At 38.5% G+C, this 72,089-nt stretch overlaps 1 protein-coding gene across 4 annotated transcripts; it reads right to left on the bottom strand.

The window, feature by feature from the left end:
- Nucleotides 1–15,619: 15,619 nt before the first annotated feature.
- Nucleotides 15,620–70,528, bottom strand: LOC128868366 (locomotion-related protein Hikaru genki). Of its 4 annotated transcripts, none has more exons than XM_054110373.1 (10): nucleotides 70,254–70,528; nucleotides 64,919–65,201; nucleotides 39,485–40,699; nucleotides 36,729–36,953; nucleotides 30,961–31,058; nucleotides 30,143–30,217; nucleotides 27,213–27,549; nucleotides 26,600–27,082; nucleotides 23,488–23,670; nucleotides 15,620–22,721 (listed from the first exon to the last, which is right to left on the bottom strand). In XM_054110373.1, the coding sequence occupies exons 2-10, from the start codon at nucleotides 65,064–65,066 to the stop codon at nucleotides 22,510–22,512; spliced, it is 2,976 nt and encodes a 991-aa protein (XP_053966348.1). In that variant the 5' UTR covers nucleotides 65,067–65,201; nucleotides 70,254–70,528; the 3' UTR covers nucleotides 15,620–22,509. The 4 variants fall into 4 exon arrangements, with proteins under 4 accessions (XP_053966348.1, XP_053966350.1, XP_053966351.1 ...); XM_054110375.1 differs by having other exon boundaries at nucleotides 70,296–70,528; XM_054110376.1 differs by lacking the exon at nucleotides 30,143–30,217.
- Between the last annotated feature and the right edge of the window lie 1,561 nt (nucleotides 70,529–72,089).

Raw genomic sequence — 72,089 nt, 5'->3', positions numbered from 1 at the left:
ATAATTTGGCAACCCACTGTATCTAAATTTGTATATGTTTTATTTTAAAACAAAAATTAATCGCTTCTCTTGAATGCCCCTTTATATTGCAGATGTTCTATAATATTTTAGGATATCAAAGGCTATTTAGCACGAACTACCCACCATCATTCATTCAAATAACACTTGGCTACAGCGATAGTTTTAATTTATAGCGGTAATTTGCAAATGCGCATAAAATAATAAATACATAAAATGCCATAAGCCCTGGCAGTTGACACTCTTTCTTCCTATTTCGGCATAAACAGTTTTATTATATCTAATAATTAATAATGATAATAAATAAAATCTCGATATTACTAATTTTATGCTCACTCATCATTTGTTTCGAAGATTCCAAGTACTTTCATTCACATACCCACATAATTCAAGTGCTTAGCAAATGGCTTACATACCCAGCTACAGTACCAATTAAAATATCCAACTCACATATTTATGCACATCTGCTCGAAACTACCGTAAAGATGTACATCCATAGCGTTTCAACCAATGTTGTTGTAGCATTCTATAACGGAAAACAAAAAGCAAACTTTTTCATCCGGCAACGGAATGTAAGACCGACCAGCTTGAGCGGGTGGTCATTTCATTTGTGTACGAACACGCATACATACATTTGTGCAATTCCATTACGCGCATTCTCGTGGCGAGGTTGGCAGGCTAAAGGACATAGTTTTTGAAATATTTTGCCAGCCAAACTTTTCCCGATTAAAGTTCGATTAATTTTTGTACAATATTACGGAAAGTTGTGGCATTATTGCAACTACTTAGAGGTGAAAATGTCGGTGACGTCGGAAACGGAGTGTGCGGCCAAGTTTGTAGAGCGTTCAACGAGGCAGCCGCAAACAATTCACTTTACTTCTTAATTTGTTGCTTGGAATTACACTTGGGTTGTGTCAAAAATCACAAAGCCCACTTACCAACACGACATGACCAGAAAGTTTGAAACAACCTTAAGGCGTTTGCTTTTGCTGCTTCAATGCCTTACGCCATAGGCTGTTCTAAGTTTCGGTGAAATGAAAGTAGAGGAATAATATAAAATGAATTGCTTTGCCTATGCTGGTTGTGTTAGCTTGAGTTTGTGATTGCAGGGGAATGAAAGAATTTGCGAATGGTTTATAATTAATTCCATACACTTAATCAAATATTCATTATATGAGGAGCCAGGGTGGGCAAGGAGGGAATATTTGATCCCACAGTCGGAAAATTCAGCCTGCACAACGAAATATCCGGTAATGGACAGATGCTGATGGACTTCGCCGGCACCCGAAACATGGTAGTGTGCAGCACCAGATTCCAGCTTAAAAAAAAAGAACCAGCAATGTGGCTGTCTCCTGATCGAAAAACGATCATGTTGTGATAGATGGAAGACACGCTTCTAGTATTTTAGATGCCCGTACAATCCGAGCACCCACCTTCGACTCGGATCACTACCTTGTTGTAGCCAAACTGCGCACACGCCTTTATGCAGCATACTAACTAAGCAAGAATGTTCGAAATTCAAAAGCTACAATAGCAACAGACTTCCACAAGATTCGCACTCGACGCTCACTCCTGCTCTCAGAGAGTATTGCCCAACAAACCAGCATGCACGAGCAATGGAGCAACATTTGTCGTTCCTTACGTACCGCCGCCGAAAAAAATCGGACTTCGGCGAGCCCGAAAAAATAATTGGCACGACGAGGAATGGCATGCTACCGCGCAAAGAAAGGATAGAGCGCATAGAGCTAGGCTGGCATCGGGCACATAGCGAGCCATGTGGGATCGCTACCGCGAGCTAAAAAAGTAATCTCTCTTACATTATCGCATTATCAAAAGGAAGAAACGGGATGCCAAAATATGTGGGTGTAAGGAGTTTGAGATGCTGGCCAATAGGACAATTCTACCAGAAAGTTCGGTGGCTTAGGAAGGTTTCAAAATGGGGCGTTTTCATGTAAGAACAAATACGGCGATCTGGATATCCAAATATTGATATCATTGACTTTAACAACCGCGCTGTTAGTTCTGCCTTTTCCAAAAAGGATAAATGGATAAAGAAGCAAAGCGCATAGGTCTGGTGGTGAACGAGGACAAAACGAAGTACCTCGTGTCATCAAACAAACAGTCGGTGCACTCGCGTATCGGAACCCACGTAAGTGTTGACAGATATGATTTCGCTGTTGTAAGAGACTTCGTTTATTTAGGACAGAACTAACACCGATCGCCAGCCCCCGAACGGGTTGGTGCGTGACTATCATTGGGAATCAAGAGAGAAAGTAGGTTTGAATCTCGGCGAAATACTAAAATTAAGAAAAAGTTTTTTCGAATAGCGGTCGCCCCTCGGCAGGCAATGGCAAACCTCCTGAATGTATTTGTGCCATGAAAAAGCTCCTCATAAAAAATATCTGCCGTTCGGCTTGAAACTGGAAACCCTCATCATTCCCATCCTAACGTATGGTGCAAAAGTTTGGACGATGACAGTAACTGATGAGCCGTCCTTTGGAGTCTTTGAGAGAAAGATTCTGAGCGTTGGCACAGGCAAGTATCGTAGGTAACGGAGTAATGACCTGTATGAGCTTTACGACGTCATTGACATAGCGTAGCGAATAAAGATCCAGCGGCATCGGGGGCAGGGTCATGTCATCCGAATGGGTAAAAACGCTCCGGCTCTGAAAGTAAGCGGTACCAGTTGGTGCTACCAGAGGAAGAAGAAGGCCACCTCTACGTTGGAAAGATCAGGTGGGGAAGGAGTTGCCTTCACTTAGTGTGTCCAACTGGCGCCGGTTAGCACGAGAAAGAAATGACGAGTGCGCTTTGTTAAGCTCGGCCAAAGTCGCGTAAAGGGTTATCCCGGCGTGGAACCTCCCGAAGCTAGGCAACAACGAACTACTTCCCAAAGATTATGCGAGGTATCTCGGAGTAATACTGGACAGTAAATTGCTGTGGAAGCGCAATGTTGAGGAAAGGGTGAAAAAGGCCAGTAATGCGCTGTAGGCATGTAAAAAAATGCTGGGCGTTACTTGGGGTCTATCGTCCTCACTGATGCATTGGTGTTACATGGCAGGGGTGAGACCGATATTGCTGTATGGGGCCTTAGTATGGTGGACTGCGACAAGAAAACTGACATTTCCATTGGAAAGGATTCAGCGACTCGCTTTGCATACCACCTATTGACCTTATGGCGGAAAATCTGGCAGCGAACTCTGCGGGGAGGTTAGTAGCTGCTGCAGTATTCATAGAACCTTTGGACATACATAGCTCTATAGGAAAGAGGAGTTCATGTTGCACAAACAACATGACTCCGTACTTTATTTGGCAGATAAGATTTCGTACTACAATTGAAGAGGAGGGATGGCATAAAGGCACGAAGCCTGTCCATAGGACTTTTCACATCTACAGGTATGGCTCCAAAGCTTTGGACGAAATGGGTGCGAGAATTTACTTCTCAAAACTAGGGAGTAGGCAGCCTATCAAGCTGCCAGACCAGAGCAGTATTTTCCAAGCGGAAGTTTTTGCTGTGGGGAAAGCCGTGGAGCTGGCCAACACAGAAAGAACTCAATTATTAATATATACGTGGACAGTCAAACAGCAACAACAGCAATAAGCTCATATTGTTTCAAGTCCAAAAATGTTCAACGGAGCAGGGAGGCCATAGAAAGGCTAGCCGCAAACAGAAGGCTCCATATCTATTGGGTACCTGGTCACAAATGCATTATGGGGAAACGAAATAGTAGATGAGATAGCAAAAAGTGCTGTTAGACTACCATTTGAACAGGAAAACGACATACTAAAACCGCTAAATGCAGTATACAAGGAAATTACAGTAATTACAGTACTACATGAAAAAGCGAGTGGAAGCTAGGTGGACTAGTCTCACCACATGCAAAACAGCAAAAGTTATGTGGAGAACAAAGTGCAAAAAACTGACTCAATTCGTACTTACGCTCTCACGAAAGGACTGCAGAAATATCATAGGTATGCTAAGAGGTCAAAATCAATTGGCTGCACATGCGTACAAGATAGGGATTGCTAACACGGACAAATGCAGGAAATGCAGAGAGGATGTTGAGGGAACTTTAGAACACCTTCTGTGCGTTTGTCCGGCATTATTAAAAACGCATCGCTAGGGACCAAAAGGTCTGTGCGTGGCTTATTGCCAACCAGGCTAACCTAACCTATCGCGCCAGTCAAGAAGAAGAAGAGGAAGCAATTTGTTACAAGAAAAAACCAACTAATAATATCACAAAAATCGATATGTCTTGGTCATTTTTTAAACTTTACTTTAGTATCGTCAAAAAGTGAATATTTTGCATAATTTGTTTTTCATTTATATCTTGAATTCTTTCTAAAAAATTCTAAAATCGATGTTTTATATTACATACCCTATGATCAGAAAGTACCGGGAATGTTCAAATAAAACAAAATAAAGTTAAATTTCAGGCGAATTTATTTTATCTCCTTCAAAATATGACCCGTCTGTGGTCAGGTGCCAACGCTTAACCCAGATCTAGATGCACCCCTGGTAGGCCGACGAAGGGATGGCCTTCAGCTCCCTCGTCTTGGGAAACAAAAAGAAGTCACACGGGCCATATTAGGTGAATACCGTGCTTGCACGATGGTATTCACTTGGTGTTTGGTCAAATAATCTAGCCTAATTTGGGCTCGGAGTGATGGCGCGTTATCATCATGCAAAATCCACGAATTGTTTGCCCACATTTCCGGCCGTTTGCGACATCTCACAAACTGTTTAAAACGGATAAATAATATTCTTTATTGACTGTCTACCCTACCAACATAAGAAAAAAAATATGGACCGGTTCCCTCGTGCGCGGTTCGTTTAAATTTAAAATTCTCGGTACTTTTTGATCATAGGGTATTTCTCATTTTATAAATCGGAATTTTCATATTTTTGAAGAAAAATCCTATTTTTTTCGTGAAAATGTAAAATAAAAGATATTTTTCTTCAGTCAAGAACCGAATATCTCGTAAACGACATGGCAGAAAAAAAATTAAGTATTTTTTCGGACTCAGCGACCGAAAGTAGTTAGTCTAGTTTTGGCCCAAATTTTTTTGATTATTTGTAAATCAATGTAATTAATAAATGCACTGAATGGACCACTTACATTAGATTAAAAATTTGTCGGCACGAATCTTGTTCCAATTTTTTTAATAGTACTTTAGATGTATGTTACCTTTGTATCCAAAAAACATTTAGTTATTCTTATAGCTCGGTAGCACGCATGTCTTGCATAACTCCAGCCGTATAGTAGTTGCGCCAATTCTGATAAATAGTTTGAATATCCTTTGAAGCTTACCGACCGCCCGCCTCTATTATGCGCCACCTTGGCAAGGACTTGCACGTGACACGCATATTTAATTGCAGCTCAAATAAGTCCACCGCATTGTGACTAGCGACTTGTACAGACGTTGCCGAGACTTTCCCTCCGTCCGTTGTGGTGCACTGCGTAGTTTTGCTTCAAAGCATTGGCACAATAGTGGGACAGGGTCATTGGCAATGTAAACTAGGTTGAGTGGCTCGAAATTAAAACGCTTAACTTCATAGACGTGCTAAGGTAAGTTAGTTCGTATGTTGCTAAGGGCTTAAATGCTGTTTTTTAATTTTGTATTTTCCTTTGAATTACGTCTTTGCCAATGAAAAATTTCCGTCATAACTAAAGAAAGAAAGAAAGAATTTGAAAGTCAAATACTAATGGGGCGTGACCTTCTCTCGCTTGCGTGCGTGCCAGAAATTATGTTCCACCACACCTTTCGTTTGGTCTTCGATATTTTACCCTTTCCCCACCGAAGAATGTGAGTTCTATATGCAGAGCTTTTGCGTTTATTAATTCTCAGCGCTACATACAAACAAAAATAATAAATTGAACGATATTTTCACTAATACAGAGAATTCCAAATGAAACTTTCTTTTGAAAAGCAAAATGAAATGGGCGAAAGTCAATAATTTTCAGTATACTTAAGCCATATTTAAGAAAAAAAAATATTTTTCTTGCTTACTAAATATGAGGTTTTCCTTTAGCTGTTTGGCCTGTCGTCGTAATAGTGCATCCTGCCATGCTAGAAAAGCGCTTCAGAGTAGATTAGTATAACTTCATTGAGTCTTATAAAAACATTAGTCCTTTTCCTTAGCCACATTATAAGTTACATTCTGCTCAGACTCTCAAAAATGGGGTGTTCTTTTTAGTTTCAATACGAATTCCATACTTACATATGTATATATGGTACAAACTTTATTTACTTTATTTTCAATTTTTGTCTTTATTTATCTATGCGATGATTATTGACTCATTAGTTTAAAGAGTCATGGCTTGAAAATATTCCTTAAGATTCTTCACAACCGTTTATTTACAAAATGCGAACAACCAATGGGTCGTACCCAATTTGGATTCAATTAAGTTATGGGAATGCGTGAAGCTTTGTTCAGCCTTCAAGTCCTAGTGCAAAACTGTAAGGACATCCAGAAAGGACAAATGAAAAGGCTTATGGACGTTAATGTAGATGAAGAAATAAGGTGCTTTCCCAACTTGTATTGGGGCCAAACTGCGAACGTGAGACTACGAAATGATGTGACGAGTTATGTTTCAATGAAAAGAGGAATTCGCCAAGGATGTGTTTTATCACCAATGCTCTTCAATTTATACTCGGAATATACAGGGCCCGCCATCTATCGTTACGCATTTGAACTAGGTATTATTTGAATAATGGTAACACTTAGCTGTCATCTGATTTGACAGAAAATTAGTTTTATTCTTCCGCTGAACGAAAATGGTTGTGTATACGCTCAAAGAACGCTGGGAAATATTGCGACATTACTTTGAAAATCATGGTAATGTTGCAGAATGTGTACGAATGTGTACTTGAAGAAGATGAAGACTTTTACCGAAAAATCATCTTTTCGGATGAAGCTCATTTCCATCTCGGCGGGTATGTTAACAAGCAAAATTGCCGCATTTGGGGCTCAGAAAACCCGCACGCACTCGAAGAAAAGCCGATGCATTCACAACAAGTCACTGTTTGGTGCGGATTTTGGTCGAGAGGCATCATTGGTCCATTTTTCTTCGAAAATGAGCGAGGAGTGACCGTAACCGTCAATGGAGAGCGTTACCGGGCCATGTTGAACGAGTTTTTGTTCCGAGAAATTGAAGAGGAGGATATTGGTGGCATTTGGTTTCAACAAGATGGCGCTACTTGCCACACAGCGAATGCTACGATCAATCTTTTGCGCACTGTCTTCGAAGATCGCATTATCAGCTGAAATTCTGATATCGTTTGGCCGCCTCGGAGCTGCGATTTGACGCCGTTGGATTATTATCTTTGGGATGTCGTCAAAGACCAGTGTTATGCCAACAAACCAGCAACAATTGATGCACTGAAGACCAACATACGCGATGTCATAGCTGAAATACAGCCGAAATGTGTTGAAAAATTGGACCGATCGTATGGGATGGTGCATGGCCATATGAATGAAGTTGTGTTCCATCATTAACCGGAAGGATTGTACTTCAAAATAAAAAAAGAAAAGGTTGGAAAAATATTGAGTAGTTTCTTTTTTATAGCATTTTCAATTCCGTAAAGTTATATGGCGGACCCTTTATATTTGAAGAAGCATTGGCATTAGTCAACTTAGGTGTAAAAGTCAACGGCGAAAAAATAATTAACATACGATTTGCCGATGACACCACAATATTGGCTGACAAAATTAATGACCTGCAATATCTTCTCCGAAAATCTATGGTCCGCTTTGACTGGCAGATGGCATTTAACAGATTATGCACATTGCCGAACTGGAAGACATAGTTAAGAAAGAAACTATAATAAGATTTATTAAGTCTCAACGACTTAGATGGCTGGGACATGTGGCTAGAATGCCAAGGGAGCGATCAACGAGAAAGGCACTAGATCTTCTCCCAATTGGAGAAAGAAAAAGGGGACGCTCGAGGAAAAGGTGGATAGAAGATGTGGAAGCTGATCTTAGGAAAATGCGCGTGCAATGTTGGAGGGAAGTGGCTGTAAATCGAGATCGATGGCAAGAAGCTTGAAGGAAGCAATGGTTCACCAAGGACTGTGACGCTAAGAAGAAAAAGAAGAAGATGAATATCTCCTTAAAGTAGTAAGCGGAAAAAGTCTGAAATATGGCCTAAGTATTAACACCCAAAGAACAAAATTCATAGTTGTTTTAAAAAACTCTCAACAAATCACCAATTCAAACATTTATGTATATGAGAATCCGATCCAAAGAGTATCCCGATTTAAGTACCTAGGATGCTGGCTTAGCGAAACTTGGACAAATGACAGAGAAATTTGCTGTCGGATTGGATCAGTGAGGGAAGCTGTCTTTAATTACAGGAAAGTTCTTTCCAATAAAAGCTTGAACATGAAATTACGTCTTCGGTATCTTAAATGTTCTCTGTTTTGCTGTACGGTGTGGAGGCATGGACACTAAAGTCGTATAAATAAATTAGAGACGTTTGAGTTGTCGTGCTATAGGCGGATGATGAAAATATAATGGACAGACAAAGTCAGTAACAAAGAAGTCTTAACAAAACTTAGAAAGGATAGAGAGCTGTTATTAACAATAAAGCACCGCAAAACCGCATATTTTGGTCATATTAAGCGTGGTCCTAAATATGAGTTGTTGCAACTGATTATGTAAGGCTAAATCGAAGGCAAGCGAGGCATTGGAAGGAAGCAAATTTCTTAGCTACGTAACATAAGAAAGTGGATAGGATTAAAGACTATTGGGCAGTCGGTTGTAGCAGCCCGAAGCAGAGACAATTACCACAATATTATGATATATCTAATATTTTATAGTTTTGTTAAAAGTAAAAAAGAAGAAAGAATTATTTATCACATTTGTTTTAAAATTAATGAACTGTTTATTAATGTGATCGATTACGTTCTCTATTAAGAATTTGCAAATAAAAAAGAAGATTTATTTATTTACTTATTTTTATTTTTAATATTTTTTCAATTTTTTTTTCTTATATAAATATTCAAGGTAATGAAGTAGCAAGTATATGGAGAGGCAATAGGTGTGCACATAGGTAGAAAATTCACCTCACACCTCTTCTTGTCTTCGCCTTGAAATTGAAATGCGATACCGCGAAGGTGCCTTCATTGATTTCACTATCGAATAGCTTAGGGAGAGTCGAGAAACCGAGCATAGCGCGAGTTTTATCTGAGTTTCCAGGTCGTTTACAACTTAATTAAAAACTATTTTTTTCCGAAAAAGTTTGAGAAGGTAAATTAAATTTTTCCCGAATTTTTTTTCTAAAAATATATTTTTTCCAGAAAATTAAAAAAATTCAAAGTTAATCCACCATTACTTAAGCTCCTATCCGATTTTTAATTCATACACATATACATTTTTTGGGGTTATGTATTTATAGATTTCTTCTTTTTCTTTTTGGTTGGCGCGATAACCGCTTCGCGATTTTGATCGAACAAAAGCGAACAAAGCGCGCCAGTCATTTCTTTCTCGTGCTAACCGGTGCCAGTTGGACATACCAAATGAAGCCAAGCCCTTCTCCACCTGATCATTGCAACGTAGACGAGGCTGATAGCGCATCGGATACTTTCAGAGTCGGAGCGTTTGCATCCATTCGTACGACACGACCCAGCCAACGTAGCCGCTCGATCTTTATTCGCTGCGCTATGTCAATGTCTTCATAAATGTCTTCTTCAACGCCTGCGATAATTGCCGTTACCAACGTGCAAAGGACCGGGGAGAACCATGGCTGGGATAAAAATGTCTGTTTGGCTGAATTTGGAGGCTGAATTGGAGGCTATAATTTTTCGAATGGTAGATGGTTGTTTATGAGAAGTTCTTTCATTGCAGTGGATTGTCTACACTTTGATGAAGAGTGACAACAACATCGCCAAGTAGGCGCTGAGATGGAGCCTCTTCCAACAGACAGGACGAAATATAAGCAAATCACGAACCACTTGGCACCGCTCAAAGGAGGCTGAAACGAGGTTTTAGAATAAGACTTGGAATGAACTTAGAGCCTTTGCATAGAAACGTCTTTGATGGCGAAGAGGTGTGGTCGACGCCCTATGCTCCAACTAGGAGTTAGAGAATCCTTCGATAGCAGATACTCGAAGATCAAAATAAAACACTTGTACCCTTCGTATCTGTCAAAAGCAAACAAAATATGTCCTATAGTTGAAACTCAGCAAAACAAAACAAAAAACAATCGAGGTTTGAATGTATGTTGCATGCGAAATGTGAAAGGTCGCCTTAATTTTTGAACACACTTCGTTTTTCAACAAAATGTTGGCATAATTGCATTTGGTGAAAGTGTTGCCCCCAAACCTGGTGCGCAATTACCTCAACAGTGAGATATTATTAGATTCGTATAAATCCATAAATGTGAAAATTGTCCGTAAATGTCAAAATTTCAAAGTGAATTTCATGTGCGCGAAGTAACAGCAACAACACCAACTTTAACACTATCCATTACCAAAAAAAAAAAATGAAAGCAAACAGGCGGCAAATTGCCGGTGGCTTCGGAAACCTCAGCAAATTGAAAATTCCAAACAGGCATAATAAATACAAATTACGTTGTTAAGGTGTTGTAAATGACGGCCGTATCACTTTATCACACTAACTTATATACATTACCTGCATACGTATACAAACACACAACGCAATTTATTTGAGCATACGCACAGGCCATGGCGTATGAGCAACAAAAAAGCCAAACTAGATTTTAGAGGTTTTACTCGTACAGACTAAAATACGACAATAGGTAAGGGATAGAAATTGAGGTGTTAACTGAAACATATATATACACACACATACCTTTATATTCATGCATGTATGTTGCAGAGCTCCAACGCACCACATGGCATATACACACACAAACACTCACCCTTTTAAGGCTACCACATTTGCACCATATTTATGTTCGTGCTTCTGGGTGAGCGTGTAAAAGTGTGAAATTTCTCCTACCCCTTCGTTCGTAACTTCTTATTAAATCTGAAATCCTGTCACATGCATGTGTCTGCGTGTTTTGTTAATTGTTTATGTGCGGCTCGCGTGCTTTCAAAATGTTGGGATTGAAATTGGGACGCATATAAAGTACGACAGCGAAACCATTAGCCCCTACATTTGCACCAAACAACAACCAAAACAACTAAATTAATACCAAATGTTACGCTGGCAAATAAACAGAAATGACTGAAAATCCTTTGTTGGCAGCTATGAAATACTAAAGCAAATAAATCCCGCCTTTTAGGAGGCACAGATGCTTCATATGCTTACAGAATACATTAGAATTGCTTCGAAATATTATAAAGAGAATTACTTAGAGTGAGAATCTTGTAATTTGCCAAGTAATAGAAAAGGATTATACACTTATTTCTAGAGGGATTTTCAGTTAATGAGTTGCATTGAAATAGGCTTTAAACTATTTTAGACTTATGTACAGGGTGCTCCAAATATGATACATGTGTCGTTTCGAATGAAAACTTGCTCTTCCACTGGCAACACATTGCCGCTGTAAATCAGACTATAAGTAGATGTCATATCTCTGCGAATCGAAGAAAGTAGCTATGGGCTTGAACAAACAAAAATAAAGGGAAATGCAAGCGAATGATTTGGAAACGGCCCAACACCACGCCACGGCGTCATCGGAAGAAACCCGCAAAAAAGGCATTTGGAGGTGGTAGTTATTTTATTTATTTTTATTTTTAAAAGCTTTCATGATAATAAAATTATTAGTAAACTCAAGCAAATACAGTGCTAGCAGCAGAGGCTTTTGGCAGGCTGGTGATGTGTGTTGGATCAGATGCGACGGAGTAGGTCGGTGACCTTTAGAAATGTGTACATTTTTTTATGTTATCTTCAGTGGCTTCTTTTAAAAGTTGAAGAGGATCTCTGTTGCTAAAGTTGTAATTCCTTTGAGAAACAAGGTCTGGGCAGGATATTAGTAGGTTTTTTTTTTATGGACGTGGCACAAAACATTGAAAGCCGAAAAGTGTGAGACTTGCCTTTTGGTTCACCCACTAAAAACCCACCCCAGCTCCGTTTCCCTCCCGCGGGACAACCATTAAGTAGTACTTCACGGGAGGGGGAGCGGCCTATTGCCTCTTCATGAAGATTAGCGCTGTTGTTCAGCGCGACGCAGTTTGGAGATTACTACTTTTGCCATATTACATACAACGGACCAAAGTTCTTCGGACTCTATCATAATATCGGCTAGGTTATCAGCCGTAATTGGTTTCCCCACCCTAGTGCTTAGTTCCGCAAATCGCGGGCAGACAAATAAAACATATTCTGCGTTTTCTGCAGTTGGTGCACAATGAGAATAGTACGGGTCGTCTTCGTCCTTAAACCTATATAAGTAGGATTTAATGGACCCATGTCCTGTCAGTATTTGGGTCAGATAGTAATCTAACTGTCCTTGTTCACGGTTAACCTATTTGGAAATTGTGGGAATCAAACGGTACGTCCAGCATCCGTTGAGGGACAAGCTCCATTTCTCCTGCCATGAACGCAGGCTACGCTCTCTTGCTATCTTGCGTATTGTTACCCGTTCTGAAGTAGCTTTTTTTGTAGCATACTCTGTGGCCATTAGGTTGATTGGGGGTAGTCCTGCTATAACCATAATGGCGTCTTCCGATACCGTACGAAACGCGCAGCACACTCTGAGGGCACTTAATCGGTACACTGATTTCATGCACTTCAGCCTCCTACAGTTTTGCCTAGGACCTCTGATGTTCATCATTATTCGCGTTAGCGCAGTTACTGCTTCTGCTGCCCTGCTGCTCACGTACGCCAAGTGCTCTTTGAAATTAAGCCTACGGTCGATTATTACTCCCAGGTACTTAATGTGTGTCTTCGATCGTATGCCATGACCGCTAACCATTATGTTCGCCGACTCCACAATCTTCCTGCTGTTAATTAATACTACTTCAGTTTTATAGTCCGTAGGAGCTAGACCAGTGTTGCACACCTATTCCTTTACCATGCCAACAGCTTGGGTGCATGCTTCTTCGGCTTGATGGAGTGATTTAGCCACGACCACAACAGATATGTCGTCAGCAAATCCTACAATTTGTGACCCTAGAGGTAGATTGAAACTCCATCGTACATAACGTTCCATAACAAAGGACCGAGGTCTGAACCTTGTGGAACTCCGCCAGTTATTCTGTACTCTTTTACACTAGCATCGGTTTTATAACGCAAAGTTCTGTCAAAAAGGTAACTGGCGACAATCCTACGAATGTACATTGGAATGTGGAAACTATCCAGCGCTATTAGAATTTTGCTCCAATTCGCCGTATTGAAGGCATTCTTAACGTCCAGCGTCGCAATTAGGCAGTACTCCTTGCTACCGTATAGCCATCGAGTACCTTCAATCGCCTTCTGCAATGGTTTTGACTGCAGATACAGCATCTGTGGTTGAACGGGCTTTCCGGAATCCCAATTGTCGGGGTGATAGACCGCCTAGATCCTCTAAGGATACCAGTAGGTGATGCACACTGACTTTGGCTTGGCAGAAGGGGCAGTTGTAGCATATACTACCCTATAATAAGTGTGCGCTAGTTATTATGGTGTGCCCAATAATAGGGTCGTGTGTATGGGGTAATGTGGTTGGTGGGTACCGATGATGGATGGGCAGGTGTTGTACGTTTGGAATTAATGTCCGAATTATGGTGTTTATAATACGACCATTCACGAAGTAACTTTGTTTGCCTCTCTTCATGAATAAGTTGGTATATGTCGCTGGATAAGATGACTTCGGGTGTGATTGTTGGTGTAACTGAAATATCCTTGGCAGTTGTATATGTCAGTGTGTTACCCTGGATGCCGGAGTGCCCAGGTATCCACATGATTTTGATACTGTTCCGATGGGAAATTAGTATGTTTTTAATACAGTCGACGATTTTACTTGTCTTGTTGTGGTTTTGAATGGCTTGGGAACAGGATAAACTGTCGGAGAAAATTATGTGCTTACTCTTGCTTTTGGCGCAGTGTTGAATGGTTTGGAATAAAGCGGTTGCTTCAGCGGTGAAAATCGCGTAGAATGAAAATATACCGCCATACGTGATAACTTCCATGATTACTTCGGAGTTATTGTTATAATTCGCACTTTCACAGATTAATATGCGGCACTACGTTTTCATTACTTTGTTTAATTTAAAAGTTACAAATCTTCAAATTACAATATTAACAAGCCATTCCCTGAATATGAAAAGCAAACAAGTAAATAAAGTGGCGTGTTTCGGAAGGCGCCATCCTTTGTATTCTGTGCACAGTGATAAATGAGCATTCGCTTCGTCTTTGCCTTAGAGTAAATCTTGTTCAGCATTGTCGTGATTATGGGGAAGTCTCCGTAAAGATTGCCAGAAGATGGGAGAACTTTTGGTATGGGAAAACCCTGTTTTTTAATTGGTGCGTATATCTTTTGTTGGATATTTGGCCGAGCATCTGCTCCAATTTTTTGTGTGCGTCTTGATGTTGTTCCACAAATAGGGGGATTTAGGCCACCTTCGAACGGCAGATGGCAAATTTCTTCTTATGAGTAACTTTTTCATGCCTTGAAGAAAATCTTCACTGCAAGCCTGCCACTGGTCTCTATACCACGCTCTTGAAGGATGGTGAGGGTCGCTTTCATCCTTAAAGTTGGAAGAGATGACTTCTTTCATGTTGAAAAGTCTCGAACGACTACTGGAATTGCGCATACGTCAGAAGTCGCTGAAGGCTTACCCTCTGCCCCTATTTCAGCATGCCTATCAAAGTGGAAAATCTTGTGAGTCGACAATACAAAACCTTGTTGTTAGGGTAGATCTGGCCATCTACAGGGTTGCACATAATCGACGGACCAGACGGATTTCGATGACTCTTTGGGCCCATTCCAATCGACGAGGCTTGTTCGCAGGCAACAATCTTTGCGTCAATTGAATACGGGAATAAATGCAAATCAATGCGGATAATTCGTTGTAAAGTGGTCCGAGCAATGCGCAACTGCTGAGAACGGCGATTTTGGGATGTCCTTGGCGACGCCTTGGTCGGTTTTGATTTGGCCTCTTTGGATTAGAAAGAGCATCACCAGTCAAAAAGCTTTCGTACAAACGTTTAATGATGTTCTTAGAAGGCGAACTTTTTAATTTAATTAATTTTTATACGCACGTTAAGTTTTCACAATTGACTTCTTTTGTTGAATGTAAATTTCAACAATTTGGGAGCGCTCGCGTGGCTTGTACTGTTCCAACGCGGTATGTTATTAAGCGATCTGACATCTTTGTCAAAAAATACAAATACTAGGTGGCACACAAGCAACGAAACCATTGATCTTTCACGGGAATAACACCTTTTATTGGAAAACCCTATAATAACCACAGCAAAGAAGTCAATACCTCTCCCTGAGGGGTTCCCATGTTGACAGAGCGTTTTACCGTGCTGCTGTCTACCTCAGCGATGATTATTCTAGTTTTTAACATGTTCTCTATCCATTTGTTGAGTCCTATGTCTGTGCCTAAAATAGGAACGTTATCAGTACTTACTCTCTTACTTTCCTTTTCACCACCGCCATTGGTTGTGCATTGCGTTGAAATGAAACACGCGAACGATTCTCCTTTCACTTTCCTCAGATATGCACTTTATTTTCAATATGTATGCGTTTCTTTATAATTCATTTTGTCTTTCACTTACAATACAATTATTAAATCTTTTTAAATATTTGCCTTTAAATGATCACAAACTTTTACAATATTTCGCCACATTCGCTTACATTTCGCTAATTTTCACTTACGTCTACATTTGTCTTAAATTTACGTTACACACTTTTTGCTGCTCCATTTAACTGGTATTTATATATTTATTTATATATATATTTGTATTTTTATATATATATATTTATATTTTCATATGTATTTAGTACTTTTTGATATTTGAGAAAAAGTAAAACATACTAATTCGTGCCGATACAAATCTAAATATTTTAATATTGGTAATAATATTGGAAGTATGCAGCCTACTTACGAACACTGGAAAGCAACGCTAGGAAGTTGTGTTTTCTTTACATACATCCGTAATGATAATAATACTTTTAATTGCATGCTTGAGTTGTATTTGTTAAGAGCAAGTAATTAATTGGTAGTAAATGGAGTTTTTGCAATTCGCAATGCAATAAATATTTATGTAGTAGAGTATTTAAGTGTGGGCAAAATATTATATATGCGAGTATGCATTCGGTAAATGCGGTCACATTTTAATTGATTTCAAGTGCGATTTTCTTCTTCTTCGTTTTACAAACGGAAGTTATATTTACAAGTGGCTTTTAAAAGGATTTAACTTTTTTTTATTTTAATGTTTATTAAATTACGCTAAAATAGTAAAGCAAATAATGTTTGAAGTATTTAGAAATTAATATTTGAAGTGTTGGAAATTGCTGAAATTGTTGAAAGATTTGCCAAGATTGTTGCAACAATTTTGAATGTGTAACAGAACGCTTCCATTGCGGCTTACTTTTGGGTTTGCTGCCGCTAGCCATGCTTAAGGGGTTATATACAGTTAGAATTTTCAAAACATCGATTTTTTTTATATTTTTTTTGTTTCTTAATGCACATATATTTAAGAAAACACATAGAAAATTTAATATCGTTCCGGTGAATATTTTCGAAGTTACACGCAAATTTGTAAAGGAGTTTTACTCAAAATGGTGTTTTCAAAGTCGGTGACCAGTATTACTCGAAAACGGCTAAACCGATTAGTCTCAAATTTTAACACGAGCTTTTGAAATATATTTTTTAGTAATCAAACGAAGATTTTTTCTCACCGATAAATATTTTCTTTTTTTTTATTTTAGTGAAAAATCAATTTTTTGTTTTGAGAAACCGCCATTTTCAAAAAAAATTAATTATTAGATTCAACATTACTGTAACGAAATCTCTTTGGTTTTTTAGTTTCAGAGTTGGTTTTTTAGTTACTGGCCACCGAAAAACGTCTTGTTTGAGAGGAGCTTCCGGAGATCAGCTGTAGCTCCTTTCCAAATAAATATTTTTACTAGTATTAAGTCTTAAAATACAGTTAAAAGATAACATAAGAAGTGCACACATTTGTAGATCAATAAATTTAAAAGTTTTGTCAGAAAAATTCTGCAAAATTCGTTTTTTTCGGCCTTCTAACTGTATATAACCGCTTAAGCCCAAACATCAGCCAAAACACTGGTCAAATCCGATATAAATAACATAACCCAAACCCATTTCGAATCTATTTTTCACAGCGTTTTTGTGTTGGGGTTGCATGCATTTTAATATTGAATGGTGTCAATAGACTTCATTGATGTGATTTTTTATATTTTTCAATTGCATTCTTATCGAAATATGACAACAATGCTTTGCAGCTTTTCAATATAGAGCCAATTTGATTGGCTGTCGGCGTCTAAAGCTGCAATTAGTGGTGCCGTAGCCATAAGAGGTTAGGGGTAGGTAGGTAAAATGGCAAGAGTGCTACAGGCACACTTCAAGTAGCACTTACGTGCCGTTTTGATACCATAATTTGGGGTAGTCAAAATTGGATTTGTTTTTGCATATTCTTAAAGTATAATATCTCAAAAATATTGTGTGAAAATTTGAAGTGAATTCGACAAATACTTTTCGAGTTATTCAGCAATTAACAAAGAGCGCTCGGGCGCTCCGGAGCGTTCGAGAGCAAGCAGCTAGCAACAGCTGCAAGCAACCGACTTCTCGCTAACGATAACACTCGAGAAGATAGAAAGCTACGTAGGCAACAGTAAATCGATATTTTGGAAGCTGCTGTGACAGCTGAAGAACTTTTATATGGCCCAGGACTAGAAGACGCAGTGTGAGTAATTAAAGAATTGGTATAACTACATAAATCGATAGCAAAACTTTAAATGCGTTTTTCTCAAAACCATGTTTATACTGCTTTTAAAAATAATTCGTGCCTGATTCAAGGACATTTTTTTCAAAAATTTAGATTTTTTTTAACAATTAATATAGTTGTCGGTTTTTTCTCGAAAATCTGAAAAATGTATCCTGAGGCCGCCATATTGTTAATTTTGAAAAAAAAGCTTCGATCAGGCACAAGATTATCTATTAATAAAACTAAGTTCTCTTGTCCGATTGATTTTGGATGAACCTCCAGGGACTTGTGATGATCACCGCAAAGGACTTCTGGAGAAACGGGCTCCAAACAAACAGCGATAACTTTTACAATTATTAATTTTTTTTTTTGAAATGTTGCTAAAGTCAAGTCGAAATATGATGTAATAATGCTATCTTTTTATTTTTGTAAAATAAAGCAATTGACTAGCAAAAAAAAAAAAAATTATTAAAAATCATAATTTTTTCGTGTCTCTGACTACCCCTAACCAAATAACGCCACAGCCGTCATCGTAATCATAGCCGCAACATTACAGCATTTGTCGATTACTCATTCCGCAACCATAAACAGCTGATATTAAAGTAGAATTAATAACAATTTTTGTCATAAAACATGAACAATTTGCCACTAAGTCAATTAATTTTTCGTCGTGCATTTCTCATATTCACATTTTTTAACGCAAATATCACAACAAACTGGCACTGAGTAGAAAGGGAGTTCCCGCCAAGATAATCCGCCTCATTAAAGGCCTCTACGAAAACTCCGAACAGGCACTGCTTCACAAAGGCGATATCAGCGATCCATTCACTACCAACGCAGGCGTAAGGCAAGGTTGTCCCCTGTCGCCCCCTTCTCTTCCCCATCGTCCTTGATGACGTCATGAGTCAACTGACCCTGCAAAAACAGGCATCCTATGGAGTTTCACCAGACATCTTGAGGATCTGGACTTCGCCGACGACATCTGCCTCCTCTCTCACAAACTCACTGATTTGCCAGCGAAGGCGGACAGACTAGTAACGCTGGCACGCACTATCGGACTGGAGGTCAACATCGCCAAGAGCAAGGCCATGAGAGTTAACCACAATAACGCAAGGCAGATATTGGTTGACAGATGCCCGATGGAATTCGTTGAAAGTTTCTGCTACCTTGGCTGCATCATCACGGCAGATGGTGGAGTAGGTGAAGATGTCAACTGCAGGCTAAACAAAGCCATGTCAACTGTAAGCTAAACAAGCTAAAGGGCGGCATTCGGGCGAATGCATACAGTATGGGGGAGGCGCACAAAACTACGAATATTCGGCGCATGCGTGAAGTCCGTATTGTTGTACGCAAGCGAAACAGATATAGTCTCCAACACCATCAGACAAAGGCTACAATCCTTCATCAACAAATGCCACGGCATCATTTGCAGAATATTCTGGCTAAACACCATCAGTAACGACGCACTATGGAGATTAACGAATGAGGAAACCATCCTTAGGTAAATCCAATGCAGAAAGTGGCAATGCATAAGTCACACGTTGAGAATAGCATCACGAGAATGGCACTGGACTGGATGCCGCAAGGGAGCAGAGGTGCGGCTCGGCCCAAAATAACTTGGAGAAGGTCGATGTTGCGCGAGCTAGCAGATGCCGAAATCATATGGGACGGTGCAAAAACAACAGCCGAGAACCATGTACGATGGAACGGTCTTGTCGAGACCCTATGCTTCCGAGAGGAGTGAACACGGAAAGAAAAATAAGTTGCTGTTGCATTATTGATGAAACTACCTATTTTATATTACAACTCGATGAAATCCAAGAAACGTTCACCAAATTGAAAAATAGGAGAGCTCCAGGAATTGACAGCATTAACAATGAGCTAATCACATTTGGAGGAGCTCCATCTGCGAAGAAACACGTAAGCTGTTCTGCATAATACTCGACACATCGACAATACCAGATGTATCGAGAAACATTATAGCTATCCCAGTATTCTAAAAAGAAGGTAAAAAAGTGCCAAATAACTATAGAGGAAAAAAAGTCACAACAATTTCTTGAACGCCCTCTGCCTTAATGTACATGCATTATGGAAGTCCATCGTAGAAAATGCCTAATTTCGTAGCCCAATTCTTAAATTTCCTATCACTGGAAATTTAGAGTAAAATCTAAAGCAAGACCTTGGAAAGAAATAATTAGTAATTTAAAATTATTATGAAATTTTCTGACACAATCACATATGCGTGTATTTTTTTAGTATGCGTTTCGTATGCGATTATAAGAAAGCTGGCAGCGCAGCACAAATATTACACTACCTGCTATAAGTATATTTATTATACACGCGCGCCCATGTAGCTGCGAGTATTATAATTCTATTCTCAAACTATTATTTTTGCAAATATTTGTTCTTATCTGTTTTTATGCGATTCAATAAGTTGTAAATATATCAATTAATCGGTTTTGTTATTTATATTTTTGCATTTATTTTCTTTTTTTATTTTCACTTACATTTTTTTCTTTGCAATTTCAACAACGCTTATTCTAGTAAATATTGGATTCTTTTTATAATGGAGCATTAAATCGTTTTTCTGCTAGATTTAACATTATTTCCCTCGCCCTCATCGTAATTTGCTGCCCTGTGCGTTCCAGTGCAATTTAATATACATACATACAGACATGAAAGATTTGATTTAATTTGATTCAGTTAACACGCGCACTGAAATTTAATTGCTTTTAATTGGTCATTCGACACAAATACTTGACTTACAGAAGCTAGTCGTGTTCAATTCTTACATATAAGTATAACTTTATACAATTCGATAATTTTCTTTTTCTTTGTAAGGATTTTTTTTCAACAATTTTTCCTCCCCTGCAGGAAAGAAATGAGGTTCAGAATTGGTAGTTTACGAATTTTTAGCCAGCTGATAGCAAGCCATTGCAAAAAATAAAAATTTTCAACTGATTTTTAAAACTAGACTCTTAGACGTTTGGACAGCTACTAGGAAAAATACGCTTCGAGATTTTTAATATGCCGCAAAAATGCGCATTTAACCGAAATTTTGAAATTTAACAAAATAATTGACGAAAGCCGTAACGAAATTTCGTGCCAGTGAAGGTTCGAAAACAGTTTTTATCGAATTCCATAAAATATCAGTCGAATTTAATGATTAAACCTTGCACATTCGAAGAATTTGTAGCAAAATTTAAAGGTTTTGTGAAAAGTCAGATATGAATTCACAAATTCGAGAAAAATTCGATCGATTTAGTAACGAAAGTTCGAAATTTGTGCTAAAAGTGATTGATAATTTAAAAACTTAGGCATTTATGAGAAATTCGAAAAGACTCAACCGAATCTGTAAAGGAAGTTCGTTACTTTAATAGAAAAAAATATCTGAATTTATGCTAAAAGTTATCGATAATTAAAAAAAATCAGACACTTATTAGAATTTCGAAAGAACTCAACCAAATCTGTAACGAAAATTCGTTATTTTAATATAAAAAAATATGCCGAATTTATGCTAAAAGTGATCGATAATTTAAAAAATCAGGCATTTATGAGAAATTCGAAAAGACTCAACGGGATCTGTAACGAAAGTTCGTTACTTCAATACAAAAGAAATTTGAATGTATGCTAAAAGTGTTCTTTACAAAAAAAGAGTGCTAAAAGTTCTTTTAAAAATCAGATATTTATGAGAAGTTTGAAAGGACTTTACCGAAAATGTAACGAAAGTTCGTTACTTAATATACAAAAAATCAGAATTTGAGCTAAAAATTATATATTGTGAAGAAAGCCGACAGTTCATAAAAACTAAAAAAAAATTTTACCGAATTAACCACCGAAGCCTGAAATTGACCGAACTTTTACCGAATTTTACAAATCTAACCGAAAAAGTATACAAATTTAAAAAAAAATCAATCCAATTTGTAATGAAAGCTCGTTTCTTTGATAAAAGAAATGCACCAACGTGTGCCAAAAGTCTTACATATTTTTCGAAATTTGATATTTTCATAAAAAAAAAAACAAAAAAGCATCAATTAAAAAAAAACAACCGAATTTTTAACGTTAGTTCGGCTTAATTCCTGCGCTGCCAGAGCTAGAAATCCTCATTAGTTAAGAATTTTAATTTTAATCTAATTTTTGTATGAATAAATCCTTGTTTTTTTTAATAGACTTTAATTAATTTTATTTCCTGCAGGAGAAATATATATTTTTAGGCTTTTAATGTATTTGAATAGGTTAGTGTATATGCGTGAAGAGTGTATAAGTGCATGTGTAGCTGTAAGTATATCTTGTATATATGTGTGTGGGTGTGTGTGTGCATCGTATTTGTACCCCAACCATTCTCCTTAACGTACACTACTACTACATAATACGATATATGTGCTTGTGTGCGCTGTTGTTTGTTTTTGTTCATCAACATTTTAATTTTTGTTTCTATTTTCATTCAGCTCTTTGATTTTATGATCAAATTCGTTTATTGTTGCTGTTGTTGTGACTGTCGCTCTCTCTCTCTCTCTCTGTCGTAACTCTGCATTAAGTTTATGCTGCTAATACCGTAGCTGTGCTTGTTTGTAGTCGTGTTGTAGTTGTATGGACTCATCAGATGATTCCGGAATCATCATGTCCGCCATTTTGATTAGCTACACTTCCTCATAGCTGCGACACTTGGGCACCGGACCGGACCAATTTCCATCCGGTTGACATTTCGGACGTTCTGGTGGGCCATTCTCGCTGTACTGCACAAAACCAGGCCGACACTGGACACTCAGGTAATCACCAGAATCGTAATTGAATTTCAGTGGGGCTATTAAACCATTTGGTGGATCCCCGGGGTAGGGGCATTGTGATTTGCCTACAAAGCGAGTGCACCCGGCAGATGATAGACGACGGACGACGCCAATGACAGGGAAGGTAAAGTAAAAAGAGATACGATAGATAGGTACAAATGTGGATGAGGTTGATTGCTACATACATACATACATAATGATGCTGATGATGAGTTTCAATATTAGACAAACGTAAATAGAAATGCACGTGCATATGCACAAACATATTTTAAATTACTTTCTATTAAGCTTACAATTTCTCTCATTTGCGTATTTAGTTGTATATTGATTGATTAGCTGTTTAACACTTAAATTATTGTGAAGTAAATGTATTTTGGAAATTTAAATTGCCAATTTGTAATTCGTCAATTTCTGTTTTCGTGCTTTTTTTGCCGTTGCGCCAATCCTATTTGTGACAACACTTTGGGCCACTGAGTTTTACTTGAACATTTTTGCGCCAGCCCATAGCTTTTTTTGTGCTTTTGCCTTTTTACTTCTGCCAATTATTTTCAACACATATACATACACACACACACACGCACACACAACGCCAGCATTGCTTTGCATGTGTACTTTAAGGCTAATGGATAGGTATGTGGGTGTGTGTGTGCGTGTATGCGTATGGGTGGTTGTGTGAGTGTGGGCCTCTGCGCGACTTTTACAATTTCAATTTAATACCAATACCAACAAGCTACTTTGGTGTGGTTGTTGTTGTTGTTATTCTTTAATTTTCTCTTATATGCTTTGCTTATAATTTTCCTTTTTTTTACTTTTTACTTTGGTATTACTTACAATATGGCGGCGGATGCGACCAGAGTCCAGTCTCTGTGCAAATGATGCTTGGCTCGCCCACAAGCGTATGCCCCTCGTTGCAGCTGAATGTGACCAATGCGCCCACAGTGAGACGGCGCTGATTTAAATTGGTACCGCCGATGCGTCCATTTAGCGGCGCCACCGGCGTCGAACATTGGATGGCTGTTGCGTTATAAATTTTGCATGCGCGTGATTTTTCAGTTTGATGGGGTTGATGATGTGGGATTGACGAGTGCAAGGCGAAAAAGCAAGGCGAGAAGAAAGAGAGCAGATGACGATGATGCAGTGAAATATGTTGCAATTCGAAAACAGAAAATATGTAAATGTAACAGTGAGGGGAAAACTATGTATGTAGCATACGTATACACTTGTGGCGAACTGAAGAACAAAAAAAATAAAATAAAAATAAATAATAAAAAAGTATCACACGATTAAATAAAACACTGAACAAAAAAGTAACTTAACGCACACAAAAATTAAAAAAAAATATATCAACAAAAAAAAGTAAATAAAAATTGGAGAATATTAAACTACTGGAATATTAAACTCTTCGCGTAAAGTGAAAATGTGGTACGAGAAAAATGGTTTTTGCCGCCTTCCAACTTTCAACACTGCTGACGATGACGCTAGTCATTTTTTGCCACACAGCACAGCACTGCTCGCCTGTTGCCTGTTTGAGTTGTCAATAAAGAATTCAATTATTCCCGTACTTCACATGATGCTGACAACGCCAACAGCAGTCTCTCTCTCGCTGCAGCAACAGTTTTTGCTTTCTCGCTGACGCTGTTGGTTGTGTCGGTGAGTTATCAGTGCAGTGATCCTACGTTGTTATACGCGTGTGTGTGTTCGCATTCAATTGTCGTTGTCAGTGACTCGCTGATTTCCGTTCTCTCTACTCATGTATATGGGATACCATCTCGGGCAGTTGTGAATTATTTAAATAAGTATAGGTATACGGTTAAACAAGATCTCAAATGTTCGGTTATTATATTCCTCTACATAGACGTTACTCTACGAAACTATTCTAAAAAAATTGTTTAGACTACACGAGGTGTTAAAAAAAAAACATAATAATAATAATCGACGACACGAATGGTCGGATTTGAGGTTGAAAAATAGTTTTTGAAGTGAAACTAAAAAAAGTGAAGTGAAAAAAACATAATAATAATAATTGACGACACGAATGGTCGGATTTGAGGTTGAAAAATAGTTTTTGAAGTGAAACTTCTTAGGCGTCGATGGACGAGCGAGAATGGAGAGTAAAATTTCAAGGCCATGCAACGTTTTGGGCATTTTCGTTCCGCGAGAGAGAAAGAAGATATAACGTAGAGGAAAATGAGAGAGAGAGCTATACCCTATATATATCTTAGATACACTTTAGGTTATTTTCCTGAGTTTTTCCATGTGGCTGCTAATTTCTAGTGAAAAATAACACTACCTACTTTTTGGCGCTTGTTCGTTGGTGCAAACCTATAGGAAATATATTTTGGTGCTACTTTTTGGCGTTATATTTCCTTGGTGCCTACTGTTTGGGGCGTGTTTTGGTCCCAATTTTTGTGGCGTTTTTTTTTTTTTGGTGCCTACTTTTTGGCGCTTATTTCCGTTTCCTGGCTAGTGCTTGTGCTATCCATTCCGGCGTCGAATTTATTGGCATTGCCTTACGGTAATTTGTGCCGTTGCTGCGGTCCTGGAATCGCTGCGTTTGTGCGGGTAATAAACGCTCGGAGCAGCGCGTTGTTGCCACGGTTTGTGTCCGGCGTTTACCTACACCGGTCGACCCTTCTCCGTTTTTTGTAAATTTTGTCTATTTGTATTCTCTGCAAATGTTGTGAATTTATTTAGATACATATTCTTTCTCTCTCTCACGTTCTCTCTAGGGTCTCTCCCTTTTTCTTTGTCTGCCCGTAAAGTTTACTTCTGTTATGTGTACTATACTACACGCACTTTTTTTCTTTTGGTGGTAAATGCTAACTAAGTCATATCTATTTTAGAAACAAAAATTAGTGCCAATAGAATGAGATTACACCAATATAATATAGTTAACCCTCCGTCGGACTCTTTTTTTAAAAACTTCGGTTGGACCCCGGGTTTGGCATTTTTTACTCTGTTCGAGGATCCTTTTAAAAAAGTTATTATCCATAAATCGATAGAAAATTATATTTTAAGAAACTATTATACCTGGAAGCTCAAGCCTTTAGCTTTAATAGAAATAAGTTAAATTCAAGTCCAAGATTTTTCTGCCCAGAACCGGGTGTCCAACGGAGGGTTAAAGAAATTTATTTTTATTTTTATATATTTTTCATTTTTTTATAAAATCTATTTCTTCGCAAACACTTTGGAGTCTTCCTTACACCGTCATCATTTGCTTGGGAATGTGGATTTAATGAATATCTCTCCCAGGAGCCTTCACTTTCTGACTGCTGAAGATCGTTGCAGGGAATTTAGGCGCTTAGGAGCCTAGGCTTTTTTCGCGAACTGACTATAGCAAGAATGTGGCCTTATATTCCACATTGGAGCTCTGGGAATTTATGATGTTTAAGATGATAACTTTGTCAAGAAGATTATTTCATCTGTGTAAATAATTTTATTCCTGCTGTCTTGGCAAAGATATTTGCTATTTTTATGAATATTAAGTCAAAGAATTGTAAACACAAGTCCGTTTCGAGTGACCAGATGTTCAGTTCTTTTAATCCTTGCACCTTTCGCGATCAAACGGGCACGACTTAGAGTAAAACAACCTCATTAAGGGGCTGGTTATAGAACAAATCCTATTTCTTTATGAGCTTTGTTCGTATTGTTTTCCACTATTTTTGGATATCTACTAAATAAATGCTTTTAAAACGCTCGCCTCGGTTATGTATTCTTAAGAATTTTCTAATTGCACTACCCTCTCTCCGCCTTTCCTACAATTTCATGGTTTTGGCACACATCACACATTTGGTATTTAACTTGGCGCTTCTTTGGTGGAATAAACGAAAGCGAAATTAAATAACGCAAAATATATATTAATTTGAAAGAATTTGTTCACATACCTTTTTGAATGTGTTAAAAAATTGGATGCTTCACAGTACAGATGCTTACAATTACTCACCTTTGCAACGCGGTACTGGGCCACTCCACACGCCCGTCGGCTCACAGTCCAGTCTCGGCGGGCCGGTCAGCTTGAAGCCCCACTGGCATTTGAACATCGCCCGCCCCCACGCCGACGTATTCAGCTCCACCAAACTCAAATGCGGATCGTCCAACGCCAAACGGGGACACTGCACAGCCTGACAAGTGGGCGGCGGCGATGACCAATTACCCGAGGCTAAGCAGGTTGCATTCGCAACACCATCGATGCGATAACCTGGAGGGCAGCGGTACATGGCGCGCTGTCCGAGTTTATTACCCTCCAAGCGTAGCGTGAGCGGCGACACCGGTTCTGGTAGCTGCGGACATGTCGAGGTGGCCACAACGATTGCAATGCTATTGGTCAGGCCGCGTGGTGAAGTGCATGTAAACGTGCCCGAATCACTGTTTTGTATGTCCTTGATTGTCAAGCGGTAACGTAGGTTTTTATCCTCGTGTGACCAACCTTAAATTACAAAAAAAAAACGAAACAGGGAGAAGGAATAAGAAAAGTGATTAGAACAAATCTATTTGGAGCACAAACATAGTGAGAAATGAGATGCTATGCATGTAAAAGCAGAAATTATTGTACCTACCTGTTGGATATTGCATGTACCAGCTGGTCCATGTCCACTCAGGTATACCACGCACGCGTGGATACATGCAATCGAGAAGAATTGAGCTCTGCGGCAGTACTGCCAAAACGCCTGATGGTTCAAACGCACCGGAGCCATTAAATACTTTGATGCGAATGGAGGGCGCGCTATCGTCGGAGAAATTGGTCAGTAAGGTGGTGGGCACACAAGAGGGCATACGCGGTGCCCATAAGCCGTTCGAGCAAAGCACGCGAGACTCGCCAAGCAGCTTGTACATGCCTAGATCTTTGCAGCGTGCCTGCAATGAGTGTCCATGTGGCAAGTCCCAGCCGACATTCTGAGAGTTGCGAACGGATGGACAAATTTCATATTGTTTTTTTTTTTATATAGGGTGATACGTAAAATATTTTGTAGAATAAAATATTCACGTTTGATTATGCATTTAAAAAGCAAAAATATTATCAGGCGCAGACAGATAGAGAGAAATAGAGATAGAGAGATGAACAGAAAGACACAAGCAAAATTACAAATTACCAAGAGCAAGACGTAATGGCATACATACAAGACAGTGTGAAGAGTGAAAGAGATTGGCTGAGTAGGTGTGAGAGAAAGACATTTTCGGTAGTTGTGTGTCTGTGTTTTGTGTTTACTTGTGAAGGCACTTACTGGGCGAATTTCATTGTAAAGTTGTGAAAGTTTAATTGTGGTCATACGAGAACAGGGTATTTTTGTGTATAAATCAGCCGTTGGCAAATAAGGACATTTAAATTTATAACGTGCGAGTGTCGTATAACAACAGAAGGTTTCTTCGCTTCGCCAACTGTTAGCAAGTGGCGAATAGGTGAAGCAACAGGTATAAAAAACATACGAGTTGGTAGCACTGGAAAGTATCTACCAAAAATTACATTTGTCTGGATTCACTTAATAAGGATTAGTCAGACCGCATTCACATAAGGAAGCATTTGTTGCTTCAACTTGTTGTTGTTGTTATTGTAGCAGTATAAACAATCCTCATTCATATACTGGGAATGTTACTGAAGTGACAGTCCTTGACCGGATATAAATCCGAGTAGTTCGGTTGCGTAGAACTGACTGTCGTGGGAACGGTTGCTTCAACTCGTTAGTGCCGCTTTACACAGGGAAACATTTGTTCGTGGAGGAAGGACGGACGGGGAAAAGAGAGAGGATTTTGTATTCCGTACTGGTGACACGCTGTGTGCTTCTTGTTCGTACTGTCAAACTTAAAGTTGACGGCAAAACAATTTTTGATAGTTGCGTCATTCATTTTCTTCTTTTGTGGGAGGAAATTCTGAGTTCTGTGTTGGTTTACAATCCGATGGAAGAAAGCAATGATTACAAACCTCAGAACGCAGCTTGGAAAATACTCACTTATTTCATGGACTCACAGGGTTATTTTTGCTAGTACAGTAGGTATGATTTAAAAAACTTATGGGACATGTATATGTTGAATTCTGCATTTTCTATTTCCATTTTTAGAAACTTAAGTTAATTTTAATTTAAGTTTTTATAGGTGAATTATTTTTAATTAAATTTTTTTAATGAAGTAAAAAAAAATTACATACTTATATGTATATGTAAATAAAGAAAAAAACAACGTATTTATTATTTAACCAATTCACTTTGCCTTCATCAGTGAAATATTTAACACACTGTAAGCGAACATTTTCCGCTTAACATTGCCATGAACTGCCAATTGCCAAACTAGAAGATCCTAAAGAAATAAACGTTAAAAGCAACGAATGTTGCCGAAAACAATTTTGTCCGTGTGACTGCGAATGAAACATCCGAAGGGATTTTCCAGAGACTGCCTTCCAGATGTCTCTGCGTGTAAATTGGCACTAAGCATTTTTTGCTTCAACTCATTGCTTGTGATACTCGTGCCCTGTCAACACTCAGTGTGTTCTCGTTCTTGTCGATGTTGTTGTTGACTGTGCATTATAAACTAAACAATTGCAAGCAAAGGAACTGCCGTGTATGAATACGACGGGCAACGCCAAAAGAGAATTCGCAATGTTGAAGCAACAAAAGGCTCCCAGCTTTATAAAACATAACCATACCTGCTGGCAGCGAATATTGCTCGATAACTTTGTTGTTGCCTTCACATGCAAATGATTCGTCAAGTGAGCTGAGCACAAATACTGCGTGCAAAGAAGTGGTGAATCGAAGGCTCCCAGTGATCTTGAGAGTTCACTGGATAGGTGATAAAGATTTTATACTCTTTGCTTCTCACTACAATAACATGTGTATGTGTGTGAGAGAGAGAGAGAGAGAGAGAGAGAGTGATGGAAAGAAAAGCCCGCTGAGAGGCAAACTGTGCCAACTACTGATTTAAGTTAAAAATGTGCTTGTTAAGTATGAATAACAGTGAAGAATTTACAGTGAATAATTGTATGCTTGTGAACGATTGTGAATAGGGTCTTAAACAATCTTAGCGATCCCACTTTATGTACAATATAACCAAGCACATAGACTTTGACCTTGAAAAAATTTGTGTTATGTAAGTGTAATGCTTTGTGAATGGCAATAAAGTCAGTACTCGGCTATTCAAGATATTCGTCGAAATGCAAAACTACTTAAGAAAAATATTTTTTCACTACCAAAAGCAAGCATCATCTACTGTGAACCCTCCAACGGCAAGGGATCGACTACTTTTTGTCTGTTCACTACTAAAGTGCTCACTTAATTGTGTCGGCCTTGGCCATTTCCAAACCCAAAGCCGCTCGTCTACAACTAGCGCACAACGCTCACATGAGCATACACGACTCTGATGCATCCATATACATGCATACATACATACTCATACAAGTATACTCAGTGAGTGTCATGGGCGAGTGCGAACGTTAAAGAGTGTGGAATAGGCGATTTATACCGATTGAATGGATGGGTTTTTTTCAAAATTTAAAACTCACAATTTGTGTATTGGAAATAAAAGTCGATTTGGAAGTTCGATTGCGACGTGACCCTCTTATGGACGGTATCGGGGTCTGTAAGAAAGAAAATGAAATAAGACGAAAAAGAAATTTTGGTGCGCGCTCAATACACAAAAATAACGAAGTATACGAAGAAGAGTGGGTGAAATAGTGGCGAATCGTGAATTTAGATATTAGATATGATAAAAAATAGATAAGTAGAACAAGACAGACGAGGCAGAGAGTGAGAGAGAGCGAGAGAGAAAGAGATTGTGAGCGTAAGAAGAGCATTAAGATGAGTGCAAAAATAAGTAAAAAAGATTGAGAGCTTTCAAAACTATTGGCGAAGCATTCAAAGTAACTGAGCTTAAGTTAAAGTTGTGAATAAAAAAAAACATTTCTTATTATAGATGCTGGCGTTCCTCACTTCAAGTGGTAAGTATTTATGTATTATATGTAGTAGTAGAGTATATCCACCTGTCTACAACTGTCTATACAAATCAATATATAAATTCTTGTGAACGTCATTCATTTAATGATATTTTCGATACATTCATGTGTACAGAAGTTTGTGTGTGTATGTGTACGAAATGAGACTTTACACCTCGCTCATCACCTTAGGTATGCATATACCGTTGCAAGATTGAAAATTTGTGAAAGTGCTTAATTTGAATGGAATGTGAGAGTGCCTGAGTGAAAGAGATGTAAAAAAAAGTGTTATAGAAAAGTTTAACATTCCGAGAGATGAAACATATTTGCATAATGCACTTCCATTTGTGTGTGTCTTTTAATATTTGGGAAATTTCCTTTGAACTTACCACTGAAATATTACGATAGCTCAATAGTAAATGCGGTGGAATTCGATTTACATGGCAACTCTTGTATAGGGGCTGAAATTTCACATTTCCATTATCATCTACGGCAATGCAACACAAAATTAGGAAAAATAAATAAAATATTAATAAATTTCTAGATAAATTACAGTTACACAAAATACATATTCAAGTTGAGATAATCAGTCCTACCACAGAATCCACATAATGCAAAATAGAAATAGAATCCATAGCATAAAAAATGTTACGAATTGTGTAAAAAGATACGAGCTGTCGTATGAAAAGTTGGTGCAAAGTCAGAGATGACTGGTTATGCTTAGTTAGGAGCATGTCTTGGAAGAACACACACCAACTTTCAGCCATATCGAGGCATTTCTTCACTTTCGAGGAAGTCAAGTGACTTTCCTTTTCGGAGAGGAACTATGATCAACGCTTAATTAAAGGCAACGAAGAGTGAGTCCCATACTCTCCACTACTCGCTGGACATACGAGCTCATCCCAAACGTCATAGCATGGTTGTTACAAAGTAGATTTGGAGAGGTTGATTTCTACCTAACACACTTGCTGACCGACTGATTGTTTTACTGAGCTGGCAGCTTCACCATATTGCTGCAACTGCCTTGAAGAGCTCAAAGATGCGAAGCATGTTCTATTCTACTGCCCTCGGTAGCGAGCGCGAGAAGGTGCGAGGAGAGAACCCTAGCCTTTCGAGAATGTTTTTTTTAACCGCACGATCAATCGTTTTTCCCAAACGTCTGAAGTGACGGAGAGAAAAAGAAGTGGTCGTTCTCGCGTGATTCGAACCAGAGCAGCCATACGAGTAGAAGCCGTATGAGAAAAAACTAGCAGAAAGCAGAAAATTATGTCCAGGGAAATTAATGTATTGACCAGATCCATGCCAAGACTTATTAGAGATGATCTCCACATGAAAGCCTTCCGTCGCTCAACTGGCCATCTTTCGTCAAGGTGCTCGAAAAAAATTAGACTCGACAGATATAAGCAGCTTCTTCGGTGGCACGCGGTTAACGGCCATGAAAATATTTTCATAGTTGAGAAAATGTCCAATGTTGAAGCAGTTTTTAATAAGCAAAACGGCAAAATCTATGCTAAAACTTTTAAAGATGTAGAGTAGAATGGGGTAAGATAGGTATGGGGGCACAATAGGTAGGTGGGGTTTTCGTCGCACTGTTTTTGCAGAGGTCACTCGTCTTATGTGAATTGAATACGTGGTGGGGAACAACGTTCGCGACTGTCATTTCGGCCGTCACCATTGATTAGTTATCCTAGTTATGGCGTCGTTTATTTTTTTGTGAGCTTTTCTCCGACATAGCATTTTTTTTATTCTACGGTGCAGTGCATTTAATGTATGTAAATATTTGTCAGGTGAGTTTTATTTTACGAAGAAAATAATGCTAAACACGAATAATGTGTTAGTTTTTTGATATTTTTGTTTTTAAAAAAAATATCGACACTAACATAAAACATGTGCTAACATAACATATAGTGCCCACTATAGGTCAGCCGTCTGGGGGCATTATAGGTCACTACTTTTAATTGAATAAAATAAATTTTAATTGTTTTTGCAGCAAAAAGGTGCGTAATTATGTGCGAAAAACGCCGAAACGAAGTGAAGAGGACGTAAAAAACGCAATCGCGGCAGTCCGAGATGGCGCTAGTGTTCGAAGCACTTCAAAAATTATGCGATTCGATCCAGTACTGAAAAAACTTTGCTCATCATGGATAACCACGAATCTCACATGACAATTGCTGGATTAGACTTTTGTAAGAATAATAATATTGAAGTATTAACTCTACCTCCGCACACCAGCCATCGTTTGCAGCCTCTCGATAGAGGAGTATTTGGGCCGCTCAAAACTTATGTTGACCATTCCTGCAAGGCGTGTATGTTAAATCATTCTGGCATTCCTATTACCATCGACCGAATAGCTGAACTGGTAGGTGAACCCTTGTTGAAAGGTGCTTCCAGCATGAATATCATCGCTGGATTCAGATCAACTGGCATTTGGCCACTTAATCGCGACATTTTTTCGGAAGATGATTTCACGCCAGCATTCGTAACTGATCGTCCGTACGAGGACGAACCAGATCAAGAGGCTGGTCCATCGATTGCTCATCAAGAGACTGGTCCATCGAATGCTCATGAAGAGCCTGTTTTATCGAATTCCGATCAAGAGCCAGATCGATCGAATCTCGACCTAATAATTCCAATTGAGGACATACGGCCGTTTCCTAAAGCTCCACTGCGCAAACCATCAAATCGAGGCCGGAAGCGACGTAAAGCTGCACTTCTCACAGATGCAGTGATGGTAGAGTCATTACGCGCTGAGCAAGCAATAAAAGTTAAAACGTTAATTTCCAAGCCATGCACATTGTTCTTTTCCCCTCACATATAGTGACCTATCGTGCCCCCCGATTTTGAAAATATCGAAAAAAGTACCTTTGTCTTATTGAATGCAGCTTCCAAAATATTTAGCCAAACATAAGTCAGTATAACCAAAATGTTAGCAGATAAATAACCTTTCAAAATCTTGCTTATTTTTCAAAATCAATGCAAAAACACCGTAGCAAGAGCTCTCCAAAAAAAAAAGACCTATCTTACCCCATTCTACTCTAATAAAAATTATTCCAAGGGTGCAGCGTGGCTACCATCCAGCCTTCGTAATGGTTTGGTGGCGAGTTAAGACCGGAGCAAAAGTGTACCAGGGGCTGTCTTACTTGGCGTGGTGAAGCAGTTGAGCAGCTTTAGATCTTCCAAAAAGATTCCGCGCCAGCGCATAAAAACCACCCAGCAGTGGTTAAAAGATAATATTCTTGGGTTCATAGCCGCAGAAGATTGGCCTTCTGGAGTCCAGATCCGAATTCATTGGACTACACCTTGTGATCAAAATCGAAGAACATGGCCTGTCGAAGACTTTACCGAAATTTGGCGAGTCTCAAAAAATCTTTGCTTCGAGCAGCGTCGTAAATATCCATGGAAACCGTGCGTGCTGCAAAAGCTGAGTGGCCTAATCGTTTGAAGACTTGTATAAAAGCAAATGATGACCATTTCGAAATGTAATTTTTGAAAATTTAAATTTTTTTTAATATTCACATTATTAAATAAAACTAACTTTATTAAAAAAATGGATTTAACTTGTAACAGAACTTTTGGCAGGACTAAGTATAATAAAAAACACCATCGATATACAGTCTGTGTCAGAAAAAAGGAACTGCGATTATTCATGAAGTACAAAAAAATTGAAATTATGTACAAAACTACGCTATTACTCAATAAGTCGCGTAGTCGTCATCGTTGACGAGTATAGCCTGGCATCTTCTTCAGGCTTTGAACCAGCTTTTCTGCGTAGCTCGTCGACAAACAGGACTAGACTTTGCGAACTTGACGCACGAGTTGCTTTAAATAATGGACTGGCCTTCCGGCAAGATGTGTTTTCATAGTTCCCCACACATTTTCAATGGGGTTGGCGTCAGGGGATTGGGAAGGCCAGTCCAATACTGGGACGCCATTTTCTTGTTTGGTTGTTTCTCAATGTGTTTTTCTGAGAGCAGTGGTTTTGATGATGTGGGACGGTAGGATATGTTCGCCTCCTTCAGTCGACGTTCGATAAAGTTGATACTCATATCTATTCACTGTTAAGCAATAATTTTGCGTGCGTGGCGTAGTTACAAAGAAGAGTCCCGCATAAAAAGTTGTAAGATCCCTTTATTCTGCTCTTTTGTCGTCACTCGCTTCAAGCCGCGCTCGGAAAAGTCATTGACATTTTTGCACACTTTATACCGCTGATTCCACATCACAACAAACTTTTTTGTGTCTTTAGGCCATGTAAAATTTGCTTTTTGAATCGGCTATAAAGAAAAAACTAATCAATATTTTTTTAAACTTTTTTTTTATTTTGAAGATTGGTCATTGTCATTTATGAATAAAAATAATATCGTATAAATGACAGCCACGACTGGCTTTACAGTAGGCCATTCGATCAACCCAATTTTTAAGCACATTTTCGATTGTTTGGGCTCCAATTTCATGAATGGCAACTTCGATTTCGTATTTTAAAGCATCAATCGTCTCTGGATGGTTCGCATAGCATTTTTCCTTAACGGCTCTCCACAAAAAATAGTCCAACGGGCTTAAATCACAGCTCCGAGGCGGCCAATTGATATCAGAATTTCGGCTGGTTATTCGGTTTTCAAAAACGGTAGCCAAAAGTTCGAGTGTAACTTTGGCAGTGTGACAAATTGCACCTTCCTGTTGAAACCAAAGGTCGTCCATGTCATCCTCTTCAATTTTTGGAAACAAAAACTCGTTGAGCATGTCTCGGTAACGCTCGCCATTTACTGTAACCGTGGCTCCAAATGGCCAGATGATGCGGCCAGACCAAAAACCGCTCCAAACAGTGACTCGTTGTGGATGCATTTGTTTCTCTACAGTAACGTGTGGATTTTCTGAGCCCCAAATCTGACAATTTTGCTTATTGTCTAGCCACCGATGTGAAAATCAGAAAAGAAGAAGAAGACGCACCACTTTGGAAATATGTTTTCAATATTTCCCAATTTTGTTCAAGCGTATAGCGTTCCATTTCGTAAATGTCAAACCTTTAAGTAAATTATGAACCCATTTGACATGTCATTTGTGTTACCATTCTCAAAAAAATAGGTTCAAAAAGCAAACGCTATATGGCCCACCTTGTACTTTTGCAGCCGCGGTGTAAGATAATTTCGACCCTTTCGAATGCGTGCATAAAAATACCGCCTCAAAACGCTTCGTGTACTTTTCACTCATTTTTCTTTGGTTGCGTTAACGGGAAAGTTTTGAACGACACTAACCTGAGTTAGAACTGGCGTCGTAGCCCTTGAGTGGCAAAAAGCAGAACGAAATATATCATGAAGTTTCAAGAAAAAAAACGGTTCTTTTCTTCTGACACATGCATTTTGCTGCCAGTGATATTGGTTGCCGCAACGGGCGGGACGGACCCATTGTGACGGGCCTATTACTTATGCTATCATCTTTGTTTGCATTCATAGTTGTTCTACGATGGATTCTGTGATAGCGCTGAATAAAATCTAGAACTCGCAAATATTATTATTATTATTTGTATGTATGAGTATCATGTCGCAGTAAATGAAACAAAATGTGTGCATGTGGTGTGTTCTCAGAAAACGTATTTATTTAATTTGCGTCTCATGCCTCCATCCATTGGCAAATACGCGTATGCTTGTATGCTTGTATGTTTCTTTAGAATGTAAGTATGTATGTATGGCTTAGAATGGCTCAATGTGCTACAGTTATGTACATATTTCTTCGTATATATATATATTCGTATATGCACTCATGTAAGTATGCATAACTATTTACTTATGCTTATTCGTATATAATTTTTTACTGCATTTCTCAATTCATAATTTAATATCTATGCAAGCTTTTTGTTTTTGGGTGTTTTTATTGTAAGTATGTTTTCATTTAATTTTCAACATTTTCGCATTCGAGTGCATTTTTTGTAGCTGTGCAAATATTTGTTTTATTATTTGTATATATGCGCCTACTTATCCACTACACATTAATATGTATGTATATGTATGTTTAAATTGCTTAATGGTTTGTGTATTTGCTATATCCATTTTTATTTTTTTGTTTTTGTTTTATGTTTTTGCTCTGTGTGTTCATGGCGTTACTGATAGTTTGATGTTGCTGTTTCATTATAAATTGGCTTGTGGCCCTTTGTTTTACCACTTACCCTCCTCATTGGTGGCGCACAACGGTCCCACCCATTTCCCCTTGACACAGCGTATTTTGCACAATCTTCTATCGCCCAACGGTCCAATTTCGCCAGGGAAACGTATTTCGGAGACTTCAGTGAATTGTTGCTGTATATCAACTTCCTCCTCTTCATCCTCCTCCTCATCCTCGTCTGTTTCGTCAGGATGTACAGGTGAATAGCCACCTTCTTCGTCGTAAATGCCTGAAAGTACACACACACACACACACATAAACATTTACTATAATAAAGTCGACGATTGTTGTGCGAGATTTGGCGGATGTTGGGCTATTGATTATTTCTTTGAAACAGAAAAGTAAGCCAATATGTATCTAAATTCTCTAAAAGAGTGTTTCTACTTCAAACGAGCATTTCTTGTGAATACTCGTATACTATCATATATGCACATCCACACACACATTGTACATACAGTGGGTAACTTTAATATGCGGTTTTTTATTAGATGGTCTTAAATTTGAATTATTCTTAGATAAAATTTAAAAAAAGGATTTTTTCCTTAGATTGGTGTTCGCCATATTTATTTCAATCCAAAAGTATTTTAATTGCCATAAAAAAGTAGGAAAAGAAAACAAAAAATAGTCAAAAATGCATACTACATTAATATCCCGTTTTTGAATACGGTAACAAAATAATTATGCAAAAATGCTTAAAACTAACAAAACTATGTATTATTTAGTACTTAAACCCACAGTACCCACAGGGCGGTGTACTCTCTCCCCTACTTTGGTGATTTGTTGTGGTCTCTCTTAATGATCTGCAGGAAATTGGACACATCCTAGCCTACGCGGACTATGTGTGCATATTCATCTCAGGACGATCACTCGAACCTTACCTTTCTTTTAGTTACCTTTCTTTAGTTCCCTTTCCAATGATTCCAGTGATTCTTTAAAAAAAAAACGATTGATGTGCAAGATTTGGGTGGGTTATTCAAGTTTTCTTAAATCTATCTCCCAAAAATGCTATACAAATCTTATTATTTTGATTCAGTTGATACAATTTTTAAACATTTTTATACTAACCTGTTAAGCTAAAACTCTTCTAACATCTGAGTTGATTTTTTAGAACAAATATTTTTAAAATCTGATTGTATTTATAAGACCCCGATAGAAACAAAACATTTTCTTATACATCAGGCACGTAAATCTTAACATTGATCTGAAGTATTTTGGCGGAAGTCGTAAAGTAAAGGGTATTTGAAAAGACGCGCCTAGATATTGTTTTAAGGGCTTATATACAGTTAGAGTTAAAAAAAAATCGATTTTTTTTTTAATTTTATTTTCTTAATGTACATATATTTAAGAGTACACACAGAAAATTTAACATCGACTCGGTGAATATTTTCGAAGTTACAAGACTGGAGCGGCAGCGCGTTTTTCTAAAAATGGTGTTTTCAAAGTCGCTGATCAACATTACTCGAACCGATCAGTCTCAAATTTTAACACGAGCTTCTTAAATGTATTTTTGAGTAATCGATCGAAGATTTTTTTCCACCGATAAATATTTTTTTTTATAAACAAATTAAGGCCGAAATTTTAGTCAAAAATCGATTTTTTGTTTTTTGAGAAACAGCCATTTTGACAAAAAGAACTTTAAGATTTCACTATTTTTATTTAAAATGCGGCTCTTAACAATTATGTGTGAAAAATTACATTATTGAAATGCCCACCAAGAGCACGTCTACACGTAGAATCCGCCAAACAGTCGATTCATGAATGCTTAATAGCTGAAAATGTCGAGAAGTTGAAAGTTGTTCAGCAACACTTTGCGCTACAGCAGCAATATTGCTAAGAGAACGTCTAGTTTTTGGTCTGCCAGTTCTTTTTCTATTCCCCACGACTCGTTCGGACTATTACTTCTACCAAAAAAATCACGAATTTTCCGATATGTTTTTCTTAAAGACCAACCACTCTCAGAAGTTTCAATCATTTTAACGCGTTGTTCTAATCGTGTAAAATTACTGTCAAATGTCAAAGATGACATAAGAAAAGTGTCGTCTAGGAACTATTCACTACTGACAGCATCTAACGTCACTTTTATCGACATTTTTGTATGCAGAGCTCATAAACTGTGTGATAAGCTTTGTAAGAGTCATCATAAGAAAGGAAATATTTATAGCACTTATGAATCATTAACCCTAACACTCAATCCACCAGAAAGACACAAATGAGCAGCAGTGCGAAATGCAAGTTTAAGTAGCAGGAAAACCATAGGGCAACAAACTGACGTCAGCAATGAGCAAATGCTCCTTTGCGACTCAATCACTCTGGAGCTAGAAAAAAGTTGAAAAACAAATATACTTTGCATGGGTAAACATAATATCTCCCCTGCCTTTACGATTCTCTATGCTTTCTTTTCTTCTTTTCTTTTCTTTTCTTTTCTTTTCTTTTCTTTCCTTTCAATTGTTTTGTGGTATCATTAAAATTAAGGGATCAACTTTGTGTCCAAGTGATTTGCGGTTGCCACACTATCTGACGGTTGCCAAACAATTGTACATAATGAACAACCCACAAACACTTCAGAAATGAGCAGAAAAAAGTGTGCAATGAGTGATGGATGGCATGATAAGAAAATATGCTAATAATGAGACAATGAAGAAGAGATTAGAGACGCCATTCATTCGGCTCACAATGGACAATATCAAGACGCATAACGTTCTCTTTGTTCAAACCGCCTCCACCCCCAACTCCTTAAGACGACGTCATGTTTGTACTCACCCTTATCCTTGCGACTTGTCGTCTTCGAGCTGGAATCTCCGCCGCCCTTGGGACGACTCAATGCGCCGGTTGTCTTGCCGGACTTGCGTTTGACGCGCTGCAGCGCCTCTGCGCCCGTCTCATTGCCATACACCGCCGGCACATCGCCATCGCCCGGCAGCTGCTCATCACTCATTTTAATGTAATTATTGGTTATGTTTTTGTTATTGCTATTGCCGCGCCCAATTTGTGTCGCTTCCAAGTCGCTATTCTCCGCCGCATTCACATTTGCTTCCAAATCATTGTAGTTGCCTGAACCCCTCGCAGCCATATCGGCCATTAGCTTCGATTCACCGATGGTTGCGCGTCGATATCGTGAATTTAGATTGAGATTTGCATTTTCCTTCTGCATACGCTGCTCGCCACGCTTGTCCTCATGACTGTCGCCGCGTCTTCGATGATGTTGTTTCACGTTCGATTCTTTATTTCGCGCCTGCTTCTCCTCCCCAATCTGTTTGGTTACATCTGTGACGTTTGCTTTTTTCTTCTTCTTCTTCGCCAATTCCTGTTTGCACTGCTCCTTGCTGCCATTGTCGGTACAAGTGGAATTTTTGGCTTTATTTTTGCGCTTCAACTTGTGCAGTTTTAATCGGAGCTCAGCATTGGGTGTACCCGATTCGAGTATGTCATCAATGTGTACATAGTAAACATCCCCTTCGGCGGCTAACTTACTGCCGCCCCACTTGTCGGTGTCCGATGATGCGTCCGGATCGTGATGGATCACCTGGCGCTTATAACGGCTGCCACGGCCGCGTGTTTGTCCATTATCGTTTTCAATACGGCGACGACGTCCTGTGCCGGAACGACGTTTCTTATTCAGTTTGCGGTTCTGGTTGCGTTTGCGTGTACCATCTTCGCTGTCGGCCGCCTCGTCCTCCTCGTCGTCGATGGCGGCGAGTGTGTCGTCAGCACCGTGCACCCCTGCCAGGCCGTGCTGGTCATCCAGATCGACTTGGTAGGGATTAACGATAGCGCTCATCTTATTGTCGTTGACGCCAGGCTGACGGGCGGTCAGATCTATGTTAATCCTTTCAACAAACTCTGCATCGGACGTGGTAAAGTCCTCGGGCAAATATATCTGAGTTGTCTCAAATTTTGCATACGGCTGCTCAGTGGTGGTTTCCGGTCGTATGACGGTGAAGCGAATGTCAGGCGCCTTGCAGCCAGGTGAAGCATCTGTCAAGTAATTGAACAGAATGAAAGAATAATTAATTAAAAGCATCGCATCAAGCAAAAAAAAATTCTCGCTTATGTAATGAGCTAATAAAAAAGAGAAAAAAAAGAGAAAATAAGTTTATTGCTATAGAAAAACATTGTGTTGCTCGCAGCAGGCACTCGAGTTAAAATGTACAGCAAAAGTGCAATTAATAGAAGTACCAACGATTAGCTTCGAGAGTCAATGATGAAACGCTCGAAGAGGGTGGAGAGAAATAGTAAAAAAGTATGAAAATTGGGTTAAGTGCTAGCCATCGAAACAAAGTGACAAAAACGCACGCTGAGTGGGTGATGGAGAGAGAAATTTTGTTTATGGGGTGAAAGTAAATTCAACCAAAAATATTGTACTTTTTATGTGGATGCACTCAAATACACATATTTTATAATAATATTTAATTTCAGTTTAATGTCTCATTCAAACTAAATAACTTACTTCATATCTGTTCAGGCAAGTTGCGTTGTTCGCTTATTTTTTATTTCGCTAAGCCCATGCCTGCCATTTTTAACCTACGTAGCAAATATGGTTACAAGAAAAACTGCCTACAGATGGGAAGAAAATATTCTTGTACCAATATATTTTTTTTGTCGGGACAGACCAGCAAGTACAGCACTCAGATATAATTAAGTCTATTGTACTGCACTCGGGTTCCCTTTTTCATTTCAAATCTGCCCGACCTCCGAAGAAATCAGAGTAGATCTTGTGGTGCCAAGGAGCCAAGGAGATGGCTTCTTAACACATCAGTGCCAAAGACCTGATTCTAGCGAAAGCCGGACAGATGCACGGAAAGTGGTCCGCCGTCTCGTCCTCCTCTCCACATGCTGGGCAGAGTGTGCTGTGTGAGATGCCCACCTTTTCCATGTGCTTTATGCATAGCAAGTGACCCGTCATCGGCCCAACCAGCTACCTACATTCTCCTTTGCTTAGTGACAGGAGGAACGACGACAGTTGGTCGGGCATGACAGGTAACATCAGTTTTGTCCATCTGCAGCCCCTCTCAGCCTGCGAAGCTCGCTTGTGGGTCAGAATAAGCAGTTTGCTAACCGTGGCTTTGATGGCTGCAGAAGAGAGTGGCAGAAAAGGAAGTTGGCCGCAGAACCCCTTTCTGGCTAAAGAGTCAGCGATCTCGTACCCGCGATACCCACGTGCCCCGGGACCCATGTTAACATCAGGATATTATGTCTACTGACATTGTTCAGGCTGGATTTACAGGATTCGACTATCTTTGAAGTGATTGGAGGCTGTTTAAGGCCATGAGCCCAGCTTGGCTGTCGCTGCAGACACATACAGATCTGCATCTCCATCTGTTTTCCACAACCAAGTTCATCGCTTCTTGGACGGCAGCCACCTCCGCTTGAAACACGCATTCCAAGAGCAAATTGCAGTTTTGCCCCGCTGGATTCCACGTAGACCCCAGAGCCGGAGCCGCGCTCGGTCCTGGAGCCATCCGTGAAAATGCGAAAAACAGTGTCTGCCAGGCTAATTTTCTGAGTTTGACCACAGTTGAGCCGCTGGCAGCACCACACAGTAACTCTTGTCAAGCACGACTCTGGATGACATCGAGTCAAGGGGCATGGCGAGGATCGTTGGATCGAACTCCATGCCTACTCTGTTGTCCAACGCCAGACAGGGTCGTACCAATTCCCGTTGTGCTTCAGCCAACAGATGCCCTTCAAGGCCTCTCCTTGGATGAAAGCATCAAATGGTGGTAGACTAATCAAAGCATCTAAAGCCGGGCCTGAAGTAGTCGGAAAAGCTCCAACGCGACAGATGGCCGCAGTGCGTTGTAGACTAGTCGTCCTGACTCCCACGAGAGAGAGTCTACTCATCCAGACCACTGATGCCTAGGTGGTAATAGGTCTTATGATAGCCGTGTAGGACCTTGCTAGGAGAAAGACTCCACGTGCTCCCAAAAACACTCTTGCACTGGCAGGTGCTTTGGATGTCTTTGTTTCAACGTGTGATCTCCATAGGAGTTTACAATCGAAGATTACTCCAAGATATTTAATTTCTTTGGATAGCTGGATTGTGACTCCTTTTCGCTTAGGCAGAGTCGAACAAGCTTCCTCCTTCTGGTGAAGAGGACAACGCCAATCGTGGTGGGATTTGCCAATAGCCCATTCGTACAGCACCAAGTGTCAATCATATCCATATCCAATACATAAAAAATTTGATAAAACTAAGTGCGAAAACTATAGAGCCTGCTGATTACTTGCTACAAAGTATTTTGCAATAATCTCTACACTAAGCTAAATGAATATGCTGAAAAATTATCGGCGACTATCAATGCGACTTCAAGGCGAAGCGATCAACCATTGACCGGATATTTGAAAAATGTCACGAATACAAAATTATGCTTTGCTGTCGTTTTAGAGACTTCAAACAAGCGTTGGACAAACTTAGTTTAAATCATATTGAACATCATTAAAAGATGTTAGGCACACCTTGTAAAGTAGTTCGCCTGATTGGCATAACTTTAACAAACACTTGAGCAAAAGTGAGAATCCAAGAGAACGCCATCAACCATTTTGAAGTGATCTCAAATGTAAACCAGGGAGAAGCGCTTTCATCACTGCTTTTCAACCTGGTACTACACGCTGTTATAGCTAATATAGACGCCGGAGGCACAGTTTTTTGCAAATCTACACAAATTTGTGTCTATGTAGATGACATCGTAATTATAACCAGAAAGAAACAGAGTTTAGAGAAAACCCCTGCTCCGACACCCGATTCCATATTGGAATCGTCAGTGCAAGCTTCGATGCAGATTTTCCCCTCGATCCAATCTTGCCTATTTGGAAAGATTGCCCTACCACGACGCTCAAACTCCAGTTTGCGGATAGAGATATCTGCTCGAAGTTCGGGGAAATACGATGTTAACTGCCCGAAAAAGCTACCATGTCCATTGAGAGGTCGCTTCGAGAGGCCAACATACTTTAACCTGATTGCACTTTGAGCTCCGATGGAGATAACGTACAAGTCGATGGGAAGTAAGTGCAAAAGGACATTCAGGGCAGCACTGGGGCAAAATTTACAGGCTCCGGTGATGCCAATACATGCAGTCCTTTGCACACTCTCCAGTTTAGTAATATTATAGTCCTTCTGAAGAGCTTCCCACCAAACCAGGCAAAATTAGCAAAACCACTGCGTTGTACATTCACAGCACACAGGTCAAGCCAATTGAGTCCCCATTTTTTACCGAACATAGATTTGCAGGAGTAGAAGGCTAACTGCCCTTAATTAATTAATAACTGACTATGCAGAATTATTATATAATATAAAATCTATAGTTTCACGGGCTTATGCTTTTTTTCTGAACAACTTTTACCATTTTTCGGACATTATGCGCTTATGTGCAATTATTTATTATCGCAAAGCAAGAAGCTCTAATGGATATTCGATATTTTTTAGTTGCCATTACAAAGTTTAAATTTCACATATTCACTGTAGCATCGTAAAGCAAGAAAATATGGCAAAGAAATAAACAGAAAACAGAAATCACATTGAAATGAAGATAAGCATGGAAAAGCCCTAAAGGATATGTTAAGTTATGTAAATTCCACCTTCTCTGGCCAATTTGGCCAAAGATGTGCAAACCGAAAGTAGCGAATGCAAATGGCATGTCAGAGGCTGCAACATTTAACTGGTCTGGACACTTGGTGCATAAATAACCATTTGTTGTTGGCCAATATGTGCTGCATAATACCGTAAGTGTATACATATCTGTGTATCTGTTTATAATAAATGCACAAATAATGCATGAATTATATTTTTTGTTCAGTTTCTGAGCTTTGCTGCATTTGGATTTGATGCATCCATAAACAGCCGCATAAGTGAAAGAAACAGCATTTGCCACCAGTTGTTGCCAAATCTTGGATTTTGTTTAGCGTCTGCTACATATTCGATTTACTTTCTTCAACACAGCAGAAGATGCGCGCGCCTTTGCCACAGTGCCGGTGTCAGATGGTAGGGCATTTGAAATAAATGTGTAGGTTCATATGTACATAAAGGGTGTTATTTAAGAGGTATAGAATTATAAATTGAAAAGTGATACAAGTAGTAGGAAAATGAGAGTTTTCGTTTGGTAGCGTCAAAATATTGTCGATTGAAAATGATTTCGCAAAATTATTACACTGCTCAACAGCTTGTCTGATGATTGGGTTGTGACACTTGATCTTAATCCAATTTTTTATGAGGATTTTAAATCTGTAACTGAAATTTCAGTATCAGCTTTTGTTAAATAAAAATTATGACAAACATCTCTTTTTATAAAAAAAAAACACTAATATTGGGTAGTCGAAAAAGTCTTTTCGTATTTTGTCAATAGATGTCGTTGGAGTCATCTATCTCCAGTGCTACCAATCACATTGTGTCATGTCATATGGTGTTAGAAAGGTGACATTTTAAGCTTCATTTAACCAAAAAAAAATTAAATTCGGAGAAGTTGAAAAAGAGTTATAGCTGTTCAAAAATGAGTGAAAATAATGAAGAAATTCGCTATATTTTGAAATTTTTGTATAAAAAAGGGAAGAATGCCACGCAAGCCTCCAATGAAATTTGTGAAGTTTACGGAGACGATGCTGTATCAGTTCGTGAAGCACCAACAATGGTTCGCTCGCTTCCGTTCTGGAAATTTCGATGTGAAAGATGCACCTCGCTCCGGTCGATCTATCGTTGAAAAAGTCGATGAAATTATGAAAAAGATTGACCAGGTTTTGAACCATTTTAAAAGGGCTGGTTACAAAAAGAAGCTCGATGTTTGGGTACCACATGAATTGTCTGTGAAAAATTTAATGGACCGAATTAACATCTGCGATTCTTTGCTGAAACGAAATGAAATCGAACCATTTCTGAAGCGAATGGTAACAGGAGACGAAAAGTGGATGAAATACGACAATAATGTGCGAAAAAGATCATGGTGCAAGGGTGGTGAAGCTCAACAAATGGTCGCAAAGCCAGGATTGACGCCTCGAAAGGTTATGCTGTGTGTTTGGTGGGATTGGAAAGGAATCATCCACTATGAGCTGCTCCAGCCTGCTCGAACGATTGATTCTACACTTTACTGTCAACAACTGATGAGATTGAAGTAAGCAATCGAAAAAAAACGGCCAGAACTGATCAGCAGAAAGGGCGTCGTCTTCCATCAGGACAACACTAGGCCACACACATCTTTGATGACTCGGCAAAAACTGGGAGAGCTTGACTGTGAAGTTTTGATGCATCCACCATATAGCCCTGTTTCGGTCAATGCAGAGCTCCCTTAATGGAGTAAAGTTGGCTTCAAGAGAAGCCTGTGAAAATTACTTGTCGCAGTGTTTCGCCGAGAAACCACACAAGTTTTACACTGATGGAATAATGTCTCTAGAAGAAAAATAGCAAAAGGTGGTCGACCAAAATGGTACATATTTGGTTTAATAAAGTTCATTATAAATATAAAAAAAAATGTTGAAGTTTGATTAGAAATACGAAAAGACTTTTTCGACTACCCAATATTTAAAGATAATCATATTTTATTTAGTTTTTAAGTTGAAAAAAAAAACTTTCGTTTGTTTGATTTTCTTTTTGAAGCTGAAGGCAGGGAGCTGTTCTGAATGCTCCAACATTAGTCAGTCATCATGTGTGCGTTCCAGTAGCCTTGATAGAGTTCCTTCAGCGTACGAAGGTCCTGGTGGAACGGTTCTCCTTGTTCTTCACTTAGACCCGCAAGATTGGCAGGGAAATACTCAAGGTGATTATGAAGAAAGTGTAACTTGAGGTTCATGTTACATCCTAGAAGGTGAACTTTAGTTTTTCGACGTGTTGGGAATAATCAGAACTTTTTTTATTCCGCAAAAAATTTTCAACCAACCAAACAAACTCATTCCATGCGTTTCTCTCGATTTCTGCCATAAAGTTCATAAAAATTGAGTCTTTTATCAAAGATCTTATCTGTGGACCATCAAAAATTCCCGCTTTTATCTTTTCTGTACTAAGTTTTGGAAACTTGTTTGATAGAAAAAGAAAACAATTTCCGTTTTTATCAAGATCGTTTACAAATTGTTTTATAAGCCCTAGTTTTATATGTAACTGGGGTAAAATTATACGATCCTTTGATACTAGAGGTGGGTTTATCACGTTCTGTTGACCGGGAACTAGCGCTTCCCGAGTTGGCCAATCTTTTTTAATCCAATATAGTGTTTTAGCTCTACTGTCCCACAAGCAAAGAAAACAGGGATAATTCGTGTAACCACTTTGTTGGCCTAAAAGGAAGTTTGCCAGTTTAAAATCGACACATATGAGCCAGTTGGGTTCCACATATTTAATTTTATCAAAAACCAGGGCAACAATTGTAAATGCTTCTGTTTTTTTAGTAGAATGTGCAATAGGCAACGGTCCACATTTGTTCCCATTGTGCAAGAGTAAAATGCGTTCTCTTGCACAATGGGAACAAATGTGGACCATTGCCTATTGCACATTCTACTAAAAAAACAGATGAGTCTATGAATAAACGCCACTCATTAGGAACGTAATCTTGCAATTCCATTGTAGCAATTAAACCAGGTATATCTTTACAAAATACAAAGTCATCTCCTCCAGCAAAATATTTCTGAAGATTTTGTTCTCTTGTGCGGTAATAAGAAATTTTAGCTTCCTTTGTTACTAAGTTTCTTTCTTTTAGCTTAGAAGCCAGAAGTTCAGAAGCCGACTTTGATAGATCCAAGTGTCTGATAAGCTCGTTTAAATCATCTTGGTTGAATGGGCTTGGCGTTCCCAGGTTACATTCAAAGTCTCTATCCCTACAGTCAGTATTCGCCTTTAAAGGCAGAGGCTTCTCCTATGATGGACCAGCTTGTGGTTTAGGTGATATCTTAGTGCTTGAAACACGTCTATATGCTGACCGTATGCAAGGATATTCCCATTTGGCTCAATTTTTCCGGTTAATGCCGGAAATTCATGAAAATCTCAAATTTTTTAATCAGAATTTCTAAAGAAATTTTGTGTACGCATATGCGTGAAGTCTCTAATCGTTATTCCCCTGGGAGTGACCAGCACGATTCTTCTGCATACGGTTTAAGCAGCTCGAAACTTCTGGCCCTCGCCCAAGTATCCTTTGTGTAGCTTCGGAACACCTGTTTGGCGGCGAACTTATGTGAGAAGGTGCTTCCAGGATATCGGGTTGTGTGCTGAAACTATGATTTGGGGTATGCACTTGGCATGCCCGGCCCCTTAATGAGTGGTAACCCGGGTGGTTGATGTCCTTGTAAGAGTAAAGGCTGACGTCGCCGCTCTTCAAAAGATGCGATGGACGGGTCAAGGCAAGAAGATCATTCAACCACAGCTGCCATGTAAAGGAGCGCAAATTTGGTGTTGGATTTCACCGCCATGCGCTTTCGTGCACACCGGTGGTCAAGCGTTACTTCTGCCCACGTCCCGATACAAGAAAAGGATGATGCAACTAAAAACTCTTTCAATGAGCGCTTGGAACTTTCCTATGAGCGCTGCTCATGCTAATCAAACAGTTTTGGTTCTATTCAATGAACTAAAAAATTGATCCAAACGAAAATCAGGGAACTTTTAACTTCAATGCCAGCAGAGGAAAATCTGCTCTAACCCTAGATAAAAAGAGCATCAGATTACTCTGTGGAGCACTTACAGGTCACATTGCCTGTAATAAACACTTAAACGCAATAGGATTATATCACCAACTGTGAGGCATTAGGCCACAGTGGACTCAGAATCCTGGGCTCGTACCTACTAGAGGAGGAAGACCTACAATTGATCCCTCCTAAGGAGCTGGTTCGACTCCTAAATAATTATAACTAAGTAATTGGGGCGCACAATAGATCAATCTGGTCGCAGTGCATAAAGGCCTTAGCCTAACCCGCACAACAATGAACTAGAGACACTACTGAGGCAACACATTTTCGAGTCTATGCAACAGATTCAACTTCCATCACTGCGTCAACCAAATAATACTCAAAGGCACCTTATATATAAGTATACGTACATATATAATTGGCGCTTGCATCTTTTTCGGGGGGGACCTACAGTTGTATGCCTCGGATGGTTTCTTATGAGATCCTCTCTCAAGGCAAAAATATACTCGGAAATTTGCCCTTGTCTGTCGAAGGGCGACCGCCATTAGAAGAACCGTTTTCTATAAATTGGTGTTTCATGCCCAAGGCTTCGTGTCCGTGCACTTCCGAATGGTAGTCACGCACTCACCCATTCGACTGCGGCGGCGGCAATTAAAAATATTACTAATAGTGGAAAAAGGTTTGTTTGTTGCATGGGTTTCGTCTAATTAATCATTCTTCGGTTGTTTTTTTCTTTTTTTGGTTTGAAACGTCGAAAAGCGTCTGTAAGACGTCACAGAATTTGAAGGACTGCAATTTTATTGGTGGTGAGCTAAACTTTCAGAAACCGGTTTCCCTAACAGAATACGTTATCTCAAACTCGTGGGAATGAAGTATTCAGTGGGTGTCAGAAGCAGATCCTCACTATGCGCTTAACTTCGTTGAGTATTAGAGGAGGTACTAATATAAGATAGCATTGAGAACCTCCTGAGCCTGCCTGTTATGACCGATAAATCGTCAGCAGTACCAAATTATGAGGCACTACGAAGAACTAAAAAGCCAACTGGAGATAAAAATAGACGAATTTCGCTAAAGAGCCTGAATATTTTCCAATTTTATTAACTTATTTGGCCAAGCATTAAGAAATTTGCACAACTGAATGAAACAAACAAAAAATAATTTTTACTTTATGAGATATCGATCACTACAGCCATCTACCGAGAAAATAATGCATTTCTGAGCATTGAGCTTTAAAATCTCTCATCTACATACAGGTACATACATCAAAATTATAAGAATGTTTTTTTTTTTTTGCAAAATTATGAGGCTTTCAAAAATACCTACAAATATGGCAAGTTTTTTTAAATTAATATTTTTTTCTTTTAAGCACCAAACTTCCAAAAACTATGATCACTTCCCTATTTTTGCCCATGATTTTTATGGTGACGTTGCACTGTGCAACGCCAGTTTTTGTGGCGTATGCTGTTGATTTATGAGTTTTCGTCTATTGGGGGTTAAGTTGAGAATGAACGTTTGAATGACTTCCATTATCTCACACTCTTGCTTTTCTTTGTACATTCCATTCCATTTTCATTCAACTTTTATTGTTGCATTTTTGTGAGAAAATATTTCCATATGTTTGCTTTTTTCAGGTTTCGACTTTGCGTTTTTCACTTTGCTATTTTCTCTGGCCGTTTAGAATGTCTGACGCTACTCACTTGGCTTTGCCTGCCCATTTGCAAATTTTTTGGTTTACTACATAAAATATTTCTATTTCCATTTCTGTTTCTGTTTCTATGGAAAGTTGGTACCTAATCTCAACGTGCAATGGAATTTTTACTTATTCAGTGAAATTGTGTGCGGAATTTCTCTTTGCTGAGGAATATGGTCCAAGAATTTGAATAGCTATGTCTTTTTAATTAGCACAGCATCGGCAATCAAACTTTTGATTCTTATGAGCGTGACACCACCATCAGCTCTGCTACTAAAAAACAAAAATCAAAAATGCATCATATGTTGCCACTTTGAAGACTGCTTGAAAGGACTTTGAAAACTCAATTCGTTTTGCCCCAACTTGTATCGCTTTTTGTGGCAAATAAACAACAACAGCACGAAAACGCGCTCAGGAAGTTAGAGAACTCAGATACTCGTCTCCACTCAACGGCTAGGCAGATGCACAACAAGTGTTTCATCATCTCCTCATTCTCACGGTAGGCAGGGCAAATGAAGATGTCAACACATTCAACTGTTTGAATCAACGAAAATGATGTGTACACTGTCCAATAAATTGTCTGCAGTTTGATTAGATCAGTGAGAGTACAGTTTGAGAATGAAAACATAACAAATTTAGGACCGTTTTCGTTGCATCTGAAACAGCGTTAAGAGAAATGTATACCCATTCTCAGATGGAGACTTCGCCAGTAGAGTGCGGAAGAGCTAGAACAGTTTCTGTTGTAAGAAATCTCCGCTACATAGTTCACTCTGGCTCGATAGTCAGATATATCACTCCCTCAGTGTGAACTAAAACTCTGAGTAAAGCAAATCTCTAAGTATTGTAGTTAAGTTTTGAGTTATATTGTCGAAGTCGTTTTGGGGTATTTAGAGAAAGTGATTCTCTTTTTGACAAAGCAACGATGTCGGACCTATGCCAATAGAATATAAATACAGAGTGCATGATAAATGGTACACTAGACAGGGCTAGTTTACTGGAATGGCAGCCCTTGGTCGGGAAAAACTCGAGTCATTCCGGTAACGTAGAACCGGCTGCCATGGGAATGCCAGAGTGCATATTTGTATTTGCTCGTTTTGTTCCAGCCAACTTTGCGTCCTCACTGAATGAATGAAGATGGTTCGACTTACTGCATTGCGGCTTTTTTCGTCCACTTCTATCAGCACATCTGAAGCTACCCGATTATTTTCCAACTTTTTAAAATTCAACTTCGACTATATTTCTTAAAAGGGCTAGCATTACATCGTGCATACGCATGTTGTTGTTGTTGTTGTAGTAGTAGTAGCAGTAACTTTGTTATACCAGTGTAGTGTAAATCACCGTTCGTCTTCGTCTAGCTCATCCAACGGCTGGCCCAGGAAACATGCTGTTTCGATAGGTTGGGTCCAGAGGGAGAGGAGTGTTAGATGAGTGGGTTTGGATGGGGCATGTGAAAAGGTGGTTAGTGTTGCGCGGGGTGCTTTCACATGCGGGACATATGTTTAATATGTCGGAGTCAATTCTGGATAGGTAGGAGTTTAACCTGCTACAGTATCCAGAAAGTAATTGTGCCAAGGTTACGCGGGACTCTCGGTGAAGTTATAGCTCTTCGTCTGGGATGGGTGATGGTTGGACTCCGATAATGGCATTTGAGGGTCGGGAGCTTAAGAAGGTTGTAAGAGACTCCCGATCAATGTCGTTAATTGTCTGTCTGCACACTGTGGATCCAGTAATTCTGTTTTTAAGGAGGTGCCTCCTGACATACCTGGGAGGTGGCTTAAGTTTAAGCAGGTGTCTGCATGGGTGGGACCTGTGGCAATACCCTAACAGGAACTGCTTGCTGAGCAGTTTATTATGGTCCTCGTCATGTAGATGTTGTAATGGGGACATAAGTAGATTGTCGCAGTCCTAACGGCAGTGTTTCGACAAGTCTGTAGACAGGCGCAGCATAGTTTAAAACCGTCCGGCTTATTGCCTTAAATTTCGATAGCAACATTTCTTTGTCTTTCTTTAGTGGCAATTGCGGTTGTGTGCGCCGAGAAGGAGAGCGAATTCTCAAAGGTTACATCCAAAATTTTGGGATTGTTAACAACCGGAATTGGTGTGCCATCGACTTTGACCTTGAGTTGCCGTTCGAACTTCTTTGTCAAGGTGGTAAAGAGGATCACCGTGGACTTTATGGGGAAAGTTGTATATTCCTGTCAGTGAAAAAGCGAGAAAGATCGGTGACGTAATCGTTCACTTTAGCGTACAGGCCATCAATGTCATTTATCGTGGAATCGTCGGCGTAGGAGACCAGGGAGACTCCCTCTGGTGGTTGGGGGAGTTTCGAGATATATAAGTTCAAAAGCAAGGGACACCACCCTGCGGAACTACTTGCTTTATTTTTCTCTGTTTTGAGATTTGGTCTCAAAATAGCACCGATGAATAACGACCACTCTGGTAGTTCGCGGTCCACCTCTTCAACCCTGGCGGGAGTGTCGACTATAAAATATCATCTAGTAGCGTGACGTGGCTGACTGTGTCGAAAGCCTCTTTTAGATTCTACGCTACTAGGGCAGTCCTCTCGCAGAGGCGGTTTTGGTTGAGTCCGCGGTTTATCTGAGTGTTAATGACGGTGACTGCTGTGGTGGTGCTTAGATACGCATCGTTTTCATTGCTGTAAGAACGCGAAGGTAAACTTCCTTTTTTGGGCGGCACTATTTTATATTTTTTGGAATATAAGTTTTGTCCAATGATTGTTTATTTTATAATTTATGATAATTTTTCGTTTTTTGTTTGCAAAGAATTTGGTCTAAAACCATTGGATCATTTTGCGTTAATTAAAAAGTGGTGCTGTGTTTATGGCCAATTTTTCCTTTTTAAATTTAATTCAATTTTTACTCTAGCTTTTTAACTTTATTGACGCTTGTGAACCTATAATAAATGTATACCCTATGTTTGATCACATGTACACATGCATGCATGCACGAGTATGTGTGTGTCAGTTTCAGACAATAATGCCAGAAGAGAGCTTTGAAGCAGACTTAAATTGAGTGTCACTGCTAAGAAGCCATGGCATGTTGTTGCTGTTAGTGCCAAAAATGTGCCGCCAAGTGCAAACTTGAACGTCCCTGACAATGGCAATGCTTATCTAAGAGAATGAATAGTAAATGGACGAAAGTGAGTATGCGGAGTGATGACTTTTATGTGCTCTTGCAATTGGCTTTCTTTCTTGAAAGTTGAGCAATGGATGTGCAGTGCGCATTTGTGGATGTGTTGCATTTATGTCGTTTTTATTTCTTATTTTGTGCTGTCGCAGAAACTGACAGACAGGCTTTGAGGAAGAAAATGTCACTGGTGAAATGCAATTTCCGTGCCCAGCAATCAGCCATATTATTCGCATTTCTATTTAAGTAGGTGACTGCCTAATGCTTCAAATGTAGATGCTATGGCATGTAAGCAGTTATTTGTTAAGCCGGAGTTCATTCTACGTACTGCAACTAGTTTGTAAACAGGTACAAGCATACCTCTAAGTACCTCTAAGTGTATACCGATAAACTTACACACATACACGCTGGCCATAGTCGCCAAAAGATAAAGTGACACGTTGTGCTAATACTCAACCGCCTGCATGCCATTTTCATCGTTGGGCGGTAAAGTGTGCACTTTTTTAGTACTCTTTTCAATTAATTTGTACTTTTGCTTAGTTGTTATTATTATTTAATATTGGGTTTCCGTTGTAAACACTCCACTATAGATCAGAAACACAGAACTACACCTGAAATAGAAAAATCGTTCGAAGAGAAAAACATATGCTTAACAGTCTTCCTGGACGCCGCGCAAGCATTCGACAAGGTTTGGCATGAAGGACTTATTGAACAAATTGAACTTATGCCCTCCACTTCAATACAGTGCATTTATGAAATCGTATATAACTGAACGCTACTTTCGTGTAAAACAAGGGAAAGAGTATTCCAAATTGCAGAAAATAAACGCTGGCGTTCCACAAGGAAGCATCCTTGTACTCTTTCTTTATCTTCTGTATACGAAAGATATACCATTACCTCCAAGCACTATGATCGCCACCTTTGCTGACGACATAGCAATTCTTGTCACAAGTAAAACCGCCAAAGTAGCGGCAGCTAATCTTCAAACCGCTATAGACGCAGTAGAAAATTTGGCGAATAAAATTAAACAGTAACAATTCATGTGAACTTCATCAATAAAAAAGCAAACCATCACCCAATAATGCTACTAGGTTCTCCAATTCCATACGCAAATACTGCCAAATATCTTGGTATATCGAGGGTTATAAGCTAAGCTTTGTTGGAAGGAGCATATAAAAATAAAACGAGGTGAACTTAATTTGAAAATACTAAAAATGAACTGGCCCAAATTCAAAACTCTCCATATATATATAACAAAATAATGATATATTACACAATCAAATTATCAAACCAGTGTGGTCTTATGGCGCACAAATTTAGGGCTGTGCTAGTCAAAATAATATTAACATAATCCAACGATTTCAAAATAAAATTCTCAAAAACATTGTGAACGTACCTTGGTACATTCGCATTGCAGATTTTCATCGTGACCTCAACATTCCTACGGTCGCTGAAGTTATTAAAATACAAGCAGAAGCCCACTCTAAGAGACTCCAGAGGCACGTAAACGAGGAAGCTAGCAAACTTCGCAACACCGCAGGCCTAACCCGACGACCGCAGCGAAAATACCCATATGATCTTATTGGTAGTTAATGTAAAGAAGACATCCTCAAACACTCTTGATAAAAACCCCACAAAATTGTGAAAATCATACTTCTTGTTCGTTTCCCTTAAACTAGTTGTAGTGTCAACAAACATTGTACTTATATATAATAAAATGTTTGTCATAAAAAATAAAAAAATAAAAAAAATGTAATATTGGGTTGGAGAATAAGTTGGTAGCGTTGACCTACAGTTTCAAGCCGACTCCGAACGCCAGATATTTTTATGAGGATGATGAGCGAAGACTTTTATTTAAACAGTAAACAATAATTATATCAATAAGTTAATCAATTCGCCATTACAGCTTACAACATCTTCCCCCCTCTTGACCAAACTTTAAACTCATTCATCTCAAAACTACTTTTATCGGCCTGGTGTTGTTAAAAAAAATATTCAACCGAATCGTGCGAAATTTTAATATGTTGTTCACAACAATAATGGCTATCGCCCGTACTAGAATCATATTACACAGGCCGACAAAATTTAACCAACATTCAGACCCAGAAACCAGACTATATATTTCCGAAGGTTTATGATGCGCTGAATCCAAATCTGGCCTCAGAATTGCTCTATTAGTTTGAGTTTTCGAGATATCCTAACCTAAAAGTGCAAAAAACCCCATTTTTGCCCATATTTGAGGTTATGTAGCCTTGCAGATGTTTTCTTTCACCAAAATTAAAGGATGGCATCTTTAAATACAAGCCTTCTTTTTTCAAATGGCGTTTTGTTTGCTCAAATATCATTTTTTTTCGCAGAGATATCGCATTTTGAAATTTTCATGATTCGAAATTTTCCTACACCTGAAAATCGATTAAGATAACATAGACATGATATAGTCGCTTACTAATTTTCTTGGGTTTGAGGGCCTGAAATTTATGGATTAATAGTATGTAAATTTGGAGTTTGTGGGTAAGCCTGCTTGCGGCATGATAGGGGTGGTTACTAGGGGTTAGGGCTGTGTGTGACTCGGTACCCAAAGGTTAGATAGTGTAGGGGTGTGGTGAGTCAGCACACTTATGGTGTGAGACAAAATTTTAAGAAAAATAAGACTCAATTCAAGAAAATTAGTAATCGACTATATCATGTCTATGTTATCTTAATCGATTTTCAGGTGTAGGAAAATTTCGAAACATGAAAATTTCAAAATGCGATATCTCTGCGAAAAAAAATGATATTTGAGCAAACAAAACGCCATTTGAAAAAAGAAGGATTGTATTTAAAGATGCCATCCTTTAATTTTGGTGAAAGGAAACATCTGCAAGGCTACATAACCTCAAATATGGGCAAAAATGGGGTTTTTTGCACTTTTAGGTTAGGATATCTCGAAAACTCAAACTAATAAATTAATTTTAGTTATCAACCCGAATTTTGCATGGACAGAGAAGCAGATATTAGTTTAAATTATTTCGGATACTTTTCCTTGTAGACTAGTGTTATTATTTCAATTATTTCGTATTTTTTTATTAAAAAACTGGGCAAACCCAATTTTTAGAGTGTCAAATTCAAAACCACGCCATTTTGCCAAATTTTTTGATTGTTTTTTATTCTAGTACGGGGTATAACTACAGTTATACTGATTCATAATTTTTTTGGTTTTTGAGTTTCAGATAAATAGAAGAGCCCAAATGGCCGACGGAGTTGTTCAATTGTTCGGGAGGGTCAACTTCTGTGCCATTTTTTAAATTATTATAATTAATTTTTTTTTTTTATTTATGTATGTAAAAGAAGTTAAATAAAAAGCCTAAAAAATGTAAATATCGTTTTTAATTTTTTGTATTGTAAAAAAAAAAACATCCTGAAAATATACAAAATTTTCGAGCTGTAGACCATCGGGACCCCTTAAGCTTTGATGCAAAAGCAGCGGAATAAAATTGTACACCTAATAATATTTGCTAATAGCATTTTGTCATAATCTTTCGGAAGTAAAAAATAAATATTGTATCATATATCCATATATCCACGTAAGTATCTCTCTCTCCATCCTCCCAATTACTCGGTATTTGGTAGATGTTGCTCCTGCTATTTTCGTAGTTGTTATTTTAGTTATTTAGTAGAATATTTTGCATTTCGACAATAAATCAATTTTGTTTTGAATGATTTACGCTTCTATGGGTGGCAAGCAAATTACGAACGCACGAATGCACGCACACAATTACGAAACGGATGGTTTTAGTACGTAATTTTCAGCAAATTGTGGCCATCACCCAAATACCTGGCTGACGAACTTTGTGCTGCATTCGGAGTAATGCCTTGTCACCCGTAGATTAAACTATAATATATTTAAAGCTTTTTTAACGCTCCAGGCGTACAAATGTGACATGGATGGTGAAATTGTGAAGAATTTGACGCACTGAAAATCCACCGAAAATTGCGCGTTTTACAATTCAAACATGGATTCAGTGCAGCATACGCAGAGCAGCATGCGCGGAAATGCTTTGCCATCCCACCGTCCGCACTCGTGCAGATGTTGACGGCTCTTGTGTGTCGTTACCTGGATATGAACTGTGCAGAATTCAATTCAAAAGCCTCCAGTGAATATTTTTATTTGCATAATTAAAAGTGAAAATATTATAATTCGACGCTGAGTATTTCTTTTTTGTGCGCAAATTACTCTCACCAATCAAATTGCTGTGTATTGTAATGCTAGCGGGGATATTTCTACTGTAGACCAAATTTCTACTAGTAAGTGAAATTCTGATTTTGGTTATACTTTTAGGTAGGTAGGTAAAGATGGTTGCCATAGTGACACACTTAGAGCTGTCGTAGATCCATTGTGACACCACTGGAATTTATCCTTACACTATGGGTTCCTTTTTAAACCATTCTGTTGCTTTTATAAACGAGCAAAGTTTTGTTAGTTTTAGATGCGCTATATCCGCTACATCTGTTAAAATACACTACCAAGAGCGGGAAGTCTCCTCCTTCTGGCTAAGCCTTCACACTCACATAGGAGGTGTTTCCTCTTCTTCTGTGTTAAGACAGCTTCTACAAAAGTCGTAGTGTGGGAGCCCCAAGCATCTGGCGTGGTTACCTAATAATGACCAGTTAATACACCTAACATGTTTTTGTAATTTCCTTACTAAATCTCAACAGGCTTTTTGAGCGACTGCTGCTCCATTTCGGCCATGTCTGTTTGCTTAGTTCGAATGTTAGTTCTTGATCTTTCCAACGCAGAGGAGGCCTTCCTCTTCCTCTGCTACCACCAGTTGGTACCGTATCGAATACTTTGAGGGCCGGAGCGTTTGTATTCATTCGGACGACATGACCCAGTCAGCGTAGGCGCTGGATCTTTATTCGCTGCGCTATGTCTATGTCGTCATAAAGCTCATACAGCTCATCGCTCTATCGCCTGCGATATTCGCCGTTGTCAACGTGCAAAGGTCCAAAAATCTTCCGCAGAATATTTCTCTCAAACATTTCAAGCGTCGCTTTATCGGATGTTGTCCTCGTCCACGCTTATGCATAGGTATCAACAAGCAAGTATCTAGCGATTTCATTTGCTTTGCAGTTTCCTGCTGTATTCTTGTGGTCTGGTACTCAGATAAGGTTTACTTTGTAGTACTGAGATACACCAGTTAGAAGTTTAAAACATTATATGGCTGTTTTTGACGAGTTCGTTCTAGATTCCAGCGCTTGATTGTCTGAGTAAATGAAGACTTCATATGTGGATAATTCTCTCGTTTTAATCGCTCTGTAAGTCGATTTGCAGCCATGACTTCCGGTTGAAATGCACTGCAATGATCAGGTAGGCGAACTGATTAGTTAACATCAAGTTTAACGGAGTGAAAACCTTCGCCTACTTTATTATCAAATTTTGAGCCATCTATCTGGTTGGTCGTAGCATTTCCGTTAATAATAAGTCTGTTATCCCGTTCCTCTTTCCTTGGTCCTACAGAAATCCGTTGCAGCAGGAATTCAGGAGATCTTTTTTAAAACTGACGATTCAATTTGAGTAGATCGATTTCTTTTAATCTGAGAGCTGACTTGGCAGTTATTTGCTTGCCGAATTGCTTCATACATAGGTAATAGGTTGACCATAATATCATATTTCGAGCTTCCGTAGCTGTAGTTCTAAGGACCCCGCAGATACAAAAACTGGCCATGCTTTGTACATGTTCCATAGCCTTTTTGATATATTTCTTATCTAAAGCCGGCCACCATATCTTAGGATTGGTCTAACTATCGTTGTGCAAAGCCTATATACGATAGAGGGGGAAAGGCCCCAACTTAAGCTAATTAACTTTTTCCAAGAGGAGAGCGCTATTGTCGCCCTTCTCACTCTATATGCGACATTTGACTTTCATCTGAGTTTTCTCACTAATATTAGTCCTAAGTAGCGAGTTTCCTCACTAAACGGAAGTGCCGTACCACCTAGCGTCGGAGGAGTTATCTCTGGAATTCTGTATTTCCTAGTAAATAAGCTGAGTTTAGTTTTATTTGTTTTTGTGTTTTTCATCTCAGAATAGTATGTCAAAATTTCAAGTCATTCGAAAAAAATTTACAAAGTTATGGGTATTTGAATGTACGTTGCTCCAAGGCAGCTTTCTTTAGAACTCTCGAATTTGTTCGTACATTTTTGGGCAACCCGGGCGTATGTGCAACTAGTACCCGCACACCGGTGCTGGTGCTCGATGCTTGATTATTTTGACTCAGTGCTGATTTTGTCAGCACTTTACAAATTTTATAAATTATTCGAACACAGTCGTTACATAGTTGGAAAGCGAGGGAAATTCTGACAAATGTAAATTCTATACTTAAATCCACTGGAGCGGTCGCTTTGGGACTACAATTCATCAGGTATGTTTTTGAGCTTGCCTTTTTTAATAATTATTAACCTTACAATACAAAATTAGCCGACTTTTTTGCCGAAAATCAGTTTATTGGCTTCCAAATGCGTCGAAAATTTTAAAAATCTAAACAAATATCCTACCAGGGCTAACCGAAGGTACATCTCCTTGAACAAATGATTTTTGTTTTTGCTTCAGATTATTCTGTTGCGAGTTATGAAGCACAACATAAAACAATTTTTTCTCGAGGTTGTTCCGGTCGCCGTAACCGAATGGGTTGGAGTGCGACTACCATTCAGAATTTCGTAGGTTTAAATCTCCGTGCATGAAAGAGTAAAATTATAGAAAAAGTTTTTTCTTATAGCATTCGTCCCTCGGCAGGCAATGTCAAACCTTCGAGTGTATTTCTGGCATGAAAAAGCTTTTCATAAAAAATCATTCGCGGTTCGGAGTCGGCTTAAAACTGTAGGTTTCTCCGTTTATGGAACTACATCAAGACGCAAGCCACAAATAGGAGGAGAAGCTCGGAAAAACACCTAACAGAAGTGTACGCGTCAATTATTTATTTTATTTTTGGTTAGTCCAAGTCTCCAAACTTTTAAAGATTTATAAGAATAACAAATAAAAAATTTCGAGGATTTATTATATAGAGAAAACGCGCCAAACCGTCAAAGAAAAAAATCAAAAAACAACTAACGAAATTTTTTATGAAATTCAAGCTTGCATTTAATTATACTAAAATTCGGTGGGCTATAAAACCGCGTGCCCAGGTTTTTTTTTTTAATTCCGACTAAAAAGTTTAAATTTTTATGTCCAATTTTTCTGATTTTTGGCATAAAGTTTTAAACTCGGTTTTTGTCAATGAGTTATACTTTTATAAAAGAAATGAGAAAATGAGCAATAAAAAACAAAAACCCAAGCAGCTAAACTGGTCAAGATGTTGAGGCGCTATATATTTTTCGTAGGCTGTACATTAAGCGTTCGTAGCGTCATAACTACTATAATAACCTACAAAATATGGCATAAAATCGTCGCCATGGCTGGTGGAAAAATAGAGGCATACTCGTATTTCATATTATTTTAACGCTTCATTTTTATTTCCATTCATACCGTTATATTACTCGTAAATACATACAAGCCTACATAAGAAAATGCCTTCCATTCGGTTTAAATGAGTAAATTAAATTGTTTTTATGCGTTGAGAAATTTCGCAAAGCTTTCAACTCCAGATTTGCTGCGAGCGAGATGAAAGAATGCCAGTAATAATAGAAAATGCGATTGGACAAAAAAGCATAGAAATGCGTAATATTATGTAAATTATTACATTTATTCTTTATGAAAGTATCAGGTAGAAAAGTCGTCAGAAAAAAGAATGAGCATATCTTGCTCGTTTAATGAGCCCTGCGTGTTCGGGGAAAGGATTCAGCAACTTATTTAACGAAAACTCAGTGAGAGCGGAGGCTTGTCTGTTAGTATCTACGCACTTTACAGATAATAAACTCGTACAGTTTTTCAGTAAAAATTTGATTACTGCAAGGCAACATTTTCGAAGGCAAGAATTTGTTTTTTTTTTATTTTCGTCACCTACGAGGAAACTAATATAGTAAGCCTTATGAAATGCTGCGTTCTCCGAAATGTCCACTCATACGAGTACCTGAATTGCGATGCTAATGTTCTGAGGTAACAGGAAATGCAATGCAAGATCTAAGGTTCTAATACAACTATCGTGGGCCAACGTTTGTAACATTTAGAGGGTGAGTTAATGACGAAAACTCGACAGAAAACTGAGAGTCCCAATTAAAAATTAATTTTCATACCACAGGTGCTTAGAATTTCCGCTTGCCGAAGGTGCTATCCGTTCTATGTTTATGCGAAATTTGAAACCAAATTACTGACTGCCTCTGACGGCTGCATACTACAATCCACTTCAGACATTCTTGATGCAATAATCACTTTAACAATAGCTCTGGCTCTTCGCCCATTTTTGCTTAAAGCATACCCAATTAGCGCAAGTTTTAGTCATCCTCCAGTTTTCCAGTGTAGCAGGGGGCTTCAGAAATTAAAGCCCTCGCCTCATTTGAATTGCTGTTTTTTGGGTGTAAAAGCGTTTAAAACGGAAAGGAAGAAAGATTTTTTTATTTTTGCTTTGAGCATTTTATTTTTTGATATATTGTTAAAAAATAAAAATTTTTTTTTGACCATACGAGATTCATTCAAAAAGTTGTCAGTCTTCAAAAATGGTCTTCCAAAACAAGGTGTGTTGCTGGCGATACAGATTACGGGACTCACAGGAGGCTGAAATCAAAAAGGCTCATATTCGGTATGAATGCCCTTATTGTATGAACTACGATCTTTAAAAAACCAAAATTGATAAATATGGCGAACGTTCAAAGATGAAAAACCATTATTTGCCCCTTTTTTTGCCTTGAAAAGTTCGAAAAAAATATTAAAAAATTGGTTTTCCGAATAATCGTGGTTCATACATAACGCCATCAATTCTACGTCATTTAAATTTTATTTCATCTCAATCGATTCAGTATAACTTGTCCAGTGTCCATGTGAAGACCATTTTTTGAAGGCTGACAACGTTTTGAACGAACCTCGTATGGCTAAAAAAATTGGAGCTAGTCCATTCTATGTCTCTCTAGCATTTGGAACTTAATTTATTTCAGCTCTAAATAAAATACGTTTAAATACCTTTTAGTTTTTTCGTTTCTCATTGGAAAAAGTTAAGGGCTTAGGGTTAGTCAGAGGCCCGAAAAGATGATGTTTTTCAATAATTTTTTTTTTGCTAGTCAGTTGCTTTATTTTACAAAAATAAAAACATAGCGTTAATACATCAAGTTTCGACTTGTCTTTAGCAAAATTTTAACAACAAAAAATTAATATTTGTAAAAGTTATCGCTGTTTGTGTGGAGCCCGTTTCTCCAGCAGCCCCTTGCGGTGGTCATCACAAGTCCTTGGAGATTCATCTAAAATCAATCGGACAAGTGAAATTAGTTTTATTAATAGATAATCTTTTGCCTGATCGAAGCTTTTTTTTTGTGTGTTCAAAATTAACAATATGGCGGCCTTAGGAAACATTTTTCACAGTTTCGAGAAAAAAACCAACAATTAATTGTTTAAATAAAATCGAAACTTTTGAAAAAAATCTAAGGCATGAGTTTTTTATGTTTTTCAAAAGCAATATACATTTTATTGAAATCTACCAAGCGGTTTTTAAGCTACAGTGATCATCCGTTCAAAAAACATAGTTTTGAGAAAAACGCATTTAAAGTTTTGCTATGGAGCTCCGGAGCGCCCTTTGTTAATTGTTGAATAACTCGAAAAGTATTTGTCGGATTCCTCTCAAATTTTCACACATTATTTTTAAGACATTATACTTGAAGAAAATGAAAAAAATTTTTTTTTGAAAAATTTGATTACACCTAACCCCATAAAACAAAACAGTGAGCAAATGCGGTATCCACTTTGAACAGAGCTTTGTCATAGTGAAATGCTCATGCAATATAAAGCCAACCCATTGCTTTGATATCTTTACTATGTCAGCTCACTCACACAATTTCACTTTTCAATCATTCAAAACGATTTCATGGATTTTTTTCGATGTTTTCTGGTGTTCCCGCCTCATTTGGACATCCAGACGTCTACTGCGTTGAGCATCATCGCTGTCTCTACGACCACGTTTGAAGTCAGCAGATCATCGTGTTATTGTTGTATCGGCATCACTTTTGAATCGCCATTTATTGTATTTTTTATCATACAAATTGATTTTTTAATATTTTTCTAACAAAAACTGTTTCCTTTTTTCTTTTATTGAAAAGTTAAGTATCAATGAAAGCTAGCAAATTTCATTTCCTTTATTTTTGTATATCACTTGTTTTGATCGATCAACGAATTTTCCAAATATTATTGTAGCAATTTTTATGATCTTCCTACCTTTTTTTCCTTACTCTAAAACATGACAAGAAAAAAATTATGCGAATTTTCAGAATCAGCGTCCAATTTTACATAGAAATTGGATGGTTTGGTTCTTGGGTAAAGAAATCATTATTTGTAAACCAGTTCCCTTGGCCGAGTAGGTTTGGATTGGACAATCATTCGATTGATTCAGCCCACTGGGGTAGTTGCAGCACCACTGCGACTCGTGCTTGCCATGAAAAAATGTTCATAAAAACTATTTAGCGTTCGGATATGATTAGGCGCTACTACAACCCTTTGGTATACGAGGTGTGTTCAAAAAGTATTGCGAACTTTGTGTTTTTTTTTTCAAAAAATATTTATTTTTTCATTAATATCTATTTTGTCCCCTTCAAAGTAATTCCCATGAGATATTATGCACTTGTGCAAACGTTTTTGCCAATCTTTGAAGCACTTCAAAAAATCTTTTTTTATCTTGCTCAGCTCCCTCTTCGATGCCGTAGCGTGGGCCTCTTTAGTTTCGGGAACAAGAACAAGTTACAGGCATCATTAGTGTGTTGTTTTTGGCGATCATGCGATGCTGCGGTTGGTCGAAGTTGAGCAGTTTTGGTACGAGTTTTGCGGTGACCCGTGTCATGCCCAAATCATTGGAAAAAATCGAATGGCACGAACATGAAAAATGGCCGAACTCGTCGGCATGATATCGCCACAAAAAAATCGAAATTCGAATATACATAACCTGCGAAAATTCAAAATTCGCGAAAATTTTTGAACACACCTCGTATAACAAAGATACTAAGTGCGATATGGCCAAATGGTGACAAATAATTTTCTAATAGTGACTAGCTTAGTTTAGTTTTTATTGAGTCATAGTGCAGCGCAACCCCCAACGTCGTACATTGTGCTTAACCTCGCGCCCATAATTGGAGGCTACTAATGAATTTGTACACTTTGCTTTGTTTGAATGGTTTCTTCTACACCAAGAAGCTGTGTAAAATTAAAACAAGAAATTCTTTTTGATCCCTTGTTTGTGAAAATAACAAAAGTAGCGTCACTCTTAGCACAATAGCTCACGAACTCTCGAATAGAATATCATGAAATTGCAATAGCTGTCTTTTTAATGTTAGTACTAACTGAAAAAGAGGTGAATGCAATAAAACTAGTACCATTTATGTATTAGGCCCGTGACTTTTCATCCCATGTGTTATGTATGCGACGGTTATCTTCCTTTGTAAATATATAATATTTGGAATATAATGTACATATACATATGCATATGTGGCAGCTGTGACTGATCTCACAAAGCACGTAACACTCCAACCTGCTTTCAGCAAATATCAAATATATACTCACATATACTCGTGCATATACATATACATCATAAATTAAGGCGAGAATTTCAGTTTTATACTGTCAAGGTTGTAGGCCTCACTCTTTTGGGATTTGGGATTTAACTCACCTGGTTCTGGTGTTGTTGTTTGTTCATTTTCGGTAGTCGCTGTTGCTGTCTTATCCAAAACAATGACCAAGAAAATCAACAGAAAAAGTACCCAGATGGGTTTATGCCGCAAACGTTGCAGATTTTCATGCGCATGTATTGGTAGCATTTTTGGTGGTTTTATGTGTTCATAAAGCTTTGAAAATTTTATTCACGGTAAATGATTTTAATGCTTTAACATATTAGTTAGTTAGTTATTCAGTTAGTTTAAGAGTGTTTTTTATCACAACTTAACGTTTTTTCACTATAGTAAAATAATTTTATTTTGGAAAATTTTTTTTTGTGTTTCGACAATTATTTAGAAAATGAAAGGTAATAAAACCAGTGGACGGTCGTATATGAAATGAAGTGAAAAATAAATAAAAAAAGTTCACACATACGCACATACTCTCTCTTACTAGAAATACGGAAAAAATATGCTATTCTTTTCTGTTACAACTGCGTGCTAATTTCTATAAGTCGGAGGTTTATAATCGATGCTAAGACAATCTAAGATCCAATTACTCCTGAACAATTTTTTTAATATTCTCAACTTTATTCATGGCTCACACTCGTAGTAGTTTGTTCAGCTGAACTCTCTTCCTTTGCGATGCCTAATGCTCATTTAATATAAAGCCTACGCTGCCAGGCATCTGCTGTAAGCTGAGCCACTTCTTAGGCATCTCAAAAGCCACTTTCTTTGACGAGCTAAAAGACGAGGTTTAGCCATGCGTACGCCAATCGTCAACATTCAGCGAGAAGCAACTAACACCTTCACAAATTTTCGACCCCTTAATGCCGTAAACAGAGGCTAACCACCAGCCATCGCAGGGGCGTTCGCTAATAGAGAAAACATTTTCTTAACTTTTCAAACTTACTCCGAATGGTAGTCAGGCATCAACCCACCAAATCATCTCAACAAACTCGTCTAACATCCCTTACCCTCTAGAGCTACCCCATCGAAACAGCATGTTTCCTGGACCTAGAGATTGGCCATTATTTCTTGGGTTAGATGAGATTGGCAATGACCCACCGGTCGACTTTATTGCGCCTGGCAGGGTTTGGTAAACTACGACAACAACAACCTCCCTCTCTCCGATCCGAATTCATCCAAACCTACCCAACTCTGATAACATTAGTGTAGTACCGACCTAGACAGGGCTTAGAAAGACTGCTACAAAAACATAAGCTAGACGATCAATAATCCCACATTTGTGCAGGAATTCAAGCAATACTCGGTAGGCAGTAGAAAATGATATTCCACTCTTTGCGCTGATTCCTGGTTTTTGATTCTTGTTTTAGTTCTATTGGTGGTTCTGTAATCTATCACCGGAGTAAATCAGGCGTTACAGTCTTCCGAATGTTCGGTGCATTTCTCACGTCCTCATTGTACTGACCAATCCATAGACACTCATTTTAAAGTATTACTTATAGTCTCATGGTTACGCTGGTATGTTACGCCGGTGATGTTTTCAAAGTATTGCGTATTAATATTTATTAGCTTTACATGGAAATTCCTTCGAATTATACTTGTATGTAAAGTTTTTTGGCCTAATACTATCCTAAAAACGATCTTGTGGCAGATCACCGAGCAAGAACGAATCCAAGAGGTGATGAGAGGATGTAAATGGCGATGGATCGGGCACGCTCTCAGAAAGGAGAGCGAAAGCCTTAGCAGAACAACGTTGGAATGGAACCCTCAAGGACACAGACGACCCGAAACTCCACTAAATACTTGGAGTCCTTCTAACCTTCGTGAATTAGATGCAGTTAACTGAACGTAGGATATCGCAAAGAGAACAGCAGTTAATCGAATAAGATATAAATGTTTTGATGAAGCCCTGAGTTCCCAAGTGGAATAATAAAGGTATATAAAAAAAAATTATTATTAAAAATTAAAAAAAAAGTATTAACATAGGCCGATCGAGAATTTTAATAACATAAATTCGCATTGTATAGGGGTTTTCAGTAAGAGCGCTTCAACTTTTGAACTTTTTTTAATAAAACACAAACGGTTTGACATTTTTAACTAATTTTTTTTTTTATTATCGAGTTTGAACATATACATTTAAGTATGAAATTCGATTTCTTTTGCATGACCACGGCGTGCACCTTTTACGAAGTCCAATCGTTGAACCCAATTTTCGATCACTCTTTTGCATAAATCGGCCGAAATTCCAGCAATTTCGCGTTCAATATTGTCTCTGAGCTCACAAATCGTCGCCGGCTTGTTACTGTAGACCAATGACTTCACATAACCCCAAAACGGGACGACTTGTTAAATGGACCGTAAAATGGCCGTAATGCTCTTAAAGTAGCAGCAACAGAACGATTATTTTCATAAAAAATTTGCACGATTTGCAATCGTTGCTCAAGTGTGTAGCGTTCCATGATGAAATGTATACTAATGAAGTTTACAAATGACAAGCGAAAAATAAAAAATATTGCGTCGTTCGCCCTCCCTATCGGAAAAAAGTTGAAGCCCACCTATTAAAAATATAATTATTTATTTTTGTTTCGCTAACCCTTTCTCTATTTTTATCTGTGCCTCTATTTCTATCCCGTTCTTTACCTTTGCCTTTTTCGCTTTACCTTGATATTTGTTTTCTTCATCTTTGTATTAATCTTTATTTTTATCTTTACCTTTTTCTTTATTTTTATCTTTATCCTAATTCTTATCCTTATCCTTATCCTTATCCTTATCCTTATCCTTATCCTTATCCTTATCCTTATCCTTATCCTTATCCATATCCTTATCCTTATCCTTATCTCTATCCTTTTTCATCTTTTTCGCTTTATCTTGTTTATCTTTATTCTTTTCAATATCTACATATTCCCTTCTACTTTTGCCTTATATTAAGTATTTAAAGTTACCTTCAACTTTGCCTTTCTCTTCACGTACTTTTATATTTTTTTCTCTTAGCTTTTATCCTTTTCTTCATCTGAATATTCACCTTCATCTTCATCTCAGTATTAATCTTAATCTAAGTCCTTTTCTTAAACCCTTTAAGACTTTTTTTCAATTCGGCCGCCGTAGCCGAATGGGTTGGTGCGTGATCACCATTCGGAATTCACTGAGAGGTCGTTGGTTCGAATCTCGGTGAAAGCAAAATTAATAAAAACATTTTTCTAATAGCGGTCGCCCCTCGGCAGGCAATGGCAAACCTCCGAGTGTATTTCTGCCATGAAAAAGCTCCTCATAAAAATATCTGCCGTTTGGAGTCGGCTTGAAACTGTAGGTCCCTCCATTTGTGGAACAACATCAAGACGCACACCACAAATAGGAGGAGGAGCTCGGCCAAACACCTAACAGAAGTGTACGCGCCAAATATTTATTTTATTTTTTATAAATATTAAAGCATACATTTAGGAGGCACATACAGGTACATATTTGTTTGGTGGTTGCCTTCATATACATTTTATAATTCGGAATTAGACATGAATATGTAATTTAGCCTTAAAAATAATTTGAAGAAAACACATTTTTAAAAGGGCCACGGAATATGAATACGAATATGAGTTTTATGAAATACATATATGAACACGTCGTCATTAGCTTCAGTTGTCGAGCCTGAAAGAACCAATACTGCGTAAAATAGTGTGCGCATTTTAAATAAAATACATTTGCGTTAGCTTGCAAATTGCGTGGTATTTAATGTTTGTGGTTATGTCAACCCCGACTGCATCTTATGGAGAATCCAAAGAATTCAAATCGCACAACCACCAGTTGCATGGTATGTTGCAACATCGTGCTGGAACCATTAAGAATTATTGATATTGACGTGGAGCATCAAGAAGCCATGAATAACTTTAAAATATGAAATAACCTATAAAACTGCGTACTCAAACTCTGCCTTTTTAATGATGATTAAGTTTTAGTTAGAAATTTTGATGAAAATTTGTCGAATTTTTATGGTGCTTCCTCCCACGGGATTGCCAAAATAAAGCTACGAACTCGCAACACGAAAACAACCAACTTTATTCTATCACTCCCTAGAAAGGGAAGTAAGATATTGGTTGCAGTGCAGACAGGACATTGTCTCACTCCATATCACGCAGCTAAAACGACGCATGTAACTTATACGAATAAGAAAGGGGTACGTTAGAATACCTTCTTTGCCACTGCCCTGCTCTAAGCAGCACTCGCTACAACTGCATGGGATCAGTATAGTTTTCATCTCTGCAGAATATTGCTGACCAAAGTTGAAAATGATTATTAAAAATCACCAAGAAATGCATCACCAACTATGTTTAACACGACGCCAAAAACACTGTTAACACTATGGACCCTTGTTCTGATCTGTTGATCTGTTCAGATCAGCCAGATATGCCTAACATAACCTATGTTCTTTGCTATGAATGAGCTGTTCTTTTATCAAGAAAATCTTAAGAGTGAAACATACTCGTACTTAAATAAATAGGAAAAAAAATATCAATCTGTGGTGTTCTATAATTTCGCAACGGGTGTAAACTGCCCTCACCCCACTTGCCAACAAAAAACTGCTTGGTCTCCTATGAAGATTTGCTTTACAATCTACGCCCTTTTCTTGATTTTGGTGCATTTTGCAATATAAATGTTAGCAACACTAACTTTTAATATTTGCATGCCGCGCAGCTGATTATGGCTTTTCACTGCCTCTTCAAGAGTTTCAATGTTGCAACACAAAAATTACATGGAGATTATTTTTATTTTGTTTGACAATAGAAAATCGCGTGCATTTGAAAATAATGAAAATAAACATTTTTACGCACGAACATGCTTCAGCGCCTAAAAGTGTGCTCTAAATGTTTAACGCGCGTGTTTAAGAAAATGCCTACATTGATTGTTGAAATTCCTTTGTGTGTGGTGCAATTTAAGGCACACACACACGCATAAGCACATCTCCAGAATAATAACGAACATCGGCGCACACACTTTCACACTTCCTCTGCAACATCCACCCACCCACCGCGCATTCATTCTTGTGCATATGCAATGCATATACACATACACACACACATAAGCAAAACGAAAACACGTAGTGACGTAGAAACGCTTGAAACAAGAAACAAAGGGAAAATCCACTTCTGTTGCAAACGATTTCTGAGCACAATTCACACTTGAATTGTAGATTTTCTTTTGTTTTGCGTTGCGCAAAAGTGCTTATGAAGTTTGTATTTATGTATGCGAGTGTAAATACATATACGAGTATTCTAATATGTGTTGCCTTATTGGCGTTTTTGTTGTTACTGTAATTCGTTTTTTAGGTCTTAGTTGAAATAGACAAAAATCAAAACGAATGTAAAAGAAATGGAATCGTTGAAATTTTTCACCCACTTCAAAGCAAACGAATTCCTATTTTTTTCATTGTACATTTACTTGTTCACACTACGAAATATATTTTCTTTCCGCCGACTTTGCGCTCGCACACACACATCGATTTCACTTTCCCATTAGCGAGCCGAACCGTTACTATGTATGGTATGTATATGCATTTCCTTTTTGCTTTGCATTAATTTGCAAATAACTTTGCTTTTATATTTTATTTATTAACACTTGACACATTACACTTTGCACTTTTCGATTTCTGCGCCTTCAACCGACCAGTTCGAAGCAGCAACACGAACTGAAATCGAAAGCTATCGATGTACTGTATTTATACACATACACGCCAATGCAGTTGTTCGTAGCGTCGTCAGGACATGCGTGGTATTGGAACTTTTTCCAACGCACTACCTATATTTTTAACGAAAAGCTTATCCTATCAGCAGCTTTTGTGAGCAAAATCGTCGATTAGCTTGGTGACTCTCACTATGTATCGGTACTTTGCGCTGCTTCTTGCCCTTCGCAACTCCTTGCCAACGCTGGCCGATTGGCAGACAGCCGGTATTTGTTTATTTTGAAAACTTTACACAAGCGGCTTTTTAGGCGCCACCTGATCGGCTTTTAGCGGCAAAGTGTCAATAGTGGCATAGTTTGGCAATAAATAGGTACGAGTGGCATGGCCAGACATATCAAACGTCTTCAACTTTGCTCACGTAGGTGAGGTCTGCTTGTGTGCCAGCAATTCATTGCTGATTGTCGATTGTCCGATTGACGATTTTGTTTTGCCGAACTTTCGTGTTATTGCGATTGTTTGTCTTTGCTTTTTATTAATATTTAAGTGAGTTATGCTGCTGCTACTTGCCACACACTACGCCTACGCATACACCTACATGTACGCCTAGAAGTATGCAATGCTTAATGACAAGTTGCGTTATTTACTTATTATTTCATGTCCGCCTTTCTATTCTATTGACTTCTGAGCACGCTTCGAGCAAGATTCCTTCTATTTATTTCCTGAGTTGCGAACTTCAATCCGCTTTTGATAAATGATAGCTTATCTCACCTTTCGTTAGCCTTCCTCATATTTTCAATTCTCATCGGGCTTATAAATAAACGGGCACATAGTGAATTGATATGTGGCACAAAGCCATAAGATAGCCAGGCAGTCAGGCAGGCAATCTAGGTTATTACCACCGGCTTTAATCAAAGTAGTGGATTCCTGTAAATAATATTTGGAGCCGCAGTACACGATAAATTCACTCGCAGTATTAAGGTTTTAATCCGCACGCCCTTCTGGATTGCCTCATATTTTTATCACAGTACGCCCATTCTACCTACGGTAATCATTTATTGTTATTGTAAAGGGTGATCAATTTAGAGGTGTCCGATTTTAAATTGAAATAAAATAACAAAAATTCAAATTGATTGGGCAATCTTTATTTTTTTTGTATAGAACCGTTCATGACATTTATTTTTTAAAGATAATCCCTTTCAAATGTCGGCCGCAACTGGGCCGTAATTTGGCCATCCGTAAACATCAATTTTGAATGACTCGCTGGAAGACTTCGGTCGATATCTCGTGAATAACTTTAGTAATGTTGTCTTTTGCTGCCTCAATCAAGCTGGTTTATCCCCAAAGCATTTAGACTTTATATACTTCCACAAATCAAAGGTGTGATATCACACGATCTTGGTGGCCAATTCACCGGTCCGAGATGAGAGATAAATTGCTCACCGAAACGACGACGCATCATCGAAACGACACGGGCTATACGGCAAGTAGCGCCGTCTTGTTGGAATCATGGAACAAAATTTTGTGGAGATCACGGGCTTTAATTTCCAACATCA

The sequence above is a fragment of the Anastrepha ludens genome, chromosome 6 (genome assembly GCF_028408465.1).
Source record: "Anastrepha ludens isolate Willacy chromosome 6, idAnaLude1.1, whole genome shotgun sequence".
NCBI lineage: Eukaryota > Metazoa > Arthropoda > Insecta > Diptera > Tephritidae > Anastrepha > Anastrepha ludens.
Note: the sequence above shows the minus strand (reverse complement) of the source record. Positions and strands in the feature narration are given on the sequence as shown.

Coding starts and splice junctions, on each gene's coding strand:
- LOC128868366 (XM_054110373.1), bottom strand. CDS start 65,066: ATGCTACCAATACATGCGCATGAAAATCTGCAACGTTTGCGGCATAAA. Junction 36,954..39,484: donor GACAAGTCGCAAGGATAAGG/GTGAGTACAAAC, acceptor GTGTACTTTCAG/GCATTTACGACGAAGAAGGT. Junction 31,059..36,728: donor GTGCGCCACCAATGAGGAGG/GTAAGTGGTAAA, acceptor GCATTGCCGTAG/ATGATAATGGAAATGTGAAA.